The 71,520-nt window shown below is 48.6% G+C and overlaps 1 protein-coding gene and 1 pseudogene across 2 annotated transcripts; one reads left to right on the top strand and one right to left on the bottom strand.

Moving 5' to 3' along the window:
- Nucleotides 1-42,439: 42,439 nt before the first annotated feature.
- On the bottom strand, nt 42,440-68,925 carry INCENP (inner centromere protein). Of its 2 annotated transcripts, none has more exons than XM_066251715.1 (18): nt 68,801-68,925; nt 64,743-64,889; nt 64,234-64,347; nt 62,780-63,540; nt 59,429-59,480; nt 58,542-58,596; nt 58,322-58,439; nt 56,950-57,001; nt 56,408-56,525; nt 56,183-56,329; nt 51,318-51,427; nt 51,125-51,245; nt 50,643-50,765; nt 49,309-49,490; nt 47,598-47,676; nt 47,329-47,421; nt 45,463-45,613; nt 42,440-42,929 (listed from the first exon to the last, which is right to left on the bottom strand). In XM_066251715.1, the coding sequence occupies exons 2-18, from the start codon at nt 64,880-64,882 to the stop codon at nt 42,715-42,717; spliced, it is 2,631 nt and encodes an 876-aa protein (XP_066107812.1). In that variant the 5' UTR covers nt 64,883-64,889; nt 68,801-68,925; the 3' UTR covers nt 42,440-42,714. The 2 variants fall into 2 exon arrangements, with proteins under 2 accessions (XP_066107812.1, XP_066107813.1); XM_066251716.1 differs by having other exon boundaries at nt 56,195-56,329.
- Nucleotides 60,123-60,222, top strand: LOC136321262 (small nucleolar RNA SNORA29; annotated as a pseudogene).
- Nucleotides 68,926-71,520: the final 2,595 nt, after the last annotated feature.

The following is a 71,520-nucleotide window of genomic DNA, read 5'->3' as shown; positions in this document are numbered from 1 at the left end:
TATGTTTCCTGATAGACGTGTTTATTATGAGAATTAAGTCATCTTTGTCATGTTGTAGGCTATTATCTTTTACTTGTTATTAACTGTTGTATAGGTCAGGAAAATGGCCTCCACGAGGCTGAGAAAGAAATCCAGGCCTCTGTGGATGAAACCAGGCTGTGCCACATGGGTCCGCAGGGTCTCAGCCAGGCCGCTTCCCAAGCCCCTAGAGTGTTTACTTCACAGCATCCCAGTCACTGGTCCCACGAGTCCCCTTCCTTTCACCTCTTGTCCCCATGCAATCTGGCTTCCACCCCAACTATTATACTGAAAGTCCCGATTTCTTCCCTAGTAATCTTAAAGACACTTTAAATTTTGTATATTGTAAGAGGTAGAAATCTTTTTATTTTCCCAATGGTTATTAGTCATGTCTGACCAAAACATAAATAGATCTTTAATGACTAAATTGTAACATTGATGCATTAAGACCCCTATATATATAAATTCATTTTAGAGCTCTCTAATGGTCTACAGTACAGTTGTCTATTTTTTTTTCTTGTTTAGAGAGAGACACAGACAGACAGTCAGGAAGGGAGAGAGATGAGAAGCATCAGCTCATAGTGGTGGCAGCTTAGTTGTGCATTGATTGCTTTCTCATATGTGCTTTGACCAGGGGGCTCCAGCTGATTCAGTAACCTCTTGCTCAAACCAGTGACTTTGGCTTCAAGCTAGCAACTCTCTGGATCAAGCCAGTGACCTTGGGCTCAAGCCAGCAACCATGGGGTCATGTCAGGAGCCTGTGTTCAAGCAGGCACCCTCAGGGTTCTGACCTGGTTCCTCATCTTCTTAGTCCAATGCTCTGTCCACTGCACAGCTGCCTGGTCAGGCTGTTGTCCATTTCTACTCCTACTCATCTGGATCAGGGACAATTAATTTTTTAGTAAGTTCTAGTATCTGATACAGCAAGTAACTATTCTGTGTTCTTTCAAATATCTTGGCCATTTTCAAACATAGATTGTTCCCTAAAAAATTTTAAATAATTTTATCCAGCTTCTGATAAGCTCCAATGGGATTCAGGATGAAAATACCACAATGATTTTGTGTATAAATTTTGGCAATATTTATGTTTTTATAAGTTGTCTTCCAAAAACATGGTATATACTACCTCACTCATTACATTTGTTTTTATGTGTTTTATAATTTGTCACACTTATAAATGAGACGTCTTTAATCCATTTTTTATTCTCACTATTGTTTGTAGCATGCACAAGCTTCTGTATTTTTATGTACTTAGCATATATCCAGCCACTTACATGCATCTCATCCTAGTATTTTATTTCTCTTGGTGGTGCTCTGTGAGCACGTCTCATGTCTCCTGAAGAAACATTCATATTGTCTGCAATTAAAAGTTTTTCACCTTATCTTCAGAAATAGTTAAGATTCTTTAAATTTCTTATTTTAGTGTGACACTTAAAACTCACAGATCCATACTGACAAACAATGGACTTATCAGGCATTTCCCCCATATTTTAATATAATCAGCTTTAGCACTCACTCTTTTAGAGTGATGTTTGCAGTTGACTTTCAAAATTGATTTTCTTGGTTCTAAACAGTTTTCTTCTATCTTTACTTAGAATTTTTTATATTAAGTGGGAGGTGGGGATGCGGACAGACAGGCTCCTGCATGTACCCAAACCAGGATCCACCTGGCAAAACCCCTACCAGGCAGTGCTCTGTCCATTTGGGGCTGCTGCTCCACTGCTCTGCAACCAAGCAATTTTAGTGCCTGAGGCAGGCCATGGAGCCATCCTCAACTACCAGAGTCAACTTGCTCTAAGCATTTTTTCATGGCTTCAGGAGTGTAAGAGGGAGAGAGAGAAGGAAGAGGTGGAGGGGTAGAGAAGCAGATGGAATTTTCTCCTGTGTGCCCTGACAAAGAACCAAACCTGGAATTTCCACATGACAAGCTGATGCTCTACCACTGAGCCAACCAACGCAGACTCTTACTTAGAATTTTTAGTAAGAAATTTTATCAGATTGTACTACATACATTTGTTAAGATAATAAAGTTGAGATAGTTTTTGTAGTTGAAGTAGACTCTTGCTTCTGAAATCCACTATTTAAGTTATAAAGGCAAGTCTCCTCATGGCCTTCATCTAATTGATACACAGAGGAGAAATTTCACTACACACACACAGCTGACATTCCACAGCCGTTCCGAGGACTGCTGATGGGACGCTATGATTCAGGGAGTCTAGGACAAAACTACATTAATCATAATGTGGAGGTTTATTTTCCCAGGTCACTCTCATGCTCTCACAAGACAGTGGAATTTTCTGAAGACTGCATGGCATGTGATGTTGCAAAGGAGTTAAGATGGAAGCAAATATGTGTTCCATCTGACTTCTACTGAGCCAGACGTTAAGAGACGTGGGAAGACCCGAACACTGATACTCTACCCACTATATAGACTTTCAAGTGAAACCAAAGAAGTAAGAGAAATGGAAGAGAGAGTAAATCCAGTTTGAAGAATTGCTGCGCACTACACATGCTTACGTGTTTTAAAAATGGAATTAAAAACAACCACCTTTTATTGAATTTACTAGACTGCCACTGATTAACAAATTATGCAGATTTCACAACACAATTCTATAACACAAGTGTGAAGCCTTATGTAAATTACGGGCGTTGGGTGACGATGATGTGTCAGTATAGGTTCATCCACTGTAACATATGTCCCAGGTGGTGGGGGCTGTAGATGTAAGGTGACCAACTTCTTTACAATAAAAGGAGAACAAAAATAAATTGAAGATAATAATATCATGAATAAAAAACCCATCTTATTCATTTCAACAATAATACATTGTAATATTATAAATACATAATAAAAGCATTTATAATATTTTATATTGTAATTATGCTTACATGCCTATTAATATTTAATAATAATTGTAAGAAAAAACTACTCATTTAGTAAAACTAAAATCAAACAAAACCACTAGTTTGGAGTGATATTAGGGTGCATTTATCATTTTCTAATTTAAAAAGTCTGTTTTATGCAACTAATTAATCAAAATGCATTACTAATAGATATGGTTGAGGTTAGATTTCCACTTTAAAACTCAAATTTTGGGGAAATACTTGTAAATAAAATTATATGTATTAGGAATTTATTCAATAGATAATGAATTAATAAAACATGAATTGTGATTGAACATTCACTGAGAAAGAAATAATCATGAGTCTACAATGTCGTATGTGCCATGTTGTGTTTCAGGAAGACGTACACAAAGCCACTTGCATGCTCGGTACATCGTGTGCTCTCTCAAGTTCTCCCATGCGGAGCGCATGCGTCTCATAATCGCGTCTCACCACACTGTACTAATCCTTGACGAATCGTCATGTCAGATACAAATACGTCACATAACATGCAATGGATCGACTCGGCATCCATCAAATACGAACATTTACAGATTAGTCTTCCAATATCAAAAAGGAGGACATTTAGGAGGACAGTTTTCAAGGGAGGATGAAACTTACAAAAAAGAAGGACTGTCCTCCCTAAAGTAGGACGATTGGTGACCTTAGTAGATGGTTTGTGAGTAGGACACACGTGTAAAGTCTGCATTTTCTGTTCAATTTCTCTGTGAACCTAAACTACTCTAAAGAAAATAATAAGTCTATTAATGAAAGAAGGATATTGTAAAAAATATTCTCTTCAAACAAGGAAAAGATGTATAAAATAAAACTATAATATAATATACTAAAACACTACTGAAACTGATAGAATTCACAGTGTTAGCCCAACACATGCTCAGCGTACAAACATCGATTCCTTTCATATAAACCAGCTGCGGCCATCACATGACATCGTGGGGACTATGAGGTCATTTGGCAATGGGCACAGTATGAGAAGGAGCATTCTGAACAATACCTTCATATATGTGCACTGTTTTCAGGAAAAATCATGAAACTTTACTCACAGATGGGAAGGGCAGTCTAAATAAACAGAGGTACACACGTTGTTCTTTAAGGAAATTCCTATAAATTTAAAGATGTCGACTATCTTCACATAATTCTCCAAGTTCCGTGTACTCCCGACAAGACTTCTGACAGCATAGCTTGTACTCTGTTTTGCATTTAAAAATAAACTCTAGATGCCTCAGAATTAGCCCAGTTTTATTTCTTGATTAGTGTGGAGGAGCCTGACTTTGGGCCCAGACTAGTGGGTCACAGGTCAGCTCTAAAACCTTCCACCTGTGGGGTCTTCAGCACAGTGCTGACCTCTCAGTCTCAGTTGTCTCATCTGTACAGTAAGGGTGTATCATAGTGCGGACCTCAAAGGATTTGTGAGAGGATAAACGGATCAATATAGGAAGAATGCTCAACATAGTGTCTGGTGGTGAATACCATTAAAAAAATAAATGAAAAGAAACAAATATAAATACTAAGTCAAACAGAAGAAATCACCTGATTCACGAAGTCAAACATCAGATTAAACAAACAGACTCTGCCAACAAGGAATGTTACTACCCTGGGTGCTAACACAGTGTGCTTCCGAATTTGGCCCTAGTTCCATAGCGATTTCTATCAGTGAAAACTAATATTATTACCTTGCGATCTCTCAATTCACGATTTTATAATCACACCTGAATCACTGTTACTGCGATTTTACAATCCTGAATACCAGATATTGAAACTAAGGACAGAGGTGGGTGGCGGGTGGGGATAGCCATTACCTACCACAGACACATGGGGTCTCTGGACTCCTTCCTCTGGGAGATGCACTGGGCACGCAGCATTCCTCGTGACTCAGGGGGAAATCCCAGGAATTTCCTAGGGCTTTGGTCTTCAGACTGTAAACACACACCAAGGGATGGAAACTTTTAAGGGATCACTTCTAGATGTAGCATCCAGTCTACTTTACCATGTACACGCGTGTGGCCGTGCCCACTCCGTCTCTGCCTCCCGTGTCCCAATCAGTCCTGCTCCAACATTCCCAACATGGACGGACCGTCCCCCATATGAACCACGTACTCAGCTCTGACTCTCCCCTAAGAACCATTAGGCTTCAAAAAAATGTTTTGAAGCATTTTGTGGACATAAAGTGTTTCCTATAGGAAGTGCTTTAATAAAAAGGAGAAGCACGTTTAGCCATGACTAATAAATAACTGAAAATAATTTTTTTCAGTGACAAATTATAGTGACACAATGTTTAGTTAATAGTCAAAACAATTCAAAGACTAAGGTGTCATCATTAGCACAAACTCTTTATTTTTGCATCTGCACATACCTGCAACAAATCTTTTTAGAATCACATCTATGAAGATGAAAAACATAAAGAAAATTACCACATGTTGTCTAAAAATGATATTATGCAGAAGTATATAAAATTAAGCATGGCCTCCTTCTGCTCATTAAGAGATGCATTTCAATAGCATCTCACACCATGTACTTAACAATATATCAAAAATGTTTCTCTCAGGTCTTTATCTAAGCCGTAAGCATCCCGACCAGTACCATGTCAGCAATGTACTCTGCGTTATGAACTTCTCAATGTTTTCTCCCTTCTTCCCTTGCCTGGTGCGTGGTTGAGCCTGAGAGATTCGTGCCCTGAGGCTGATGAAGGAAATGTGTGAGAGGCTGCACCGTTCCTTCCTGCTCCCACGGACACCTGCCCGCAGCCCCCGGACCCCTAACTGGGCTCTGACATCCGCCTGCGGGCTGTGAGCTGCAAAGGGAAGCCCACAGCGGAGAAAGGCCATGGAGCAGCAGAGAGTGTCTCCTTCCTCTTGTCATGAAGTGATGGCACTGTGGTGGCTAATTCTCCTTTCTGTGACACAGCCTGGGAGGGAGAAGGCAGAAAAATGTCAGAGATGCTTCCTTTGCTCCTGAATATCCCATAACGTTTCTCCCTGTGCGCGGTGCCTTCATGACACTGGGAATCCAGTCCAGAGGCCATTGGGGATGCAACCTAGAGTTTGAAGACCCTTCGGGCACCTACCAGATTTTCTACAACCATCTCTGAATATAGTTTTAATTCTTCTTTTTGAGTGCATTTTTCTTTTTCACATAAAGCACTGGCTACAACACCTGCACTGTGGGCTTTCAGATCGGGGGAAGTAGCTGCTCAGCTTCCCGGATCCACTGTTGTTCCCGTATCCACACCGCTCACTGCTCACCACGGCCAGGCTTCTCACTGAGCGCTCTCTGTCCCTGACCAGAGGAGCACTGAGGGGACAGAGCCAGGGACAGAGGTGACTCCAGCAAAGCAGGGCTGAATCCTGTCTTGATTCAAAGATTGGTGTGTGGCCTCAGTTTTGAACTCTAAAAATATTGTATTACAAATTTATTTACTTTAATTATGTATATTTTTTATCTTTCCTTCAACTCTGTGACTGTCCCTGGTCATGGCCCTGCAGGGGGCAGTGTGGTCCACCCTTTCATTCCCACAGTGACCAATCAGCAGTGAGGTTGGAATTCCTGGGAAAGAAGCAAAGCGAGTGATTTTAACTCGGACTCAGCTCTCCTCGCTGTGACCCGTCCCCACTATCCTGACACCAGGGTGGGTGACGAGCGCCCTCTGCTCACACCAGCACGGGTCCCTCTCACCCAGCCTAAGTCCTAATCCCTTCTCAGGACAACTCAGCTCCCGCCAGGGTTGACTTCCAGCAGCCATAACCCAAACAGGGAACGAGGCAGACAGTACCTGTTGGTTCCACAAAAGTGTTACAATATCTTTAAAAATATTAAGTAGAAATGACTATAGTAGTAATAAATATGCATCAATGAACCTCTGTGGGGTTTATGCATCTTTACATCATGTTTTTATGGAGAAATGGCCACAAGTACCTAAGACTCAATAAGTCATATGAGGAACCCCTCCCATTTCTTCAAATCACCTCTGGCCATTAGATCCAGAGAAAAGGACCCTTTCCCGAATTCCACTCATAACATTTCACTTATTACACACACGTGCACGCGCGCACACACACACACACACTTATTAAGAACTCATGGGCCAGGCCTGACCAGGCGGTGGCGCAGTGGATAGAGCGTCAGACTGGGATGCGGAAGACCCAGGTTCGAGACCCTGAGGTTGCCAGTTTGAGCGTAGGCTCATCTGGCTTAAGCAAAAAGCTCACCAGCTTGGATCCAAGGTCGCTGGCTTGAGCAAGGGGTTACTCGGTCTGCTGAAGGCCCACGGTCAAGGCACATATGAGAAAGCAATCAATGAGCAACTAAGGTGTCGCAATGCACAACGAAAAACTAATGATTGATGCTTCTCATCTCTCCGTTCCTGTCTGTCTGTCCCTGTCTATCCCTCACTCTGACTCTCTCTGTGTCTCTATAAAAAAATAAAATAAAAACAAAACAAAAAAACAAAACAAGAACTCATGGGCCAGGCCCTGGCCGGTTGGCTCAGCGGTAGAGCGTCGGCCTGGCGTGCAGAAGTCCCGGGTTCGATTCCCGGCCAGGGCACACAGGAGAAGCGCCCATTTGCTTCTCCACCCCTCCCCCTCTCCTTCCTTTCTGTCTCTCTCTTCCCCTCCCGCAGCCGAGGCTCCATTGGAGCAAAGATGGCCCGGGTGGTGGGGATGGCTCCTTGGCCTCTGCCCCAGGCGCTAGAGCGGCTCTGGTCGCAACAGAGCGACGCTCCGGAGGGGCAGAGCATCGCCCCCTGGTGGGCAGAGCCTCGCCCCTGGTGGGCGTGCCGGGTGGATCCCGGTCGGCGCATGTGGGAGTCTGTCTGATTGTCTCTCCCCGTTTCCAGCTTCAGAAAAATACAAAAAAAAAAAACAAAAAAACTCATGGGCCATGCTCAGTTCTGGTTCTCTGACACAAGTGTAGAAGTTTGCATTTGCTCAGATGAGTCCTGAGCCATCTGGGAGGAGCCTGTCCTCTTCAGGCTGCAGTGGGCGTGTCCACAGAGCAGGAGAAGGTCCTGTTGGGGAGTCACAAGGAGAGATAGGGCTGTAGTCGCTGGATCCCGATTACCCGGTTAAGACTTGCCACCAAGTCGCAAGGGAGGAAAGGCCTCAGGATTCTGAGCAATGGCAGCTCCGAGGAGAGACGGGAGCAGGAAACAGGGTCACAGGTGAAGCCTGATAGGGTGGCCTGGGATGCTCCCACCTCCTCGGACTCTTCACTGCCCACTTTGGCCACTGCAGCATCAGCACTGCCCTGAGCTGCCTCGGGGAAGGGAGGGCACCTTTTACATGCTCCTGTGTGTCCTGGGTGCACCTCTCATCTGATGACACGGTTAGAGGTGTCAGTCAGAGGACATTTGTCTGTGTTCCTAAGAAGAGCTGGTATGAACGATGTGGATTGTGCCGAGAACATCAGTGACTGCCAGCGGGCCAGGCGCACCAGGGTGCGGGCAGGGATGCTGGAGATGGGGGGTGGGGGGGCAGAGCTGGCTCCTGAGAGCCCGTGTCAAGGGGCAGAGCGAGGTCCCTGCAGCGTGTGTGTGTGCAAGAGCCACACGTGTGTCACTGTGTCTCTCTAAACCCCCTTGTTAGTCACCAAGGAAGAACGTTATGTTTGTAGATGCTTTATTGAAGGGAAAATGTGAGGTTTCAACAATTGTCTTGCAGTCTGTAGATCAAAAGACAGGAAAGGGTGTTAAGTCATGGTTTTACCCATTGTCAGTAGGTTTCTGATCATTCCCTGTAGTCTGAGCCAAAGGTCTGGTGGAAAGTTAATATGAACTACACCATTCACTGTTCTATAATGAATCCTGGAAAACAGGAACAGGCTCATCACATACATTTTATTCTTCTTACAAAGGACAATCCTGGAAAACAAAGATTTCCTCTATTGTTTCCCTGGATTGGTCCATATCAGCGGCAGAGAGCTGGTGCTGGAAGTAACGTTGGAATTCTGTGCTGTGTCCTACCACTCAGGAGACCTCTGCTGATGCCAGAGGGGCTAGTGCTTCCAGCACTTTCTCCAGAGGGGATCCCTTGCTAATTTTCTCTGCATGTTTCCTCTTCATTGAAAACTTATCCCAAAAATACACTGTGTTGTCAGTTTTCAATACCTCAGCCCAAATATGGGATAGCATGTAATTTGAGTTCCTGCATGGCCTGCATGTTAAAACACGTGCAAACAGACAGATGTCCGCACCATATCCTTTTGAGATTACAAAACTTTGGATTTGGGACTCCACCATTATTTGTCTGATCTAGGGTTTTTATTTAAAGTTCCCTTCATCTTTAATTGAGAAGTTATTAATTTTTTTTAATTTATTCATTATAGAGAGGAGAGAGAGAGAAGGGGGGAGGAGCAGGAAGCATCAACTCCCATATGTGCCTTGACCAGGCAAGCCCAGGGTTTTGAACCGGCAACCTCAGTGAAAGTTATTAATTTTTTAAAAATATGATCATGGTAAGTATACATAAGAAATATTATTCCTGTCTGCATTTGAATGTGCAGTTAGTCATGTTAAGAACATTCACTCTGCAGAGCAACCTATCTCCTGGACTTTTTCATTCACATACGTGAAACTCTCAACCTTTAACATCTCCCATTTCCTATCGCCCTCCACTACAAATCACTTTATTTACTGTGTTTCTTAGGGGTTTTTTACTCTTCAAAATGCGGTATCTCTCAACTCTGGGCAAGATGGCAATGGAGTAGGCAAGCATACCAACTTCCACCTTCAAGAACCAAAGTGGATTACAACTTCATTTGAGAACAATCATCTGAAAAAATCAACTTTAGACTAAACTGAGAGGATGCTTTATAAAGGATCACTGAAGAAGCCACACTGAGACTGGTAGGAAAAGTGGAAACATGGAGAGGGCTGCCCAGCTCCTGGTAGCGACCAGCAGCCTGGAGAGACTCGCATGGCGGGATGTGAGTTTAGCAGAGAAGGGATGGTCCTGGGCCCCAGGAACAAAGTCCCAGCCTGCAGCCGCAGATCCTAGAAGAAGCGTACAGACAGTATGTAGCTGTGAAACAAGCCAGGATACTGTTTGCAAGAAAGAGACAGATTTCTCAAACCCAGGATTTGTCTTAAAGGGTCCACACTGTAAACCTCTTTCACAACCACTCACCTGGATTCTGGGGGATGGGGAGAGCTGAGAGGACCAGAGTAGCAAAAAAAGAGTGTAATCTAGGAGGCAGAGGGAGAAACACTTTGAGGGACAATCACCCTAACTGCTGGCTGAGGCACTCCCCAAATCTAAAGTGAATATTTTTCCTGGAACCAACAACACCAGCAAGGGAAGCAGGTCACCAGTGAAACAGAAGCTCTTCTTCTGCAGTCAGAGCAAAGAATCACTTAGAAGCAGGGAGCCATCAGGGATACAGTATTGAGTGCTAAGGTCTGAGCTGCATCGCCACCCCAACACTGCTGAGTGTTTGCCAAAGGGCGGGTGACGGTCGGACACAGAAGTGCGGTCTCATTGTCGGGGGTGGAAGCCGGGTGCTGGCTGTGTCTGTGGCCCAAGTGTGAGGGCAGTCCAGCCAACAGGGGCAGAAGCTAATGTTGGCTACAACTGAGGCCTGGTGCAAGCAAAGTCCTGCCTGGTGGGGCGGAGACTGAAGGGGACTGCAGCGGCAAAAGAGGCACACAGAAGCGATTCAACCCACAGCTGCAGGTGGGGCAACTGAGAGCTGTCCCACTTGCAGTCCTGCCTACATGGGAAAGGCAAAAGGTGGGGAACCAGTGAAAATTTGCAGCTGGGCATAGGAACGGAGTCCCACCCATGGAGACGAGACTTGTGGCCCCGGAGCGCAAGCACAGTCCTGCCTGTGGGGGCGGGGCAAAGGTCAGGGGATGGCCAAGGCTTGTGGCCTGGATGCAGGAACACAGTTTCACTGGTGGGAGCAGATCAGAGGCAGGAGGCCAGCTATGGCTTGCAGCCCAGGCACGCAAACACAGTCCCACCCATGGAGGTGAGGTGAAAACTGCAGCAACTGCCGCAGTGGGCCTACACCAGCAATGCTTGTGCCTGAATACCAGAGGCTATGGCAGAGGGGGTGGTGTGCCTGTGGACAAACCATACCTAGGGAACACAGAGGCCACACCCATTGGACTCCTGTGACCACACCCTTCTCATACACAGACAAAATGGGCAGGCAGAGAAATGCAACCCAAATATATCAAGAGAAATCCCCAGAAAAAGATTTGAATGAGATAGAAATAATGGGATGCAGAGCTTAAAATAATGATTATTAGGATGCTGAAAGATCTTAGAGCAACAATGGATGGACATAAGGAGCACCTAAATAAAGAGATAGCAAGTATTAAAAAGGACATTGAAATAATAAGAAAGAATCAGTCAGAAATGACAAATACAATATCAGAAATGAAGACCACACTGGAAAGAATTAAAAGCAGGATGAATAAAGCTGAGGATTGTATCAGTGAGTTAGAGGACAAGATAAACAAAAGCACAGAAGCAGAGTAGCAAAAAAAATTGGCTCAAAAAGTCTGAGGAAACTCTAAAAGAGCTCTGTGATAACATGAAGAGAAATAACATCAGCATTATAGGGGCTCTTGAAGAAGAGAATGAAGAAGGAATAGAGAATCTAATTGAAGAAATCATAGCTGAAAACTTCCCAAAATTGATGAAGGAAAAAGTCACACAAGTTCAAGAAGCACAGAGAGTTCCATTAAGGATGAACCCAAAAAGAACAACACCAAGGGACATCATAATTAAAATACAAAAATTAAGAAATAAAAAAAGAATACTGAAAGCTGTAAGAGAAAAGCAGTCTATTACCTACAGAGGAGCTTCCATAAGGATGACATGTGACTTCTCAACAGAAACATTAGAGGCCAGAAGGGAATGGCAAGAAATATTCAAAGTAATGCAAAACAAGAGCCTACAACCAAGACTTTTCTATCCAGCAAGGCTATCATTTAAACTTGAAGGAAAAATAAAACACTTCCCAGACAAAAAAAAAAAAAAAAACAACAACAACAACTCAAGGAATTCATTACAACCAAACCAATACTACAAGAAATGTTAAGGGGCCTGGTATAAACAGAACAGAGGGTGAAAAAATATAGTAAAAGAGGAATGTAGGTTTAAAGAATAAAGTGGCAATAAACAACTACATATCAATAATAACCTTAAATGTAAATGAATTAAATTCTCCAATCAAAAGACATATGGTAGCTGCATGGATAAGAAAACAGGACCTGTACATATGCTGTCTACAAGAGACACACCTTAAAACAAAAGATACACAGAGACTGAAAACGAAGCGATGGAAAAAAAATATTTCATGCAAATGGAAATGAAAAACAAGCTGGGGTAGCAATACTTATATCAGACAAAATAGACTTTAAGACAAAGACTATAGTAAGGGATAAAGAAGGTCACTACCTAATGATAAAGGGAGCAATCCAAATGGAAGATATAAACATTATAAATATCTATGCACCTAGTATAGAAGCACCTAAATATATAAAGCAGATTTTGATTGGCATAAAGGACAAGATCAACAGCAATACTGTAATAGTAGGGGACTTTAATACCGTATGAACACCACAGGATAGATCCTCAAGAAAGAAAATGAACAAAGAAACAGCAGACTGAAAGGACACATGGAATCACTGGATTTAATAGATATCTTCAGAACCTTTCACCCTAAAGCAGCAGAATATGCATTCTTTTCAAGTGTTCATGGTATATTCTCTAGGATAGACCACATGTTAGGACACAAAATGAGTCTCAACACATTTGAGAAGATTGAAATCATATCAAGCATCTTCTCAGATAACAACGGTGTAAAACTAGAAATCAACTAAAATAGAAAAACTGAAAAACTCTCAAACACTTGGAAACTAAGTAACATGTTATTAAATAATGAATGGGTTAACAATGAGATCAAGAAAGAAATCAAAATTTTCCTTAAAACAAATGAAAATAAACATACAACAACTCAAAATTTATTAACATTGCAAAAGCAGTCCTGAGAGGGAAGTTTATAGCACTACAGGCATACCTTAAGAAACTAGAAAGAGCTCAAATAAACAATTTAACCCTGCATCTAAAAGAAATAGAAAAAGAACAGCAAGTAAAACCCAGAGGAAGTAGAAGGAAAGAAATAATAAAGATCAGAGTGGATATAAATGACATAGAGGATAAAAATAAATACAGAGGATCAATGAAACCAAGAGCTGGTTCTTTGAAAAGGTAAACAAAATTGATGAACATTTAACCAGACTCACCAAAAAAAAAAAAAGAGAGAGAGAGAGAGAGGGAGAGGGAGAGGGAGAGGGAGAGAGAGGACTCATAAATAAAATTAGAAATGAGAGAAAAGTAACAACTGACACAGCAGAAATACAAAGAATTGTAAGAAAATACTATGAAGAATTGTATGCCAAAAAAATTAGACAACCTAGATGAAATGGACAAATTCCTCGAAACATGTAATCTTTCAAAAATACATATAGAAGAATCAGAAAACCTAAACAGACTGATTTCATCGAATGAGACTGAAACAGTTATCAAAAAACTCCCAACAAACAAAAGTCCTGGGCAAGATGGCTTCACAGGGGAATTTTACAAAATATTCAAAGAACTATCCTTCTCGAGCTATTTTAAAAATTTCAAGAGGAGGGAAGACTTCCAAACTCCTTTTATGAGGCGAGCATAATACTGATTCCAAAACCAGGCAAAGACAACACAAAGAAAGGAAACTATAGACCAATATCCCTGATGAACTTAGATGTTAAAATTCTCAACAAAATATTAGCAAACCGGATCCAGCAATACATGAAAAAAAATCATACATCATGATCAGGTGGGATTTATTTTAAGGAGACAAGGTTGGTACAATATTTATAAATCAATCAAAGTGATTCAACACATAAACAAAAGAAAGGATAAAAATCACATGATAATATTAATTGATGCAGAAAAAGCATTTGATAAAATCCAGCACCCATTTATGATCAAAACACTCAGCAAAGTGGGGATACAGGGAATATACCTCAACATGATAAAGGCCATCTATGACAAATCCACAGCCAACATCATACTCAATGGGCAAAAGTTAAAAGCAATCTCCTTAAGTTCAGGAACAAGGCAGAGGTGCCCCCTTTCACCACTCTTATTCAACATAGTTCTGGAAGTCCTAGCCACAGCTATCAGACAAGAGAAAGGATGAAAGGCATCCAAATTGAAAAAGAAGAAGTAAAACTATCATTATTTGCCAATGATATGATACTGTACATAGAAAACCCTAAAGTCTCAGTCAAAAAATTATGGGACCTGATAAATGAATTCAGCAAGGTGGCAGGATATAAAATCAATATTCAGAAATCAGTGGCATTTTTATATACCAACAATGAACTGTCTGAAAGAAAAATTAAGAAAACAATCCCCTTCACTATTGCAACAAAAAAAATAAAGTACCTAGGAGTAAATTTAACCAAAGAGGTTAAAGACTTGTACTCAGAAAATTATAAAGCATTGTTAAAGGAAATCAAGAAGATACAAACAAGTGGAAGCATATACCATGCTCATGTATAGGAATAATAAACATCATTAAAATGTCTATATTACCAAAAACAATCTATAAATTCAATGCAATTCCTATGGCATTGAATTACCATCAATTAAAATACCAATGGCATACTTCAAAGATATAGAACAAATATTCCAAAAATTTATACGGAACCAAAAAAGAACACAGCCTCAGCAATCCTGAAAAAGAAGAATAAAGTGGTGGATATCACACTTCTTGATATCAAGTTATACTACAAGTTCATCTTAATCAAAACAGCCTGGTACAGGCATAAGAATAGGCTTACAGAACAATGGAACAGAACAGAGAACCCAGAAATAAACCCACACCTATATGGACAATTGATATTTGGCAAAGGAGGTAAGAGCATACAATGGAATAAAGACAGTCTATTTAACAAATAATGTTGGGAAAATTGGACAGGTACTTGCAAAAAAATGAAACTGGATCACCAACTTACACCATTCACAAAAGTAAACTCAAAATGGATAAAAGACTTAAATGTAAGTCACAAAACCATAAACATCTTGGAAGAAAACATAGTCAGTAAACTCACCAATATCTCTTGTGGCAATATTTTTGCTGATTTCTCTCCATAGAGAGACTCACCAGTTGGCTCAGCGGTAGAGCGTCGGCCTGGCGTGCAGGAGTCCTGGGTTCGATTCCCGGCCAGAGCACACAGGAGAGGCACCCATTTGCTTCTCCACCCCTCCCCCTCTCCTTCCTCTCTGTCTCTCTCTTCCCCTCCCGCAGCGCGGCTCCATTGGAGCAAAGTTGGCCCGGGCGCTGGGGATGGCTCTGTGGCCTCTGCCTCAGGTGCTAGAATGGCTCTGGACGCAACAGAGCGAGGCCCCAGATGGGCAGAGCATCGCCCCCTGGTGGACATACCGGGTGGATCCCGGTCGGGCGCATGCGGGAGTCTGTCTGACTGCCTCTCCGTTTCCAGCTTCGGAAAAATGAAAAAAAAAAAACTTATAAAACTCAACACCAGGAAGATAAACAATCCAATCAAAAAATGGGCAAAAGAAATGAATAGACACTTCTCCAAAGAGGACATACAGATGGCCAATGGACAGATGAAAAAATGTTCAACATCACTAATTATTAGAGAAATGCAAATTAAAACCACAATGAGATATCACCTCACACCTGTTAGAAGGGCGCTTATTAACAAAACAGCACATAATAAGTGCTGGCGAGGATGTGGAGAAAAGGGAACCCTCCTGCACTGCTGGTGGGAATGCAAACTGGTGTAGCCACTGTGGAAAACAATATGGAGATTCCTTAAAAAATTAAAAATGGAACTGCCCTTTGACCCAGCTATCCCATTTTTAGGAATATATCCTATGAATACCAAATCACTGATTCAAAAGGAGAAATGCACCCCCATGTTTATTGCAGCATTGTTTACAATAGCCAAGATCTGGAAACAGCCCAAGTGTTCGTCAGTGGACGAGTGGTTTAAAAAGCAGTGGTACAAATAAACAAAATACTACGCGGCCATGAGGAAGAAGGAAATCTTACCTTTCATGAAAACTTGGATGGACCTGAAAACTATTATGCTAAGTGAAATAAGCCAGGCAGAGAAAGAAAAATACCATATATCCTCACTCATGTGAGGAATCCAATGAACAATGGGAACTGAGGAGTGGGACAGTCAGAGGTGGGATCAAAGGAAATGTGGTCAGAGGAAAGTAGAAGAGAAGATGGGATCAAAGAAGGGAAAGATTAATGAAATTATATATACATACACAGTATTATAGAGAGCAGGACAGCAAATCCTGGAGGGAAGGGGGAAAGGCATTGGGGGGAGGGGGCATTGGGGGACCGAGGGGAATAAGGGGGTACATGGAGATATATTTGATGGGACACTTGAATCTATGTAAACACAAAGTAAAATTATAAATTAAAAATAATTAATTTCTAAAAATGCAATATCTCCCTCTTTGGGACTGATTTATTTTTTTCATCAAAATTCCCCAAGTTCATCCACGTTGTCAGAAATCCTTTAGTGATTGACAGTTAGTTATCATTGTGCTGTGGCAATATTGCCAAATAGTTACCCGGGGATGTTGTGAATGGAACATTAGGGTAGGGAATGACTGCTGGAAATAACTAAACAGTCTCTGTTATAAACAGCAGGACTAGCTCATTGTTTAACCACTGATTTGGTTTTCATCAATGACATCACCCGCAGTCATATCAGTGCCAAGGTCTCCACTTCTCACTCATGGACTATAATTAATAGTCAAGAAATTCAATCACTTACACCTATATTGAAGATAGTGTTAACTAATATATACAGTATAAGGAATCATCCTCAAATATAAATTTTTCGACTCTTTTGAAAATTCTTTAAAATGTTCTACTATTTGTTTTGATGAACAAAAGGATATTTTTGCCGATCACTCTTACGAGTGAGGGTCCTTTTAGACTCGGGGTCTCTTCAGCTGAGGGAAAGGTAAGCCTTTTCCCAAACACGCTTTTCCCTCTCGCCTTTCCAGTAATCACTCACTAGAGATTCCACAAAGTGCACAGGCTCCCCAACACCAGCTTGGATGGCTTCCCTGGTGTCAGAGTACTCACACTCACCAACAATAAAATTCACTGAAATAAAATAAAGCATAAGGAAAACTCCCTGGAAAAAAATAATAACTACCATATTTTTTGCTCCCTTTACTCCCATAAAAGTGGACGGGAAATGCCCTTGCGTCTTATGGAACAAAAAGTACGGTATTTCATTAAATGTTTTAACACAATATTTGGTTCAGAATATTTTTTTTCTTATTTTCCTCCTTAAAACCTGAGGTGTGTCGGCCCTGGCCGGTTGGCTCAGTGGTAGAGCGTCGGCCTGGCGTGTGGAAGTCCCAGGTTCGATTCCCGGCCAGGGCACACAGGAGAAGCGCCCATCTGCTTCTCCACCCCTCCCCCTCTCCTTCCTCTCTTTCTCTCTCTTCCTCTCCCACAGCCGAGGCTCCATTGGAGCAAAAGATGGCCCAGGCGCTGGGGATGGCTCCTTGGCCTCTGCCTCAGGCACTACAATGGCTCTGGTCTTGGCAGAGCGACGCCCCGGATGGGCAGAGCATCGCCCCCTGGTGGGCATGCCGGGTGGATCCCGGTCAGGCGCATGCGGGAGTCTGTCTGACTGCCTCCCCATTTCCAGCTTCAGAAAAATACAATCAATCAATAAATAAATAAATAAATAAATAAATAAATAAATAAATAAAATTTTTAAAAACCTGAGGTGTGTCTTATGGTCAGATGCGTCTTATGGAGCGATAAATACAGTAACTTCCTGCTTGTCGCAGTCCAGTGCTTTAAAAGCAGATAAGAAGAAACCAAACTTACCAACATCAATATAACATTGTCCAGAGTTTCCTCATCCTGGGCCCCAAAGCAATCATTCATGACTTCTACACTTTCTTCATTCGGTAGTTATTGTTGATATTTTTCTAGGAAATCATCTGTGCTCACTTGAATATCAGTTAAATCAATGGTCTCCAACCCCCAAGCTGTGGACCGGTACCGGTCAGTGGGCCATTTGGTACCGGTCCGCAGAGAAAGAATAAATAACTTACATTATCTTCGTTTTATTTATATTTAAGTCTGAATGATATTTTATTTTTTAAAGATGACCAGATTCCCTCTGTTACATCCGTCTAAGACTCACTCTGGACGCTTGTCTCAGTCACGTGATACATTTATCCAGCCCACCCTAAAAGGCCCATCAGTGAAAATATTTTCTGACATTAAGCCGGTCCGTGGCCCAAAAAAGGTTGGGGACCACTGAGTTAAATCACTGAGAGTGTTTTCCAGAACTTCACAGCCAACACCTAGGATGAAAGCGTGCAAAAGCTGCTCGGTCACAGAGGCATGAACTCCGTGTTGGGCAGCCGTGATACTTGACCTTCTCCCACATCCCAGCTGCACGTCCATTCAGAAAGATGGCGGGGAATGGTCTGAGTCCTCGGACAGTAACTCAGGATCTGGGTATTCTTTAAGCCCTCACACACTGCTTCCTTGTTACACACACACACACACACACACACACACCCCTACAAACTAGAGAAGGGAGGTGCCCTGTCCTGGGGTGTGGGGAGCAGAGATCTCCCACAGCGGCCCTGACAAGCTCCCCGAGCCCCGCCCCGTGCGGACTCACCTGCGTAGCAGTAAAAGGGGAGGGCAGCGAGCACGAGGACTGGGAGCAGCTTCATGGTCCCGGCAGCGGCTCTGGCTCGTCACTGTGGTGTGGCAGGAAAGAAGGATCTCACTTTGGAGGTGAGTGTCCAGAACTCCTCCTTTTATTCTCCAGGAGGCCACCTTGACCCCTCCCATGGATGAAGGAACAAGTCACCGGACACACCTGGCACTGGCCCAGGAAAGGACCGTGGAAATCCACCAGAACCCACCAGTCTGTGCTCTGTCTGTAGAAACAAAGGAGGCAGAGATATAAGAACTGTGAAAAAGTTAAAACTGTAGCAATGGCTATGTCAGTAGATGAAATTGATGTAGAAGTGCTTTATAAACAATAAAGATGTGACAACACTGTGACCTGTGTGTCGTCCTGCTGTGTTATTACTGTCATGTTTGTCATGCCTCCTCCTCCTCCATCCCCCGCCCTGCCCTCCTCCCTCCTCCCAACCCCTGTTTCTCCCTTTTTTCTCTTCTGCTTTTTCATCAAGGTAAAAAGTGCTCAAAATCTGTTTCTGTTCCCCTGTTTCACCAGCCACCTGGGCTGGGTGCTAAATTGTAAGTTTTCAAGAACAATGTTGATTTGGGAAGAGAGAAATGCAGAAAGGGCTGTGATCTCATGTGTGTGCCCTCTCCCAGGTGACCACTGTTGGCAGTCTTCAATCCTAAGGCGAGTGTGAGACCACCGTAACAGAAGGGAAGACTGTCTCATTGAACGGACTCAGTGAGGACCTGCCTGGAGCCCAGAGTATGGCCCTGCCTGCCCTGCTGTCTGCTGAGACACGGGACCCTTCACAGGTTCTTCCTCAGCAAAATGCTCCCACGTTGCATGCAAAAAGTGTGTGCTTCTTAACCCCCGTGTTTCTCCAGAGCCCTCAGTGACCATTCTCAGGAATCAGAGAATTACTCCTTAGCTCACAAAGGACTCACTTAAAAGCAGGCATTCCCAAGCTGAAATTGAAGAAACCAAGAGGTTTGAATGCCTGTGTTACCGGCCTGATGTTTTCTCCTCCCAAAGGGACTTTGACTCATATTCACATTCTCAGCTCAGTAACAGCAGAGGGAAGTGGCCTTTGGTCTCAGTGTGCGTGTTCCCTTTCTGAGGCCAACCTGCTGTGGAGGAGAATGACTCAGGTCCCTCCCTGACCTCCTGTGTCCTCACTGAGGGAGACACGAGGGTGAGAGAGAGTTCTAGCTGGCCTGTCCTCGGGCTCTCACAAGTCCTGAGATACACTCACGCTGATATGTTGGTTATTTGAGGACTGCCATACTGAACAGAGTAATAACATTCAGTGAGAGCTATTTTTATTCTTAGTGATTCATGTATTAAAAGAAAGCCTTTAAAGGTGAGTGCTGACATTTAGATGGTTATTACGCCTTTGTTAATTGTAAGTTAGTCATAGAAATCGGCCCCACAGTATCTGGGCACCAGAAACCCTGCACTTCATTCACTGGGTCTGTAAATCAAGTCTGCCCCTCATTCCCGGGCTTTGTGATCGCCTCAGGCATGTTCTTTGGAGGTAAACTTCTTCTTCTTCAAGATCACACCAACATCAAACAGATGAGAACAGTGCTCCTTTTCTAGACCAGAAACTTCGGGAAAGGCCCTGATCTTGGCATCATCTTGGTGGCAGAGAGATGTTTATTGATCACGGTTTCCAGGCCATTCCTAGACCAGGCGCCTCCCATGCCTTGGACCAGGACTGCTGGGAGCTTTCACATCCGGGTCTCTGTGTGTAATGGAAACAGTCCTCAGCTTGTCATGAGGCTGAATGAGCTACAGCGTGTAAGTCCTCAGACAGGGCTGGGCACAGAGTAGGAGCTATCTGCATGTCAGCGGGCAGCCATTGATTTATAACAGTGAGAGAGCTGTTCTAAAAACCTCGGAGGATGACTGGGACCATGACAGACCCTCAAAATATGCTAGTAATCTACATCCTCTAAGACAGTGGTTCTCAACCTGTGGATCGCAACCCCGGCGGGGTCGCCTATAGCCATCGGAAAATACATAATGCATATCAGGTATTTACATTCCGAATCATAACTGTAGCAATATTGCAGTTATGAAGTAGCCACTAAAATTATTTTTTGGTTTGGGGTCACTGCAACATGAGGAACTGTATTGCGGGGTCACGGGATTAGAAAGGTTGAGAACCACTGCTCTAAGACATCCAGAGACGATCATACTTAGAGAGGAAAAGAGAGGCCCACAGTTTAACATAAAGAACTATATTTCCATCTGTTGTTACCTGATATCTTTCTGACTCATTCTTAAATAGTTGTACAGAGAAAACTTGGCTTCTGAACACATTCTACCTACCACTGGCCCATGCAGCTCTCCATGTCTAGCCCCCACCAGTGTTCCTTACTTCCAGATTCAGTAAAACATGAATGCCAAACAGGTCCATAGCACTGACTCCATACAGACACTGTGACCACCTCTCTTAATCTTCACAACAATCATGAGTAGAATGATGATGAAACTTACTGTCCTACGTGGGGCACTTGAGAAGGTAGAAGAGGTCACTAAATGGACAGAACGCAAGGACAGCAGCACAAACCAGGATTCCCCTGAGCAGCCTGATGTGTGATGTTCGTCCCACGAGGGAGGTATGGGACATCTGTCCAGCTTAATGGAAGAAGAGACCTCAGTAAGTTGACCACGGCACACAGCCAGTGGGAGGCAGAGCCAGGTAAGGAGGTAGGTGTCTAGGATCAGAGAGCTCTCAACACTGCTCATCAATTTAGTTTGACCCTATGGATCTCCATGCTATGAGTCAAATGGATTCCTGTGACCTTGACCTGCACAGCTGCCCTATCTGTGGCCTCCAGGAAGATTTCTGTGCTGGCCCCACAGTGTTCTGCTCGAGGCCTTTGCTCCACATGAAGTCTTCTTCTCCACTGTCCCTGCCTGGGTGCCTTTAGGTTGAAACTATTTATTCCCTATGTCACACCAAAGACAGCCCAGTGTCACTGTCGGATTGTGGCCTTGAATCTCTGGGGTCACCTACTCATAACCCTGTGACTCTTGAGTGCACCTTTCTCCTGGTGACGAGGACTTGATCTCATAACTCGTTCCTCCCTGTTCAGCTCCTAGAGAGCATGACCTGCGTTATCTGATCTGCATGTGACAGTCGTGACACACTGGGTGTCTACTTGCTTTATAACTCTTTTGGGGGACAGTTTGCGATTGTACAAAGAATTCTCTGATTATAAAACATGTTTCATTGGTGGGTTTCTTTTGAAAGTGAGACTCATTTAAAATAAAAACTGTAAAATTAATAAATAAATAAATAAAATAAAAAATAAATAAACACTGTAAAAAGACAAGGCTCACCTCAACACTAAACCCTGGCATCAGCCAGACATCGTGGTGCTAACACCATGTTTTCTCTGTCCCTGGAGAGAGCTGTGGAACCACACTTGGCAGGCTAGGCGGGGAGAGAAAGAAGTTGAGTCTTGACAGCCAGGGACAGGGACACCGCAGTCCTTCTGTTCCCTAGAAGTAAACATTACTTTGATTTCATCTAACCCTGATCCGTCTACTGACTGGGGACTGAGAGACAGATTTGAAAGCTGAGTTGGGATCAGGTGGCACCTCCACTTAATTCTTTTTGGCTCATTCACCAAAACCTTCAACTTACACAACTTGATATGTCTACAAAATGTGTGCTTAAATATTTCATACCACACACAAGTGACAGTCCATGTGCTTCCTCAGATTAATACAGCAAATCTTCTCTATTCAGTTATAGTTTCCCTGCAGCTAATGTGCCTGTTTTCTTGCTAACCATTGCCCTCCAGAGTGTGAATCTGTGGTCTTACGAGTGTGACAAAAGGAAATAAGGCAGATTTAATACGTATTCCCAGTGCTGAACCGCGATTCTCTGCTGGGGCTATTTTTCTTCCTCCTTCCTGTCACTGTTGTAGACTTTGTCATGTCCAGAAGTATTTTGGCGTTCCCTGGGGTGGGTGGTGCCCATTGGCATCAAATGTGTGCTCCAAGTTTGCCGCTAAACAACCTGCACTGTTCTAGGCACCCACTCAAAAATGAACTCCTCAACCTCCAAGGACACTAAAGCCACGGCCGAGACACCCAGTCATAGAGACATCCTGATAGCATTCGTCCTTGTGGCAAAGGATGAGGACAGCCCGGTGGCCTCACACCCAGAGGACAGTGAGGAGCCTCATTGCAGACCAATGGTGGCTTTAGAGAGGTCACGTGTGACCTGTAGTGCATGGTGCTCATCTCCAAGTTCGGGCCTTTGCCAGGCTTGTCCCCCCTCCTGGAGGCCCCCACACTCTCCTCTCTGTCACCCTCATTGACTTTGTCCTTCAGGATCCACTCAGTTCTCACCTGATCACTGTCTTCATCTAGGAGAATGCAAGCTCACAAGGGCTTTCTTCACTGTTGAAGAGGATTTAATTTCTAAGGTAGAATCTCATTCTATGATATAACATACTGTTCTTCACTTCCCGGCCTTATCTCTTTTCATTTAATATCAATTCCTAAGAAAATTCATTTCTTCCTTCAACAAAATACATCAAGTGTCTCCTATGTTTGGTGCAGCTGAGATTCCTCCCGGTCCTTAGATGATTTGCCACTTATTAACTAATTACGACCACAGTTTGGTGAATTTCAGTGCTGTCCTTTCTTGTCATTCCTCTCTGACAATTTCCTGTAATTTTCAAATTTTTCATATTAAAATAGAGATGTCAAAACATTGCTCAAAAAAAGAAAGACTGAAAACCACTTCCAGTGAGAAGCCCGAGAAGCCTCTGCGACCTCATCCACACCACGCTGTCGCCTCCTCCCCACAGCTGCGTTCACCGTGTCTCCTGCTGGGGACGTGGGCAACTCTCTGTTTGCACCTTCTCTGCGGCTCATCTACAAACACCTGTGTAATATCCTGTGTGCACTGGGCTGCCTGCCTTGTCTTTCTTCATCCAGTCCTTTCTGTAGAGCAAATTCTCCCCTACCTTCTGAGAAAAACCTCATGGGAGATAAAACTTCAGCAGATGTGCTGCTCTTCTGAGATGTGTTTATGTTCATGCTGAAATGCTAGCTGACTGCCTCAGAATTCTGTCTGTGCACAGGTACAGGCCAGACCTCTGAACTTTCAGTGTTCCTCTGTGCCCTCCGGTCGGGGCTGATTCTACTTTTATTCCCCATCCTGGCAGGTGACCTAGTGTTTCTTTTTGAAAGAACCTCCTTCATTTAAGTTGATGTTTTCAAACGTCACAAAATGTGTTCTGAGGTGGGGAATGAGTGAGCTGTTCTAGTTCATAGTCTTCACTGTGGGGGCATTTTCTTGATATATTTCTTGGTGATTTTCTTTGAGCACCATCTGTCTCACTTAAAAAAAATTTTTATAAGTAGACCTCTTACATCCTTGTCTGAACATGCTTATCTTTCCTCTCTTATTTCTGTTCTTTATCTTCATACGCATGTACACACACACACACACTTTGTCACATTATGTCTTCTAAATTCTTTATGATTCAATCTAGTTGTCATATTCATCATATTTCCAAAGTTCTCTGTTTTACTTTGAATGCTTAATACTCATAACAAAGAACAGATTGTAGTAATCTGAACTTTCTAAAGACCCGTGACATGTCCCACGAGAGAGAGTTCTGTCTGGCCCAGAGAACTTCGATCTGTCTCATAAAACTAAGTGTCTTTTAAGAACTTACTTGCTCACTATCTCTCTCCATTTTAATGCCCTCAGTCTGCCTGAAATGATAATTAGCATCTGGGAGACACATAGTAGAATGAAAAGAAAGGGAAGAATGAACAGTATTAATTTTTATGTAAGGTAAAGATTTTGTTATCCTACAGGCAAGAATGCACTCATTTCTGAATGGAGACTGACTGTCATATTATAGGAGTGAAGAGCCATTGAAAGGTTGCTCTAAGTAAACATACAAAAAACCACTGCTTTGGGCTTGGAATATTGAACTTGTCACAGAGAGTAGGATGGTACAGAGAGAAGACATTTGAGGAACAGACTCTAGCAAGAAAGTGATGACATTTGTTCCAAAGAGAATTCAAGACCTCAAAGATAAAGTCAAGAGACTCTGCAGATCAATCCTTTGTAGCTGCTAAACTCAGTTTGTGAGTTTGAAGCAGAGTTTGTCACCATACGTGGTGTCTTCCGGAAAAAAAAATCTCAGGAGGCAAATCAAACAGAGAGTTGACACCAGACGTGATCTGACAGGAGGTGTCAGCAACGCAGGGAGAGTGTCCTGAGGGTTGAAATACAGAACTTATTCCCATGGGCAGGTCTCTTTCAGCTGCCTCTCAGAGAGCTCCATTCTGAGATAATTTTTCTATGTTTTCGTAAAATATACAAAAATAAAATTTACCACTTTGATTTTATTAAGGGCAGAATTCACTGGCATTGGGTACATCATGGTCTCCATTTTTCCACCATCCATGTCCACAATCATCCCGATCAGAGGCCCTAGCCATTAACCTCGCTCCCCAGCCCTGTCCGTCCCGGCCCAGCCTTTACGGTTGTGCATCAGCTCATCTCCTGCACCGTCACCCCTCAGGAAGGACACATTCCTGCCCAAGACCCTATCTGTCACTGTTATTACAGTGACACCGATAAAGTGCCGTGCCCACCTTGCAGAGCTAGAGAAGTGGCCAAGGAAAGGTCTCCAGGTGACCCCTGGGGATGCTGGGAGTCTCTGGCTCATGCACAGTCTGGCTGTCCTCCCCAGTTAGGGGCTGTCATGGCCTCTGCAGTCACGTGGTGCTGCACCCGCAGCAGGGAAGGTGGGGATGGGGATGGCGTGGTTCCACCCGCAGAGGTACTCACGTTGGTCCTGGACTGGGGCCTGGGCATCACTTCCTTTTGAAATCTTCCCCGTTGATGCTGAGAAGACACAGAGCCAGGCTGGAGGCCAGTGGTGGGACATCGTTTGTCACACGTCCAATAACAGTAACAGTCTATTCCCTTCCTGAAGACCCGTCAGGACAAAGTGAGAGAGAACCTGTAACCTTCCAGGTCAATGGCTGCCTATAGGGGTCTCCATGCTTGTAAACTCTTAAACATTCTAGAAATATTAACAATGATTGATAGTTATTGTTTTGATATTGATAATTTATTCCAAATATTTCCAAAAGAGCTCTTGATGGGACTCTTATATCACAGAAGAATAAAGTGACCACAGAGGGATGAGTGTGCCCATCTGTATGTGTGTGTGAGTGTGTGTATGTGTGCATGCGTGTGTCTCTGGGTGTGTCTGTGCATGTATGGGTGTGCATGGTTCTGGCTGTGTGTTAAAACATGTATGTGAGTGTGTGTTGTTTCGTGCACACAGTGTGACTATGTATGAAGGAATATTTCAGGATCTGAGAGGGAGAGATGGCTTCACTGATCCGGGGACGGGACACAGACCTTACACACAAGGCTGTCAGCTGTCCTGTGCAGGAACAACATAGAGGAAAAGGGACCAATACAAGCCCACGTTCAGTGCTGTGATTCACCATCATGACGAGTGAATGACATGTAGACAGGATGGCTGAGCACAGTGTCTGGGTGAGCAGGTACATGGGGACAGAGGGGAGCCCAGGACGCGGTCAGGCCAGGCACAACTAATAACAGTAGATAACACTTATCTTCCATTTTCTCAACCATATTTTGTATAAATATATAATGTATTATTAGAGAAGGGGTGTAGGTCTAATAATAAGTCCTCTCACTTAAAATATTTAGAAACACATGACCTCCACTCTTTCAAAGTTGCAAAAGTGTGTTTGAGGGAGGCTTGGCTGTGGAGGGACAGGACCTAGTGGACTCTTAGGGTCAGCAGGCAGAGACGCTAACGTAGGCCCATAAGAGCCCCCAAACAGATCCACACACAAACCCCAGACTTGTCAAGTCTCTGCCATGGGAAAAAGGACTTTGTAGATGTGATAAAGTTACAGATTTTGAATTAGGGAGATGATTCTGAATTTTCTGGTGACCTCTAAATGCCATCCCACACATTGTCCATGAAAGAGACCAGGAGATTTTCATACACAGAGAAAAAATACAGCAATGTCCCCTCATGGGGTAGAGAAAGGAGGGATGTTGGTACCAGACAAGGACAGTCACCAGCCCTCAGCTGGAGGCACCAGGAATAGATGTTCCCCTCGACGTTCCAGAGCCAGCATGGCCTCCTGACACTGTGATTTCGGCAGAGGTTACAGATTTTAGACTTTTGTCATCCACACCTGGAGAAAAGAACTTAACTGAAGCCACCAAGTGTGTGGCTGTGTGTCACAGCAGCCCCTGGCCACCAATCCCAATTTGTGATGTATCCATCATCTGAGTCAGCTGCCTCATTGGACGGGGGCCCATTAGCCTGGATGGGCTCATGGAAGAGGAGTAGGAGGGGAGACACTGTGTTCATCTGACGTGTTCCTCCTGCAGTGACTGTGGATGGTGTACATGGAGCTGTCCACATGGGGATGGATGCCCATGACTGGGTCTATAGAGAGACCCTGAGGGAGGAATTGGTAGCAGGGAGGGAGGTGAGCAATGCGCATGTGCAGAGTGCAGGGAGGAAGCGAAGGTTGAACCCTGCAGATTCACTACAAGAGGAGAAGTGGACAGAGACATTGTCACATGGGGTCATCCGGGCATTGACCCCAAGGATGAGGTGAGGATCGAGCAGGGTTTGTGCTGACAATGAGGGCACAGTAGCAGCGATGCTGCTGGGTGGGAACCACGTGACCGCAATCAGGCTGCTGTGTCCGTAGTCCCCGCCCCAGAGAAGCGCATTCTAGTGCTTTTACCCTCAACGGTCCCGCCCTCGGGGCCACATGACCGGGCAGTATGTGGGGTCATGCAGGATGGCTCTGAGCCGGTGTTGCCGCCGGGACCCCTGCACTCAGACCACCATGGTCCCTGGACGCTGGTCTCCGTACTTTACTCCTGACACCACCCACAGGCCACTTCATGATGAAACCACCCAACTCAGGCCAGAGACTGTTGGATAAAACAAGACAGGCAGCGAAGTGCAGGAAAGAAATTTATTGAAGCAAGACGTTGAAACCTTCACATTGTCCAGGAAAGATCAGGTCATCACTGGACAACAGGGAACTAGCATGGAAGATTGTTAATATATATCTGTTACATTCCATCATTATTTTTCGCTGAAACAGAAAAAGAAAAGAAACATCAGTCATGAGCCCCTGCAGATGACATAATAACACAGACTGTTGTCCACAACCCAGATGTGGAAGAAACTGCAACCAGCAAAGGGAAATGGAGGCACCAGGCAGGTAGCCGTGCGTGTGGGGAATTCAATAGTCCTGGTCCAGTCTGCACAGACCATGCGAGTCAGGAGAGAACCATGTCCACACCCCGCAGATAAACCCTGCGTGTCCCCAGAGAAGGGCTCAGGTCTCTAGTGGAGCCAGGAGGAGGCTCAGGAGTTGGGCAGAGCAGCCCGGTGTCCTTTCTCTGAGTCCCAGGATGAGGACTCCACTTGTCACTAAACAGGGACGCAGGGCTGAGGGACCAGCAGGATGGGGTGGGTGGGGATGTGGGCTGTTCTGCCTGCAGATGCCCCGCCTCCAGAAGTGGACATTCCCCACACTGAGAATCCAGCTAGTGAGGACATTTGTGTGAAACCTGACTTAATTCCAGGGCGGATGTGCTGAGAGACACCTTTACATCTGTGTGATCTCTCCATGAGGACATGATTGAAGTGTTTCAGCTCCACACGGGGCTGCAGAGGACACAGGGAGGGTCGCGGCCCCCTGGCCTGGAAACGTGGGGTGAGGTACAGGGGTGGCCTCGGCTCTGTGAGAGCTGGCAGAGCCCCCAGCAGCTGCCCCTCCATCAGACAGCAGGTATGCGGAGATGGTGAGAGGGTCAGATTGGAGGCCACATGAGGGAAAAGAAGGAGGTTCAAAAAGGCAGATGAAAGAGAACGACTCAAAAGGACTTGGGTCTATATCAAGGGTGTGAAGTCACATCAAAGTATTCTTCGACAGATGCCTAGAACAAACCCAGGAAAGTAGCAGCTGTCACCCAAACGATGTCACTGGGTCTCAAGTCCTGGCCAGACGCCTAGAGAAGGAGCAGCATATGTTGACTGGCTGAGGGCTGCAGTTCTCAGAGCCCACGGGAAGATTGATCACTCAGAGATTCAGACAACACCGGCTCTTCCTGAACTGAGAACTCTGCTACAGCCCTTCCCGCCTGCACATTGTATGAGTCTAAATCCAGGAGTTCACAGGCCGTGGAAAATAGAAATGGTGGTCATAAGGTGTGATCAAACAGAAACCATGACACCGTGGCAACCAGAACTCTAGCAGGAACAGAAATATACTGAAGATCACACACTTACTTGAAATGTGTGCACCTTGAAGGACAAAATCATAAAATTTACTCACAGATAGAACAAGGGATCTAAAATCACCAAGGCTCACAGCTCGTTCCTGAAGAAATAGTGAAAACGTAAAGAGAAGTTTTGTATTCTCAGATATTCTACAGTTTCAATCCCCCCACACAAAGAGGGGGGGTTTAACGATGGGTGCACCAGTCACGCACCCGGGGCCCCAAGTTCTGAGGGGCCCCACAAAACCCCAACTACTTTACTCTTTTTTCTAATGACACCAAAGTTTGGTTTTATATGTGCAATTTTAACATTAATACTTTATAATATTTTTTATTTTATTTTTATTGCCACATTACTAGTATATAATATTTTTATATAATAGTATATAATGTATTTTATTTTTGTCTCTCTTTTTCTTTTTAAGGGCTGAATATTTCCTTCTGCATCCAGGGTCTCAACGAACCTTAATCTGCCTCTGGCCCCACATCAGAATCCTAACCAGGCAGTATTACACTTTGTTTTGAATTCTTAAGTGCTGTTTGATTCTTTCAAATTTAGAACGTTTTCACTTGCTGACTTGTAAAGGAGACTCTAATTTTAGGACTAGTCTACATGGATTCAAACTGAGCTCTGAAACTTTCTACCTGTATTGCCATCAGCAAGGTGCTGACCTTCTCTACCTGAATTTTATCATCTGTAAACAAGGGTGATATCATGGAGTCTGTTAGGATAAATATATTAATTCGGGGAAATGCTCATCACAGTATCTGGCAGTAAATGTCAGCTATTACAATTATGCAACAATAGGAAATCTATAAGTAATAAGTCAAACAGAATAAGTCACCTTATCCTTAAGTGCAAATATGAGACTGAATCTCACCGACTCTGCCAGGGAGGGAACTGTTTACCTGGGAGCTAACACCGCCTGCTTCTGAATTGGCTCTGGTTCCATCGGGGCTTCTCTAGGGAAAATAAGATCATTGATTTCCAATCACTTAATTTACTGTTTTATGATTGCATTGATGTGACTGTTTTCAGGACTTTATTAACCTAACTACTGGATATTGGAGCTAAGGGTACGGGAGGGTGTTGGGTGGGGACAGGTGTTCTCCATCCCAAGACACAGGGTCTCTGAACTCCTGTCCTCAGCAGGATGCGCTGCTGACCCGTGTCCTTTGGCTGTTGTTGAAATCCCAGGGCTCCTCTAGCTCAGTCTCTAACTGGCCAGCAGGGGGATGGCCACATTTCAGTCCTCATTTCTGGATCGTGATGAACTAGTATAGTTTTGCAGTATATATATCATCTAGTGACCATGGTTTTTTTTGTTTGGTTGGTTTTTTGTCTGAAGTGAGAAGGGGGGGCAGATAGACAGACTCCTGCATGCGTCTGGCCAGGATCCACCTGGCATGCCCACCAGGGGCCAATGCTCGGCCCATCTGGGGCATCGCTCCACTGCAACCGGAGCCATTCTAGTGCCTGAGGCAGAAGCCATGGAGCCATCCTCAGCGCCCGGGCCAACTTTTCTCCAATGAAGCCTTGGCTGCGGCAGGGGAAGAGAGAGACAAAGAGAAAGGAAAAGGGGGAAGGGTGGAGAAGCAGATGGTCGCTTCTCCTGTGTGCCCTGGCCAGGAATCAAACCCAGGTCTTCCACACACCAGGCGGATGCTCTAACACTGAGCCAACCGGCCAGGGCCGACCATGGTTTTTATGTTCTACCTCCTCTGTCATAATCATCCTTGTTCCATTTGATAAAGAGAGATAGCTACAGGTCATCTGTTAGATTCTAATAACATTGACTCAGCACATACAACTCTAAGCTCTAAAAAAAAAGAAAGAAAGAAAAAGAAAAACACTGTACGCAGTATTTGGTGGCCCACACATTGTTTCTGTGGAGACCTGTTTCTGTGTCCTTGCTTTGAATATCATAAGAAAGGACCGAACACAGCCATGGCTGATTAGTCCTTAGAAATTATTTTGATCACTTCTCGGTCCTAGGCCTAAGATCAAGTGTAAAATGGTTTGGAGTGATAGATCACAATGACAGTTTTGGTTCATTGTCCAAAGAAATATGTTTAATGGATTGACATCACTACCATGAATTTATCCAGACCATCAATTATTGACGTGTTACTCCTTTGCTCCAGTGCACAGTGCCTTTGGGGTATTTCATTTAAAAAAAAAGTCTAAACCAAGAACCTCAGCTTGTGAGACAAATCATCCAGCAGATATGCGAAGTCTTACTCATCAAATTACAGCCATGATCCCACCCCATCCCAGAGCTCCAGAAAGTTCAGACCCAAGTCCAGTGGTATATTAGGGATTGAGTAAATTACAAAAAAAAAAAACAAAAAACCCAAAAGTGGCTTAAGGCCCTCTCAAAGTCACAGTGATCTTGCAGGCTGCATTCAGAGGAGCTTGGGGCTCTGCAGACATAACACTGCCTGGGTCCATGACATTTCCAGGGGGTGCCCAGTGACTTCCTTCCCCAGTAGTAGAAGACACTGAGCTCAGGACCTAAGCCCTTTGCAGCGGGATCGAGGTCAGCAGGCCCAGGGAGGCTCTGTTACAGTGCATGTGTTCTACGGGGGAGGAAGTTCCATAAAGAATCCCAAGGAAGAACTGCCTCTAGCAGTGAGGCCCCGTCCTCACAGCTCCTCCTGACCCACCCACAGTCAGTAGGTGCGCTGGTCCCTGCTTGAGGCACATGTTCCTCCTTGTACATCAGCCCCTCCTGTGAGCAAGAAACTGAGGACAGCAAGTCACAATGCCACTAATGAACTCCCCCACAGGGAAGTCTGAGTCCTGTGTATACTCAGCTGGCATTTACAATGATGAAAATAAGCAGATTTTCTATGCGTTGACCCTAGGGCACAAAGGTATAACACTGTGGCTCCCAGGACAGGCTGAAGGAAGCCTGTGTATTCTAGAGGAACAACCTGGAAAAAGAGGCCAAAAGGCCTCAGGGCTTGTGAGATGGCCCAGGAAACTGACCAGCTAATTCTCACTTCAGGATCCTCAAGATTATTTACTGTTCTTAACTTGATTCCCTGCTCACCTGAAAGACCTTGCTTTTTGAAAAGGCTTTTGTAGTGAAGGGGTCAGTTAAAGTCTTTTGTTCCTGTAGATAATGGTCTTTATTAATCGCTAATTATTTAAGGTATATATTATGCTAATTATGTCACCTTTGTCATGTTGTAGGCTATTATCTTTTACCTGTTATTAAGCTTTTTATTGGTCAGGAAAATGGCCTCCATGAGGCTGAGAAAGAAATCCAGGCCTCTGTGGATGAAACCAGGCTGTGCCACATGGGTCCGCAGGGTCTCAGCCAGGCCGCTTCCCAAGCCCCTGGAGTGTTTACTTCACAGCATCCCAGTCACTGGTCCCACGAGTCCCCTTCCTTTCACCTCTCGTCCCCATGCAATCTGGCTTCCACCCCAACTATTACACTGAAAGTCCTGATTTCTTCCATAGTAATCTTGAGGCCAATTTAAATTTTGTATATTGTAAGAGACAGAAGTCTTTTTTTATTTTCCTGATGGTTATTAGCGATGTCTGACCAAACCATAAACAGTCCTTTAACGACTGAGTTGTAACGTCATTGATGCTATATATTAAGTCTCCTATATATATATATATGGATCCATTTTGGAGTTCCCTATTATAATCTACAGCGTAGCTGTCTGTTTCTAATTTAACTATCCAAGTCTAATCTGGATCAAGGAGAATGACTTTTTTTTTAGTAAGTTTCAGTATCTGATATGGCCATCAACAACTTAGTGTTTTTCCTACTGTTCTTGGCCATTTTCAGACATAGATTGTTCCGTATGAATTTTAAAATAATTTTATCCAGTTTCTTATAAAACTCCACTGGGATTCAGGCTGATAATACATTGAATTTGTATATAAATTTTGGAAATATTGACATTTTTGTAATTAGTCTTCCAAAGACACCATAATATACTACCTCACTCGTTAGATTTTTTTCTTTAACATTCTATAATTTGACACATTTTTAAATGAGATACCTTTTTCCACTCTGAATTCTCAATATTGCAGGTAGTATAATCAAGCTGTTGTGTTTTTATATATTTAGCATGTATCCAGACACTTACATGCATCTCATCTTATTATTGTAATCCTCTCGGTGGAGCTCTGGAAGCATGTCTCATGTCTCCTGATTAAAGAATCATACTGTCGGCCCTGGCCGGTTGGCTCAGCGGTAGAGCGTCGGCCTAGCGTGCGGAGGACCCGGGTTCGATTCCCGGCCAGGGCACACAGGAGAAGCGCCCATTTGCTTCTCCACCCCTCCGCCGCGCCTTCCTCTCTGTCTCTCTCTTCCCCTCCCGCAGCCAAGGCTCCATTGGAGCAAAGATGGCCCGGGCGCTGGGGATGGCTCTGTGGCCTCTGCCTCAGGCGCTAGAGTGGCTCTGGTCGCAACATGGCGACGCCCAGGATCGGCAGAGCATCACCCCCTGGTGGGCAGAGCCTCGCCCCATGGTGGGCGTGCCGGGTGGATCCCGGTCGGTCGGGCGCATGCGGGAGTCTGTCTGACTGTCTCTCCCTGTTTCCAGCTTCAGAAAAATGCCAAAAAAAATGCAAAAAAAAAAAAAAAAAAGAATCATACTGTCTGCAAATGGAAGTTTTTTCATCTTATCTTTGGAAATAGTTACGATTCTTTTATTTTCTTATTTTAGTGTGACACAACTCACAGATCCATTCTGACTAATAATGGGTATATCAGGCACCTTCCTCTTGTTTTAATATAATTACCTTTAGCACTCACTATTTTACAGTGATGTTTGCTGTTGGCTTTGAAAATTGATTTTCTTGGTTCTAACTAATTTTCTTCTATACTTTCTTTTCTTAGAATTTCTACAAAGAAAGTTCATTAGATTGTACACATACATTTGTTGAAGTAATAATGTTGATTATAGTGTCCTGTATTTGAGGTAACACTTGCTTCTGGAATCCACTGTATATGTGTAAGTTTTAAAGGCAAGTCTCCTTATGGTCTTTATCTAATAGGTACACAGAGGAGAAATTTCACTACACACACACAATTAACCTGCTACAGTTGTTCCAGAGACTACTGATGGGACCCTAAGATTCAGGGGGTCTAGAAAAAACTATTTTAATAATAATGTGAAGGTTTACTTTAGGTCACTCTCATGCTCTCACAAAGTGTGCAGTGGAATTTTCTGAAGACTGCATGGCATGTGATGTTGCAAAGGAGTTAAGGTGGAAGCAAATATGTGTTCCATCTGACTTCTACTGAGCCAGACATTAAGAGACGTGGGAAGACCCAAACACTGATACTCCTCCCACTAAGAACAGACATTGGAGTAAAGACCAAAGAAGTAAAAGAAATGGAAGAGAGAGTAAATCCAGTTTGAAGAATTGCTGCACAATGCACATGCCTACGTGTTTTAAAAGTGCAATGAAAAATAACTACTTTTTATTGAATTTGTTGCCTTAATGTTGGTTAACAAATTACAGAGGTTTCAGGGTCACAATTCTACAACACATCATCTGTACACGATATTGTGTGTTTTTTTACTGCCCCAAGTCAAGTTTTCATCCATCACCATTTATCATCCTGTACCTTCCTCCACATACATACCTTTCCAAAATAACTACTGAAAATGTGTTATTCAGTTGCTGTTCTGTGTGTTTTTGGAAAACACACTGCTGAGAGATAGGACCAAAGGGCAATATACTCAGTTTGGTTGTTTAAGCTCTGAGTCTCTGATCATTCTTTTCCTCCAAAACACATACATCCTCATCTGTCTGCCCTTTTATTTCCTGATTAGTGTGGAGGAACCTGATTTTGGACTCAGACTAATGGGTCCCAGGTCAGCTCTAAAACCTTCTACCTGTGGGGTCTTCAGCACAGTGCTGACCTCTCACTCTCGGTTTCCTCATCTGTACAGTAAGAGTGTATCACAATGCCAACCTCAAAGGATTTGTGTGAAGATAAATGGATTAATCTAGGAAAATGCTCAACATAGTGTCTGGTGGTAAATGTTATTTTAAAAAAAGAGAAAAATGAACTGATGATTGATCCTTCTCATCTCTCTCCATTCCTGTCTGTCTGTCCCTATCTATCCCTCTCTCTGACTCTCTCTCTCTGTCCCTGTAAATAAATAAAAATAAAAATAAAAAGAGAGAAAAATGGCCTTGGCCAGTTTGCTCAGTGGTAGAGCATCAGCCCGGCATATGGAAGCCCCGGGTTCGATTCCTGGTCAGGCCACACAGGAGAAGTGACCATCTACTCTCCACCTCTCCACCTCCACCTCCACCTTCTCTCTCTCTCTCTCTCTCTCTCTCTCTCTCTCCCCCCCCCCACTCCTGAAGCCAAGGCTTGAATGGAGCAAGTTGGTCCTGGATGCTAAGGATGGCTCTATGGCCTCACCTCAGGCACTGAAATAGCTCAGATCCGAGCAACAGAGCAGGGGCCCAAATGGACAGAGCATCATCCCCTAGTGGGCTTCCCGGGTGGACCCCAGTCTGGGTACAGGAGAGAGTCTGTCTCTCTGCTCCCTGCCTCTCACTTATTAATAAAAATTAAAAGAGAGAGAAACAAATGGAAATACTATATCAAACAGAATAAATTATCTAATCCCCAAAATCAATATCGGATTAAGCTGACTGACTCTGCCAACAAGGAATGTTTGCTATCCTGGGTGCGAACTCCGTGTGCTTCTGAATTTGGCTCTGGTTCCATTGGGATTTCCATCAGTAAAAATACTTTGTGATCACTCAGTTTACTGTTTTATAATCACATCTAAGTCACTGTTACTGCAATTTTAAAATCCTGAATACCAGATATTGAAACTAAGGGTAGAGGCGGGTGGCGGTGGGGAATAGGCATTACCTACCGCAGACACACGGGGTCTCTGGACTCCTCCCTCAGGGAGATGTGCTGGGCCCGCAGCGCCCCTCGTGACTCCGGGTAAAATCTTAGGAATCCTACCTCTTTGGTCTTCAAACAGGTAAACACACACAAGGGGGATGAAAACTTTTAAGGTATCACTTCTAGATTGTAGCATCTAGTCTACTTTACCATTTACACACATGTGGCCGTGCCCACCGCCGTCTCTGCCTCCATTTTCCCAGTCAGTCCCACGCCAACATTCCCAGGACATGGACTGATCGTCCCCTATCCAAACCTTATACTCAGCACTGACTCTCACATGTGAATTATTGGGCTTCAAAATAAGGTATTGAAGCATTTTGTGGACGAAATGTTTTCTATAGAAAGTGATTTTTAATCCCTTGCTTTTATAAATCAAAGGAGACCCCCATTTAGCTATGGCTGATGAATAATTGAAAATAATTTTAAGTGACACAGTATTTAGTCAATAGCCCAAACAATTCAAAGACTCACTACCACAAACTCATCATTTTTGCATCTGCACATACCTGCAACAAATCTTTTCAGAATTTATGAAGATGAAAAACATAAAGAAAATTACCACATTTTGTCCAGAAATGATATTATGTACAAGTATATAAAATTAAAGCAGGGCCTCTTTCTGTTCACTAAGAGATGCTTTATCAATAACATTTTACGTCATGTATTTAAGATATGTCGGGGACCGAAAAGCCAACGGGGTTTTTGCAGTTTAGATTCTTGGGGGACAGAGGTGAGAGGCAATGGCTGTAAGCCGACAGCCTGCCCGTCCCCCCACCTCACTTGTCTGATTAGGTTGCAAAGGGCTGTTAAGCTGCGGTGCTATACTCATCCTATCCACCATGTCCCCAGGAAAGACTGGAGGCAAGTTTCTCCTATCCTTTGTTTTGTGTAAAGTTAAGATGTTATGTATGGTGGGGGTTTTCTGCACTTGGTAAAATTCTTGGGTTGCCTTGGAAATGTGATCAGAGATCTCTGATTTGCTAATGGCCTCACTTTGCCCTATAAATAAAGCAAGAAACGGGCGTGGAGCATGATCTCTTCTTGCCAGCAGCAATTTCAGAGCCCTCCTCACCCCATCCTTTATTTCTTTAAGCCTATTTTCTTAATTCCACACCATTCCCACTCAGAACCTGGAATTACTAGCTGCGCTGGTTCATGGCAAAGATGTATCAAAAATGTGTCAGGTTGGCCCAGAGGTAGAGTGTCACCCCAGCATGTGGAAATCACTGGCTCAGTTCCTAGCCAGGGCATACAGAAGTGCCCATCTGCTTCTCCACTCTTCCCTTTCTCTCTGTCTCTCTCCCCTCCCGCAGCCAAGGCTCCATTGGAGCAAAGTTGGTCTGGGCACTAAGGATGACTCCATGGCCTCCACCTCAGAAAGTAGAATGGCTCTGGTTGCAGCAGAGCAACACCCCAGATTGGCAGAGCATCAACCTCTGGTGGGCATGCCGAGTGGATCCTGGTCAGACGCATGCGGGAGTTCATCTGACTGCCTTCTCACTTCTTAGGAAATTAATTAATTAAAACGTGTCAGGTCTTTATTCAAAGTCATAAGCATCCCTACCGGTACCATGACAGCAATGTGTTATGAATTTCTCAACATCATTTTCTTATTTCTACCTTTACCTGGTGCGTGGTTGAACCTGCGAGGTTCATGCCCTGAAGTTGATGAAGGAAACGTGTGAGAGGCTGCACCGCTCCTTCCTGCTCCCACAGAATCCTGCCCGCAGCCCCCGGACCCCTAACGGGGCTCTGACCTCCTCCTGCGGGCTGTGAGCTGCAAAGGGAAGCCCACGGCGGGGAAAGGCCATGGGGCAGCGGAGAGTGTCTCCTTCCTGTCCTTCACCAGCTCTAGCCATGAAGCGATGGCACTGTGGTGGCAATTCTCCTTTCTGTGACATAGCGTGGGAGGGAGAAGGCAGAAAAATGCAGAAAATGCTCCCTTTGCTCCTGAATATCCCAGAACATTTCTCACTGTGCGCTGTGCCTTCATAACACTAGGAATCCAGTCCAGGGACCCTTTGTGACACAATGTAGAATTTGGGGACCGTTCGTCCTCACTACTCTTCAGCTCCATGCTCCATATTTTCCTCGCTTGTCCTTCCCCAGCACCAATGCTCCCTCTATCCACCCCTCTGTTACCTGTGCCCTCTGTGGGCATGCTTTACCGTGGGCTCTAAGTCCTTTCTGTTTCGCTTCATCTGCCTATGTTCCTTAAATCTCCTCTGCTGTTCCGTGGGTGTGAAGTTGGAAGAGACAGCCATTAAACGCACCTGGCATGACTGGGAAGAGCCCCCTTTTGTCAACAAGAGCAGAGCTAATCAGTTGTTCTGAATAGTACAAATTCGAGTGAACCCCCCCCCCTCCCTATCAAGTGAGAAGCAGGGAGGCAGAAACAGGCTCCTGCATGCGCCGGGACCAAGATCCACACGGCAACCCTCATCTGGAACTGAAGCTCTGCTCATCTGGGGCTGTTGCTCTGTTGCTGGGCAATCCCAGTCTGGAGTTCATGCTCTGCTCATCTGGGCCTGCTGATCTGGAGCCATTCCAGCGCCTGAGGCAAGGCCATGAAAAGCCATCCTCAGTGCCTAGGGCCAACTTGAACCTGTGGTTTTGGGTCACTTTGGCCACTGCATCTAAAACAAAGCTTAAGGTGCCCCCTGGCGACAAAGGGTAGACTGCAAGCATTCAGAGCGATCCCAGATTCTACCGGAAATGGTGCCACCTGGCGGTGCAGACCTTACAGCGTGTTCAGTCTGAGAAAATCTCCCTGGATGTTTCCTCCTGTGTGCCAGTCCCACGGTGGACCTGATTGTGCCACACCTTCCCCATGATCAGTTTCAAAGGTCGTATGAATAATTAGAAAGCACAAAGAAAATAAGTGAAACTAATGGAATAAATATCTAAAGAAATAATTCATGAGAAAAATTCCAAAATTATGAAAGACATCATGTAGCCGGTAAAGCCGTGCAAACGTCTCCTTCTCCCTACGAAGGCACAGCTTGTACGAGACCAACACTCCCTCCTTCTGCTTATACTTTTGTTTGCTCTTCCTTTCCTTAAATAATAGCTGGGGTCACTCATTTGAGATTTTTTTTTCTAACGTTAACATCTAGTGTTATAAATTTCCCTCTAAGTACTTCTTTCATTGCATCACAAGATACAGGTTCAACACACAAAAATCAAGTCTATTTCCATATAGCAGCAACGAACAAGTAGAAAGCAAAATTAGAAAAACACCACCATTTACAATGGCCCCAAGAAAATAAATACTTAGCTCTAAATCCAACAAAACTGGTTCAGGATCTATATGCTGAAGTTATATAGTATTAATGAAAGAAACCAAAAATGGAAATAGATGGAGACACATGTCATGCTCATGGCTTAAAACGGTGGTTTTTAGCTGCTAGTTTGTGGACCACTGTGGTCCACTAGAAATTTCATGCTGGTCAGTGAGAGTTAATCACCCCGATGTTGTATGAAGATTATACACCCAATGATTATAGAATCTAGAACAGTGGTAGTCAACCTGATTCCTACCACCCACTAGTGGGCATTCCAGCTTTCATGGTGAGTGGTAGCGGAGCAACCAAAGTATAAATAAAAAATAGATTTAACTATATTAAGTTGTTTTATAAAGATTTATTCTGCCAAACTTAGCAAAAATCCAACATAAAGTACTTGGTAAGTAATTATTATATTAGTTACGGCTTTAACTTGCCGTAACTCTGCTTTATAAATTTTATAAAGTTAATTCCCTACTTTATAAATCACCATTACTGTGGAACCAGTGGGCGGTTAGAAAATTTTACTACTAACAGAGATACAAAAGTGGGCGGTAGATATAAAAAGGTTGATTATGGCCTGACCAGGCAGTGGCACAGTGGATAGAGCATTGGACTGGGATGCCAAGGACCCAGATTCGAGACCCCGAGGTCGCCAGCTTGAGTGCGGGCTCATCTGGCTTGAGCAAAAAGCTCACCAGCTTGGACCCAAGGTCACTGGCTCAAGCAAGGGGTTACTCGGTCTGCTGAAGGCCCGCGGTCAAGGCACATATGAGAAAGCAATCAATGAACAACTAAAAAGTGTCACAAGGAAAAACTGATGATTGATGCTTCTCATCTCTCTCCGTTCCTGTCTGTCTGTCCCTGTCTATCCCTCTGACTCTCTCTGTCCCTGTGAAAAAAAAAGGTTGACTACCCCTGCTCTAGAATCTTCATACATCACGGTGGTTAACTCTTGTGGACTGGTGCCAGTCTGCAAACTAGCGGTTGAAAAACACTGGTTTAAATATGTGAATTCTCCCCAAAATTATCTGTAGATTTTATGCAAAACCAGAGAAAATCCCAGCAGAGCTTTTGAACAGATAAGTTGATTTGAAAATTTATACAGAAAGGCAAAATTTTGCCTATATTTGTAGGAATCACACTACCAGACTTGTAAGATTTATACTAAAAGCTACAAGGAATCTTGATCATGTAGTATTGATAAAAGGATAACTCATAGATCAATATAAGAAATACAAAGTCCAGAAATGGCAAATTGATTTTTGACAGATACAAAAGAAATTCAGTAGAAAAAGGATAGTCTTTGCAACAAATGGTCCTAGCAAAACCAATCATCCACATGCCCGAAATACAAACAGAAAACAAACCTCACACTTATAAAAGTTAACTCAGAATAGATCATAAATCTAAATGGAATATGTTAAACTATAAGACACTTAGAAGAAAATCTTCCAGAAATGAGGCTAGACAGACTTCTTCAAGGCCCTGGCCAGTTGGCACAGTGGTAGAGTATCAGCCGGGCATGTGGATGTCCCAGGTTCGATTCCCAGTCAGGACACACAGGAGCACCCATTTGTTTCCCCACCCCTCCCCCTCGCTTCTCTCTCTTTCTCTCCCTAACTCTCTGCTGCAGCCATGGCTCAATTGGAGTGAGTTGGCTCTGGGCACTGAGGATGGCTCCATGGCCTCCTTTTCAGGCACTAAGTATAGATAAGTTGCTAGGCAACAGAGCAACGCCCCAGATGGGCAGAGCATTGCCCCCTAGTGGTCTTTCCAGGTGGATCTGGGTCAGTGCACATGTAGGAGTCTGTCTCCACCTCCCCTCCTCTCACTGGAAAACAAAAGTCTTCAACATGGCACAATCCATACAAGAAAATATTGGATAAAATAGGCTTCAGCCAAATAAAAATTGCTGCTCAATGAAAAACAGTTAAGTGAATGAAGAGACGAGCTAGCTGCAAGTTAGTAGGAGAAAACATTGCAAAGCATGTAACTGGTAACAGATTTGTAATGTTATACATAAAGATACTAAACTTGACAGTAAGAAAACTACCCACTTTAGAAATGAACCAAAAAAACTAGGAAAAGAATAAAACTTTTTTAAAAAAGGCAAAAAAACAAAAAGAAAAAATGAGATTTCTTGATATAGCTATCTAAATGGCCAAAATAAGAAATACTAACAATACCAAGTGTTGATGAAGACGCAGAGCACCTGGAACTACCTTTTTGCTGCATGACAAGTTTTTCTCCAACCCTATATAAACATCCTTACAAGAAGTCATGTTTTGACATTGCCTTTCAGCAGACACTTGCCAGTCGACCCTACACAAAGGGCTAGTCAGTGAACACAGAACTGTGCACCATATCTGAATGGAGTGGACAAGGTTTCTGTTGGCGGGCAGAATCCTCTAGCTTTCAGCCTGCTGTGTATGTTCACTATTTCCTCATTGTTTTCTAAAGCGCTCTGGAATTCAGCCTGCATTTAGTTCTAAAGCAGGAGTCAGCAAACTTTTTTTGTAAAGGGTCATAGTAAATATTTTCAGCTTTACAGGCCATGAGAGCTCTGTTGCAACTACTTAGCTCTGCCCTCAGCAGAGCAGCCAGAGACGATGGGCATTTGTTTCTGCTGGCTAGGTTCCGATCAAACTTACAGAAAGTGGCCGTGGCTTGATTTGGCCACTGCCCCGATCCAGGGGCTGGCGCAGCAGAGGACAAGGAGCAGCCATCATGGTGTTTAGAACTCAGCTGATAGCCATGGGGCAGGCCCAGGGCCAGCATCGATTAGCACTGAGTATTCTACTAGCAGCTGCCCCGTTTTGTCCCTTTTCTAATCCTGCTTAAGCAGCTCAACCCGCCGATCCTTGCAGCAAGGGGCTAGACGACCTCCTGAAGGGGCAGAACTGTGTCGAGAGCCCAGTTCTCCTGACCTCGAGCCCAGGTCTCTCCTGTGAATAAGCCCTTTACAGACAGGGAGCTACCCGGAAGAACAGAAAGTCTCTTCACCCGCCCCCTCAGGAGAGCAGCAGTGTCCCCAGGTTGCCAGGGATGGCATCAGAATCACCCACAACGTCATCCTCTCTGCAGGTGGGGCCCAGCTGACCTCGAGGCCCACCCCAGGACAAGGAGCAGCGCCTCGCTCCTCCAGGCCATCTGTGGCTGGCGACACGTGGCTGCAGGACCAGGGTCCAGAGTCTGTGAGGCCCCTGGTCTTCACAAACCCACAACAGGCTTGACAGAACAGACTTTATTAATCTAGCTTTCAAACACTAGAGGCTAAAATTATAACAATCTATTTACAGGGTACTACTTCCTACGAGCCCGGTGGGGCTGGCCTGGCGTTCCCCACATGCCCACCGAGCACAGGGCTGGGGCCACTTCCGCCAGCAGCACACAGAACGTTTCTGCTTATACACACGTGACCAGACTCAGAGACAGAACACCAGGCAGGAGGGCCCCAGACCAACAGAGAGAGGGACAGACAGACAGACAGACGGGCCGAGATCCTCAGTACTTCTTCAGGCTGTAGGTCAGGCTGCTGGGGACCCTGCGGCCCTGCAGGGGTGGCGAGTTCCAGACAGCAGAGCTGGTGCGCTTGTGGTAGCGAGGCTTGCTCTTCTTGAAGATGTCCTCCAAGTCCAGCTGAAGAATGGTTCCGAAGAGCTCGAGCAGGTTCGGGGGGTGGTAGTACTGGTGGATGATGGCCTGGCTGAGCTGGGTGCCTGCAGGGGAACACCAGCCGGGTCACCGCCTTGGGGCTCCCCAAGCCTGGAGCCCTGGCCACGCCAGCATGCCCTCACCTCCTGCCATGCCAGCTCCTCTGCACCCCACTCCTCCGGCCCCCCACCGAACCCTGATAATGCTCCCCTGCACACCCCAACTGCCGTCGCCTGGCAGCCCAGTCTGAGCACAGGTCCTCGGGAGCTCACCGGGGCCTGGCACCTGACTGAACCCTCGCTGCGTGACCACGCTACCCCTACACCCTCCTGGAAGCCGGGTCCTTTATGCTCCCCATTTTTAATGGCGAGATTTGCCAAAGGCACACAGCTAATAACTGGCAGAGCCGGGGTCTGGAGCCAAGTCTGGCTCCAGAATTTCAGCCTATGATGCCATCCTCGACTTTCATGGTTGGCTATGGATCTCATCAGACAGCCGCCCAGGCCCCGAGGTGGAGGGTGCAGGCTCAGGGGGCCTCTGGGCGAAGGCTGTGGGTGACACACCCCGGCCAACAGGGAGGGTCAGGTGCAACATGCACCCAGCTTGCTCCACATTGGGCCTTCCATGTACTAAACTCACTTCACCCTCAATAACTCTTCTCAACTGGGTCCTGTTAACATGCCCATTTCACAGATGAGAAGTTTAAAAAGCTGGCTGGCCCTGGCTGGTGGCTCAATGGATAGAGCATCAGCCCAGTGTATGAACATCCTGGGTTCAATTCCCAGTCAGGGCACACAGGAGAAGCAACCATCTGCTTCTCTCCCCTTCACATTCCCCCTTCTCTCTCTTCCACTCCCGCAGCCAGTGGCTCAACTGGTTCAAGCATTGGCCCCAGGAGCTCAGGATAGTTCGGTAGGAAGGAAGGGAGGGAGGGCAGTAGTTCGGGAGGGAGGGAAGGGAGGGAAGGGAGGGGAGGGAGGGAAGGGAGGGGAGGGAGGGGAGGGAGGGAAGGGAGGGGAGGGAGGGGAGGGAGGAGGGGAAGGAAGGGAAGGAGGGGAAGGAGGGGAAGGAGAGGAAGGAGAGGAAGGAGAGGAAGGAGAGGAAGGAGAGGAAGGAAGGAAGGGTCAACTACAACTAGATGGCTTTGCCAGTCATCTGGCTCCCTGGCCACACTGACACCTGCTTGTTGACACCTGCCAAGTGGCTTGATGCTGGTAATTAGGGAGACTAAATCAGATTCTGGTTACTGTGAGATTCCAATGAGGTGACACTCACAAGAGCAAGTTGCCTTATACAGAGCATTATCCCCCGAGCAATGAGACTGCAGCCCGCCTGCCCTCCACCCTGCGAACTCTGTAAAGCACCCACTGTGTGCACTGGCCCCCGCTCCACTGCCAGCAGGCTTCTCCACACCCACACCTTAGGCCGAACTCTGTAAAGCACCCACTGTGTGCACTGGCCCCCGCTCCACTGCCAGCAGGCTCCTCCACACCCACACCTTAGACCGAACTCTGTAAAGCACCCACTGTGTGCACTGGCCCCCGCTCCACTGCCAGCAGGCTCCTCCACACCCACACCTTAGGCCAAACTCTGTAAAGCACCCACTGTGTGCACTGGCCCCCGCTCCACTGCCAGCAGGCTCCTCCACACCCACACCTTAGGCCAAACTCTGTAAAGCACCCACTGTGTGCACTGGCCCCCGCTCCACTGCCAGCAGGCTCCTCCACACCCACACCTTAGGCCGAACTCTGTAAAGCACCCACTGTGTGTGCTGGCCTCCGCTCCACTGCCAGCAGGCTCCTCCACACCCACACCTTAGGCCGCAGCCACGCTCACCGCACTCCTGGGAAACGCTGGGGCCTGGAGTTGAGGCCTATAAACTCCAGGGTCACATCCTGCTCACATGCCCTGCCCCCACCACAGGGCCTCCCTCACCTCAGCTGGCTGGAACTCCCAGTCTGAGCTCTCCAGGCACCGCTAGACCCATTACCACTCTTACTCTAGTCCAGGGGTCGGCAAACTCACTAGTCAACAGAGCCAAATATCAACAGTACAACGACTAAAATTTCTTTTGAGGGCCAAATTTTTTAAACTTAAAACTATATAGGTAGGTACATTCCTTATCAAAGTAGCACCCACACGTGGTATTTTGTAGAAGAGCCACACTCAAGGGGCCAAAGAGCCGCATGTGGCTCATGAGCCGCAGTTTGCCAACCAGGGCTCTAGTCCCACCCCAGGCCACTTATTGGGGTCCAAGTCTCATCTGGCCTGCTGGGCAGGTCTCCAAGGAGGGGTCAGAGCCCGAGCTGGAACACCCAGCACCATGGTGCCAAGAGCCAGCCACAATTTATATACACTGGTTGGAACAAAGTAATCGGACACCTGATCCAAAGATGAGCCTACTGGCCACGGAACGACCAGCCTTCCCTGCGGGCGTCCCCAGGCCCAATGCAGGATGGTTGAGCCAACACATCCAGTGTCTAGCGGCTAGCCCATGAGCACAACAGCTTCCCGCACTCACAGCGCCAAGGCGCTCCCTCCAGGGTCCCAGAAGCCGCAAGTGAGACCAGGTCCCCAGGGAGCTCGGGCCCTGCTTACCTCTGGCCCAGGCGGGGATGGGCTTCCGGGGGTGGGCCTCATCATCCGTGGAGTCATCGCTATTCAGATCCATCCCATAGTTATCCGGGTTGATCTTGGGGGGACCCCTGTGCCCTTGTGGAGTCATTTGATATGAGGTACAAGCTGGAGACTGGAAAAGGTCAAGAAGGTTGTCAGTGCCCCCGCCCCTCTCCTGCGTCTCCCACCACCATGGGGCTCGGGCTGCCTCCCCGCACGGGAAAAACCAAGTCTCAGGGTCACAACGTCACACGACACACACAACTATGTATCTTCCTCTTTCCTGTTAAAGAAATGTACTTCCAGGTCAGCATGTCTGCTGTGAACAGCTCCCGGGGATTCCACTAGAAACCCCATGATTTGAAACTTAAACATCCCTAGGATGAGCCTGACCAGGCAGTGGCGCAGTGGATAGAGCATCGGCCTGGGATGCAGAGGACCCAGGTTCGAGACCCTGAGGTCGCCAGCTTAAGCGTAGGCTCATCTGGTTTGAGCAAGGCTCACCAGCTTGAGCCCAAGGTCGCTGGCTCTAGCAAGGGGTCACTCGATCTGCTGTAGCCCCATGGTCAAGGCACATATGAGAAAGCAAGCAATGAACAACTAAGGTGTCTCAACAAAAAACTGATGATTGATGCTTCTCATCTCTCTCCATTCCTGTCTGTCTGTCCCTATCTGTCCCTTTCTCTGACTCTCTGTCTCTGTAAAAAAAAAAAAAAAAAAAAAAAAAATTAAACATCTATAAGATGAATGCTCAGCTAACTGCTAACTTCCAACTTTCCAAAATATTTACCTAGGCTGCACTGAAAATCCCTCCTCATAGTACATTTTGTTTGTAAAATTTTTATTTATTTATTTTAGCAAGAGAGGAAGGGAGAAGGAGAGACAGAGAGAAAGAGAGACAGAAATATTAATCTATTCCTGTATGTGCCCTGACCAGGTATCGAACCAGCAAGCTCTGCAATTCCGGACAATGCTCTAACCACCAAGCTATCCGGCCACACCTTGTAAAGCAGTAAACTGAAAGTCACCAAAAAGCTTGCAATAAGCTCACAGGTTAATGATATTCTGATACAACTAGCTGTTACACAGTCAAAAACAAGACATTTACAAGTGCTGAAGTAGACAGGTATCTACAATATACTAAAAAGGAAAAAAACGGGAAGAAAGAATCAAGCTGTCAAATGGTCCGTATTATGAAGTAAATGTTTGTCCCCCCCAAGAATTCCTATGTTAAATCCTATCCATCAATATCATGCTATTAGGAGGCGGGGCCTTTGGAAGATGTGTAGGTCATGAGAGCAGAACCCTCACGAATGGGATTAGCCCCCTTAAAAAAAAGACTCCAGAGAGCTCAGTCTCCCGTCCCCCATGTGAGGTCACAGCGAGGAAACAGCTGTCCGTGAACCGGGAAGAAGGCTTCCACTAGACATGAATCTGAAGCACCTTGAGCTCGGAGTCCCTGGTCTCAAATGAATGTTCTTTTTCAGCCACCTCGTCTGTGGTACTTTGTTCAAGCAACCTGAACAGTGTAGGGCAGTACGTACAGTCTGTGTCCACGTAGGACTTGTCTGTGCGTGTAAAATTCAGAGGGAGACGCACCAGCTCTCATTCGAGGGTGCCTTCCTTTTACTTCATACTTTTATAAAATTTAGTTTTGTTTTTTTTTTGAACAAATTCTATTTTAAGAATAAGAAAGAATACACATATCAAAAACAGTAAACACTATTGGGCCACCGGTATCCTTCCTCTTACTCATGGCCCTAAGATATGGTCTGCCCCGCCCACTACCGGGAAGGGAATCATCAGAGCCGGAGGCCCCGCCCCCTCTCTGCTCCGGCCCCGCCTCACCTGCGCGTCGATGGTCACGTTCAGGCATTTGCTGGCCGCCCCGGCCTCCTTGGCTTTCTTCTCTTGCTCCTCCTGTAGGCGCAGCTGCTCTTCCTGGGACCAGAGGGCAGCCGGGTGTTAGAGACCATGTGAACTGCTCTCCCCTGCCCCCAGGCCAGCCCCGCGCAGCTGGGCAAGCAAGGGAGCTCCTGCCCCAGGAACCACTAGAGGGCTCCCCAGCCCAAGCTCCGCACAGGCCGCGTGCGCGCCCCACAGCGGCTCCCCTGTACCTTTCTCTTCTTCTCCTCCAGTTCCCTCTGCAGCTTCTCCTTCTGGAGGCGTAGGGCCTTCTCCCTCTCCTGCAGCTCCCTGAGGGCCAAACAAGAGCCGGTCAGGGCAGGAAGCTGAGCCCTGGCTGTGTCCATCCCCGCCAGGAAAGCCAGGGCCAGCGGCACTGGCCGTGGGAGACGGAAGGGCAGAAAGGGCACAGCAGCCACGGGCGCGCCGTGGCAGCAGCACCCGCACCGAGGGCTGGGGAGTGCACAGCCAGGGTGCAGGGAGCGCTCAGCTCTGCACAAGTCCACCTGATCTGGCGCTCGCGCGTCCACACAACTGAGGTCTCGGCTTATGACTTGTCTGCTGTACGATGGGGATCGTACACCTTACCTCCCGAGTCACCACAGGATTAGATGAGATAATCGGAGTTAGCTCCGATCGTCCTGGCCCACAGGGTGGACACTGGGCTCCACGCCTGCTGTGAGGCAGGGCTGGGCTGTTCTTGGGCTTTGAAACCACCTCCACTTACTTAGCTCGTGACTTGAACAAGTCATTTAACCTCTCTGCACCTGCTCCCCTCTGGAAAGCAGAGCTGCTGGTTCCTATGCCACAGCGGCCTTCCATTGAGGATTCAACAAGGGTCCATGCGTAAAGCATACAGCTCAGTACCCACCAAAGCTGCAACCATTACGAGCATCAGCACCCCCTCGAAGTCCCTGGCATCGTCCAGCACACATGCAATTCTAAAACTACATCGACTGTCACCCATCCACCTTTGTCCCCTCCCAGACTCCTGTCTCTGGCTCTACCACAGGACCAGGGACACCTTTTTGTCGATCAAGAAGCCCAGGGAGATGGGCCCCGATGCAGTTCAGCACTCTGGTTTCCAACCACACTTTCTACTGGGCCCGAAGCCACCCCAAGACAGACAAGCAAAGTTGCCAGGTGGTTCCCAGGAGGCGGCGGCGGGAGACAGGCAGCTGCTGGCCCCGTGTCTGGGTATTGCCACCTGTCTGTTCACGCACACAAGCCCAGTTCTCCGTGTCTGCAAACAAGCAGGCTCAGCGCAGGCTGGGCCCCACCTGTCCCGGCCAGCAGTGACTGTGGCGCAGCCTCCGCGGCCTCCTCAGGATCCCGCACACCAAGCACAGGGCCAGCCCCAGACACGGGCCTGGAGAACTCCGGGTGGGAACCCTGCCTGCTGCCCAGGGAGCTGCGAGACCTGTGGGCTCTTCGGCCCAGCTCCCCAGGGAGGCAGTGGGGAAATATGTTGGGGAGGAAGGAGGCAGTGCGGGCAGGGGATCTGAGTTCTCATCACCACAGAGGAGGTATAGTTAGTGGGCAGGGGCCAAGGATGCCAGAGGTCCTACAATGCACCACAAAGAACTCCTGCCCAGTGCCCATGGGGTCCTGCTGAGAAATACTGGCTCACCCTACAGCGCCTCCCATGTCAACTGAGGACAAAATGAACCAAACATTGGCTGGAGGCAGAACTGAGTTCCAAGTGGCCCCACCCATTATGTCTGCGACCTCCCAAAGCCAGCTCACCACCGTGGGGCGGTCCGTTGCTGCGTGTCCCTGGGCTCGGTCGCTCCTTTGCAAACCCCGAGCGAAGGTGGGAGCCGCTTCCAGAAGACAGCTCCACCTCTCATCCACACACGCAGGGCAGGGTGCCGCCTGGACCCCCGGGGGCGGCCCACCAGCCTGACCCTCGGGCGCCCTCACCTCTCGGCCTGGAGCCGCTCCTGCTCCCACCGCCGCTCCTGCTCGCGCTGCTCTGCCAGCTGCCGCTCCTGCTCGCGCTGCTCCGCCAGCCGCCGGGCCTCGGCCGCCTTCCGCGACCGCTCCTGTTCCTCCTCCTCCTTCTTCCTCTGCAGCAGCTCTTGGTGCCGCCGCTCGTCCTCCTCCTGTGAACACAGCGCCGGCTCAGGGCCTCAGGCCAGACGTGGGCTGGACAGCAAAGGGGGGTTGGCAGGGGGCAGCTCCTTCCCCGCAGCCCAGGGTCCAGTGGCACCGTCAGGCGCTGAGCTAGGCCACCCCATGCCCCCACGCCAGGTGCCCCAGAATCACCACCACCAGCCTGAAAAGGCATCTTGTGACAACTTCGCTTGCTGCTGCAGCAGATTTAGTAGCTAATAGTACAGAGATGCTAGCTGTGTGACACTGGGCTGTCACTTAAGCCTTCTGGCCTCAGTTTCCTCAACAATAAAATGGGAACAACAGTAATACCTACACTTCATGAAATTGCTGAGTTTATACATAATATACCTAAAACAGTGCCTGGCACGTAGTAAATACTCAATACAGTTTAGCCATTGGTATTATAACCCCAGCAGCAGATTTGTGTCCCTAGAGTTCTAAGAACAACAGCTCCGAGGAAGGCATAGACCAGGGGTCCCCAAACTACAGCCCGTGGGCCGCATGCAGCCCCCTAAGGCCATTTATCTGGCCCCCGCCACACTTCCGGAAGGGGCACCTCTTTCATTGGTGGTCAGTGAGAGGAGCATAGTTCCCACTGAAATACTGGTCAGTTTGTTGATTTAAATTTACTTGTTCTTTATTTTAAATATTGTATTTGTTCCTGTTTTGTTTTTTTACTTTAAAATAAGATACGTGCAGTGTGCATAGGAATTTGTTCATAGTTTTTTTTAATAGTCCGGCCCTCCAACGGTCTGAGGGACAGTGAACTGGCCCCCTGTGTAAAAAGTTTGAGGACCCCTGGCATAGACTCTCACTCTTAGCAGAACATCTCATCTTCACAACAGCCCTAGCAAGTGGATACCACTGCTACCTGAAGGAACCAAAGCACATAGAGGTCAAGTCATCTGTGCAGGGTCACACAGCTAATAAAAAGCACTGGAAGTCTGACTCCAGAGTCCATGTGCTTAACCCTCAAAGTGCCACCTCTACAGAAAAACGGGTGGCAGGTTACCGTCACCATCCCCATCTCCAAGACATTTGTTGAATGTCCTCAGGGCTTGATGCCACAAGATCCACCAAGATTAAGCCAACAAAGTGGGGTACACCCAGCAGTCCTCCACGCCCGAGCCCCTGTCCACCTGCTGCAGCCACCGGAGCCTCCGCGCCTCCTCCTCCTGCTTCCTGCGCACCTCCACCTCCTCCATCTTCTTGGCCGCTGCCTTTTTCTTGGCCTTCTCCTCAGCCAGTCGCTCCTCCTTGGCCTGCAGAGCCCACCCACATGCCCATTAGAGCAGCCCTACCCCCTCAACCGCACACAGCGGGTCCCAAACTGACAGGCACCCAAGACTCCTCGCAGCCCAGGGGAGGGGCCCTGGAAGGCCACCCTGCCCCGGAGCGCCAGCCCACCCACTTGCAGAGGGCTGCTCCTTGGTCCAGGGCAGAGACCTGCCACCCTCAGCTGGGCTCAGAGCCACTCCAGGGCCGCCAGATGGACAGGAGAGGGTCCAAGGGTGTCGAAGGGGTCCAGTGCTAACCCTCGGACCACCAAGTTGGACCTGCTTGGGCCCCAGCAGGGAACAGCCCACAGAAACGCGGCTGCCCACCAGCCCACGGCACACACCTTCTCGGTCTTCTCATCCAGCTGAGCAAACTTCTGCTCAATCTGCTTCTTCTTCTCCTCCTTCATCTGCTCCACCCGCTCCCGGGCCTGTAGCACCTTGCGCAGGCGCTCCTCGCGCTTCCTGTGAGCACAGGGCAATCAGGGGAGCCCGCCGCGGCCTGTGGGGTGGGGGGCCGGGGGCCGGGCCACTTACAGCTTCACCTCCTCCAGCCGCCTCCGCTTGTCCTCCTCCACCTTCTGCCTGCGGAGCTGCTCTGCCTCCTCCTTCCGCCGCAGGTTCTCCAGGCGCTGCCGCTCCTTCTCCTAGGTGGGAGGGGGGTGGGGGTGTGAGCGAGGATGGCCCAGTGCTGGGCAAGAACAGGGCTGCCAAGACCGCCCCTCAGCCTCCAGCCTCCAGCCTCCAGCCAGACGGGCAGCAGCACCAGACTGCTCCTGAGGGCAGAGTTGCCCCAAACACTCTCACTGCCACCCTCAGTGAGGCCTGGGGCTTCTACCTTTCTCCTTGGGGGACCCTAAGGCCTCCCAAGGGCCTGCGTCACCAGTGTCCTTGACTCAGCCCTGCCAAATCGTGGGCTGCACAAAAATTAGGTTCAAAATTGGACGTGCACTCTGATAACTATGTACAAGTGCATTTGAAGGAGAATGAAGAATGAGATAGGTAATTTATTATTATGCTTTATAACTATTTTACTGTGTGTGTATGCACGTGCATGCACTTTAACAAGTAATCACAAACATTCTTAAGGCAACCTGAAAAACAGGAAATCTCAGCAAGCAGAAGACCCAAAGAGAAACAAAACAGAAATTTTAAAACTAATAATAACAAATTCAAGGGACGGGTCCAAAAACAGATGAAGAAGACAGACACCATCAGAGCATGCAGAGAAATTAATAACATGTATCCAAGTAAACACAGAGAAAAGATATTGAAGAAAAATTAACAGAGCCTGAGGCAAATGTGAGGTGACACCCAAAGGTCTATCATTTGTGCCAGCGTCATCCCACAATGGGAAGAGTGCAATGCGGTGGGGGGGACACAATGGAGAAAAATATTGGCTTGGAAATGCTGCAAATTTGGTAAAAGATATAAACTTACAGATTCAAAAAGGCTATTGGAATCCAAGTAGAATAAAGCCGAGAAAACCCACGTCTGGCCCACATCGTAATCACACTGCGGAAAACTCAATACAAAGGGGAAAATTTTCTAAAGCAGCCAAAAAAAGTGAATCATTGCCTCAGGGGTTGGGTGTCCAGAGGAGACAATGATCTGAATGGCTGCAGACTTCTCTCAGAAATTATGGATGCCAGAAAGAACTGGCTCCACATTTGTAAAGTGCTTAAAGCTGTGGTCCCCAACCTTTATTGGGCCACGGACCAGTTTAATATCAGAAAATATTTTCACAGACCAGCCTTTAGGGTGGGACGGATAAATGTATCACGTGACCGAGACAAGCATCAAGAGTAAGTCTTAGATGGATATAACAGGGAATCTGGTCATTTTTTTAAAATAAAACATCGTTCAGACTTAAATATAAATAAAATGGAAATAATGTGAGTTATTTATTCTTTCTCTGCAGACCAGTACCAAATGGCCCACGGACCGGTACCAGTCTGCGACCCGGGGGTTGGGGACCACTGGCTTAAAGGAAAGACCAGTTAGCCAGAACTCTCCATATTCAGTGAAAACAGCCTTCGGAAACGAAGTGAAAGAGGAAAGAGCCTCTTTCAATTGAAGAAAAACTACAGAATTTGTTGGCAGAAGGCTCCTTCCCAAAGACTCGCTAAAGGAAATTCTCCAAACAAAAAAGAAGAAATGATACCAGGACACATGAAATATCAAGAATAAAAGAACAGGCCCTGGCCGGTTCGCTCAGCGGTAGAGCGTCGGCCTAGCGTGCGGAGGACCCGGGTTCGATTCCCGGCCAGGGCACATAGGAGAAGCGTCCATTTGCTTCTCCACCCCTCCGCCGCGCCTTCCTCTCTGTCTCTCTCGTCCCCTCCCGCAGCCAAGACTCCATTGGAGCAGAGATGGCCCGGGCGCTGGGGATGGCTCTGTGGCCTCTGCCCCAGGCGCTAGAGTGGCTCTGGTCGCAATATGGCGACACCCAGGAGGGTCGCAACATGGCGACGCCCAGGATGGGCAGAGCATCGCCCCCTGGTGGGCAGAGCGTCGCCCCCTGGTGGGCGTGCCGGGTGGATCCCGGTCGGGCGCATGCGGGAGTCTGTCTGACTGTCTCTCCCTGTTTCCAGCTTCAGAAAAATGAAAGAAAAAAAAAAAAAGAATAAAAGAACAATAAAAATGATAACTGTTGGGTAAATATCAACCGACTATTCTTTTTCTCTTGAGTTCTCACACAATGTTTGACAGTTGAAAGCAAAAATTCTAACAGCATCTGCCGGGGGTTGTCAATGTATGAAGACATAACAAGTAAGACAAGAATAGCACACAGGGGGGAGGGCAGTAAGATTTCTACATCACAATTGAACCGACAGCGATTCTAGAGTGATCCTGAAAGTTAAATCGTAATGCCTAGAGCAACCAGTAAAAAACTACAGAACAAAACAGTCAAAACCAAAATAGACAAATTAAAATGGAATACTAAGCCCTGGCCGGTTGGCTCAGCGGTAGAGCGTCGGCCTAGCGTGTGGAGGACCCGGGTTCGATTCCTGGCCAGGGCACACAGGAGAAGCGCCCATTTGCTTCTCCACCCCTCCGCCGCGCTTTCCCTCTCTGTCTCTCTCTTCCCCTCCTGCAGCCAAGGCTCCATTGGAGCAAAGATGGCCCGGGCGCTGGGGATGGCTCTGTGGCCTCTGCCCCAGGCGCTAGAGTGGCTCTGGTCGCAACATGGCGACGCCCAGGATGGGCAGAGCATCGCCCCCTGGTGGGCAGAGCATCGCCCCTGGTGGGCGTGCCGGGTGGATCCCGGTCGAGCGCATGCAGGAGTCTGTCTGACTGTCTCTCCCTGTTTCCAGCTTCAGAAAAATGAAGAAAAAAAAATGGAATACTAGAAGATGTTCAAGTGAACATTTATGCAGTATAGGTTTTACTGTATAATTCTTAATATAAGCTTTACTGTATAACTTATTAAAATAAGGTTTTGGTTTTGTTGTTATAACAGAGACAGAAATAGAAGGAAAGAGAAATGACCGTGAGCCATGGAGGCTAAGCTGGTGCGGGAAGGCCCTGGAGAAGGACACGGGCCTTCAGAGGCCCCACGGGGGCAGGGGGCAGGTGGCCTTTGGCTGGCTCTCGCTCACCAGTGGCCTGCCCCAGAGGAGACCAGCAGGAGGCCAGACCTCCATCCACCACACCCACCTGCTCTTTTGTGAGGAAAGCATCTTGGAAGAGAAAGCTGGGTGCCCAGAGGGTGCCCACCATCATCCCTTCCTGCCACACGAGCCCAACAGACTCCTGTGTCCCACAGGGGTCAGCAACAGGTCTCTGTCCCACTCAGGCAGGACACTCGGCCCAAAGGGTACCAGTACAAGGTCCCTGTGACCTACCTAGGCCCCTGATCTCCAAACTCAGGAGTGTCCTACCACTACCAGATGCCCTAGGCAGGGACCTGGGTCCCTAAAGCAGGAAAAGGCATCCTGGACCTCTCAGTCATCACCAGGAACCCAGCAAGGCCCCATTAGTCTGGAGGAGCCTAGAAGTTCCCTGCAGGGTGAACAAGGAAGTCTGAGTCTGGCCCACTGCTCTGGACTCAGGTGCCTAGCAGGCGCCTAGCAGAAAAACGGGAATGTAAGGTCTCCCAGTCCGCTTACTGGATATTGGAAGGTAAGCCCATCTCCAGGGCCACCCAAAGGAAACCAGCCTTCCGGCAGGACAAGCAAGTTTAGGGTCCACCTATCCACCTGCTGGGACAGCCCCATGACCTGCCAAGCCCAAGGCACTGCAGCTGAGGCCCTCGATGGGCGCAGAAGCCCTCAAAACACCAGGGAGAACTTAAGGAATGAAGGGGCTGCAGCCGGGCCACTCGGGAGTCCCCAAGCGCCAGGACTGCGGGCCCAGCACATCCCAGCGCTCCGTGTCTCCCTGCTCATGGCTGGTGGCCCAGCTCAGCTCTGAGGTGTCCAAGAGAACAGCAGTTCTGTGGAACTACTGACAGTTCCACCCTCAGTCACCTGCCTGTCCTTCCACCACTCATTACTCTGCGGCTCCTGCAAGGCGGTAGCGCAGGCGTGTGACCCAGTAAATCACAGCTTCGACCATAACTAGAAGCCCAGGGTTGGAGAGCAGCGAGGGAAGCGGCTGCGGGGAACTTGAAGCTGTGGCCCTGGTGCCGGCTGCAGGTCATACATCCTTTGCTTCCTCTGCATCTGGGAGGCTAAGACCCCGCCTCCTGGTAGCAGAGTCAAAGGCAGAGCGGCAGGGAGGAGGCCTGGTCCAGCCCGACCCACTGGCGCCTCCAGCTGCCACCTAGCACCTCTGGGTCACCGCCCACCTCCCCTATGGCTTCCGCTTAGCATGTTAGTGCCTCTATAGGTGCGGTCAGTTTTGCAAGGACGGCTACAGCAGCTAAGTGTGAGGGGGGGGCGAGGTTACAAGGACAGGAAAAGGCTTTACTTACAACAAAGCTGCACTGTGGAGAAGAGGAGACAAGGAAAAAGCCAAGAGTCAGTGCAAGGCCAAGGGGCATCCGAGAAGCTGGTCAGGCTCCTGGCCATGCCAACGAGTCTGCTCCGGGCCTGCAGTCCCCTCTCACCCACCCGCATCCCAACGCAGGAAACCATCGCACGTGTGTCCCCCACCTAAACCCTCAGGCACTGGGGATGTGGGGTGGGTGGTCAGGGTAGGGGCCTGCTAGGCCAATTCTGCAACTTCCCAGCCCAGGGGCCCAAGGCCCAGGCCAAGCCTCTAGTACAGAACCCAAGAGGTCAGGACAATCCCCAAATGTTGAGGCAGCCCGTGGTCGGAGAGGCCTGAGCTGGCCCTTGACCAGTGTCAGGTCACAGCTGCCTTGGCCCAGAGCCATGCTGCTCCCAGCAGCCGAGGGGACGCCTAGGAGCCTCTAGCCATGCAGCCCAACTGTAGCAAAGCTCAGCCGGGGACACAGGCTGCCTCACCTTCGGGTCTACACGCAGGGGGGTGTTGCGCTTAATGAAGGATTTCATGACACTGCCGCGGGAGGCTGAGGTTGGGGTCATGAGCATCTGGTTCCTCTGCACCGTGTGCAGGAAGGTCCGGAGAGGCCGTACCACCTGCAGAGGGGCACCAGGTCAGGACCCCGGGGCGGGGCGGAGGCAGGGAGGGGGGAGAGGGGGCTGACGCCCACGCACCTTGCTGGTGGGGCAGGGCGGGGAGGGGGTCTTGCTCCTGGGGGGCTGCAGCTCCTCATCCTCCAGCTGCTGCTCCTCGTCCAGCTCACTCACGGCCTGCTTGTAGCTGCGCTTCCTCCTGCGGGGGGCGGGGGGCAGCAGCGTCCAAGGTCTGACCCGAGGACCCCCTCCAGAGCCCTAGCCACACCCCATAAAAGGTTATCCCTGTGAAGAAAACTGAGACCGGCCCGTAGGACTCACCGCTGCAGAGGTGGGGTCGCCCTGACTGACCTCCACCCCCTGCAGCCCAGTCAGAGAAAGGGAAGTGATCAGCCCATGGTCACATGACCAGGAGGACACAGGAGGATGGGTCCAGGGGCTGGCCACTCCCTCCCAGGCCAGGCTCCTCCCACAGCACCAAGCTGCTTCATCCCTTAAGTCAGAGCTGAGAGGAGACTAAGCCCCTGACCACACGCCCACCCACCCTCCCAAGAGGACTCGAGGTCCATGCCCCTTCAGGCCCTTTAGAACACTGGCCTACACACCCCTTCCCAGACACAAACCTGACGCTCTGGGGTGGCTCCTTGGGGCCATCTGCTTGATTGATCTTGGCTTCTGTGAAGAGAGCAACATCAGAGAGACTGCTGGGACAGCACGGAGGGGCCCCCGGAAGGCTGGGCGGGGCAGCCAGGGAGGGTGAGGCCCTCTTCCAGCAGACCCCGGGGGAAGGGGGGGCGGTGAAGCTGGCTCCTGGCAAACTAGCAGACCCCGGGGAGGGGGGTGAGGCCGGCTCCTGGCAGACTAGCAGACCCCGGGGTGGGGGGTGAGGCCGGCTCCTGGCAGACTAGCAGACCCCGGGGAGGGGGGTGAGGCCGGCTCCTGGCAGACTAGCAGACCCCGGGGTGGGGGGTGAGGCCGGCTCCTGGCAGACTAGCAGACCCCGGGGAGGGGGGTGAGGCCGGCTCCTGGCAGACTAGCAGACCCCGGGGTGGGGGGCGGGACTGGCTCCCTGCAGACCTCTGGGCGGTGGAGGCAGAAGCACCGCCTTCCCCAGGGGCCAGCATGCTGTACCCAGCCCACAGACCTCACCCCCAAGCCCGGCCTCTGGAATGAGGACTGCAGGACAATCCGAGGCGGCCCCAACCATGACCTGGCCACCGCTGATAGAGCCAGGGTGCCTTCCAGGATTAGAGCCTATGGAAAGTACAAGCTCTCACAGGCCCTTGACTGATGTGGAAACCACTCCTCCCCGCCCTCCCAGCGGGGCCGGTGTGACTGGAGGAGGGAAGGGCTCCCACGCAGGGTCCACATGGGGGTGCGGGTCAGTGCACCTGCGTCACTGCCAGGAGAAAGCACTCATCTTTCCCCTGCCCTCTGACACCTTCATCCCAAAGGGTCCTTACAGCCCCCACGGGGGTAGGGGGCTGGCTTGGCCACTGTCCCTGACCCAGGGTCACTGGGGAAGCATGTTCAAGTCCTCACAACAACAGTGCCCTTCTCACCAGGGAGACGGGAATTGGACCCTGGGGCACCTCTGGCAGACGGGGGGTGCAGAAGCCCAGAGTCTACAGCGCTCCCGCTCCCGGTCTCTGCAGACAGGGGACCCACATGGTGAGAAGGGAGCCCGCAGAAAGGACAGAACAAGACCCCAGCATCCAGTTCCCCTGCTGGCCCTCGGAGTGAAGCTCAAGGCCTTGCCCGGTTCAGGCCCTTCCCCCCACTCTCCCATCTCCTGCACCAACCAGCTGTGGCCGCTCACACGGCACCTGGCAGCAGCTCCAGCCAAAAGGTGGGCGAGGACAGCTGCAGACTCAGGTCTGCGCTCCCCTGGGTCCCATTCAGCCCACAGCCCAGAGCACGCGGCTTCCTCTCTCCAGAGAGAACGTCAGGCCAGGACCGCCAGGCCTCTGCACACACCGAGTCAGGAAGACTCACCTCGCTGCCCCACAGAGGGTGTTTCCTGGCCACCCGCTGCAGGCCGCGAGCCAGGCATGCTAATGGCCGTCTTGGTGGCACGGCAGGGCCCCAAGGTACTCTCTTCATTCTTGGGGGTCTGGGGAAAGAGCCAAGACTGTAGGGGTCAGCATCTGGGACTCGCAGCCCAGAGCACAAGCCCAAGGCCCTCGAGCCCTCCCCTCCCTGGCCGGCCACTTACCTCTGCCACCGCCTCCTTCATAGGCTCCACCTCCTTGCTGGGGTCCTCCTGGGGGCTGAAAGCAGAGCAGGGGACACTGTGGGACCCACCAACCCATTTGGCCCCAGTCCCTTGGGTAGAATCCTCGAGGGGTCCATGTCAGCTGCTCTGGCCTGGGCCACAAACAAACCCACAGCCCCAGGCAGGACGGGCCGACCACAGCCAGAGCCAATGGCTCCCTAGAGCATCCGGGCCCGGGTGGGCAAGGATGCCAGCTTCCAGTCTGGCTTCACGTCACCTCCAGCAGGGTCGAGTCAGGACAGGAGCCTTCGCCCTGCTCCTCCTCAGTCCCTTGGGCCTGGATGAGCCGCGTCTCTTTGGAAGCCAGCCCTCCACTCACCACAGGGCCGGCAAGGCCAGCGGCTCTGCCCAGTCACCCTGTCTCCCCATCCCCAGCACCGAGCTTCTGTTCCAACAGTTTAGTGATAGCAGGACGTGGCCTGCAAGACAGGGCGTGCTGGCCCGGAGCAGTGCTGGGGTGTCATCCAGGGCCAGGGAGCAGCCCAGCTCCGTCCTGCCCACCCAAACTTGACCATGGTCCCTCACGGCTGCACTAGCTCATCCATAGGCCTTGGGACCCGACAATCTATGGAGCCCACGTCCCAGGATAAGGCTCGGAGGGGTCAAGGCCAGACCAGGGCCGACAAAGGCTACTGACAAGGGATGCCGACTTGACACTGTCACTCACTGCCTGGTTAGTCGGGGGCGGGGCGGGGCGGGGCTACACCGACAGGCAGTCCCCAGGAGGAGGGAAGGGTCAGGCATGGGAAGCACTTCCATCCTGGCCCCAGCGTGCCCAGCCCCCCCCCCCCCCGGGGAGGATCCCCAAGCTCTGGACCTGAACTCACCTGACCTTCTGGGGCACCTCAACATTCAGGAGCCTCTCCAGGTAACTGTGACCTGAGGGAAAAACAAAGGAACAAAAGATGACCTTTAAAAACGGGTCAGGTGCCACTCCAAGAGATCCAGGGACGGGCTGGTGTGAGCGTGGCCACACCCTCTCCAGCTCAGAGACCCCTCCCTTCGCTAGACAGGTGCTCTCCAGACTCACAGGACAGAAAAGCCTAGCTTCGTTTGAGAATCTCTTTGATGAAGGAGTAGAAACTACTCTCTTCATTACACCTAAACTGAAGAACATGACTTCCTAAGATTCTGTGTGATAAAGCAGAAGATGCACCTTATGGGATAGATTAGAGTTGCCATGATCTACTTACAACACAATGGTGGGATCTTGATAACGTTACACGGAGTGAAATAAGTAAATCAGAAAAAAACAAGAACTGCAGGATTCCACACATAGGTGGGACATAATAACGAGACTAAGAGACATGGACAAGAGTGTGGTGGTTATGGGGGGGGGAGGAAGGAGAGGGAGAGGGGTGGGGGAGGGGCACAAAGAAAACTAGATAGAAGGTGACTGAGGACAATCTGACTTTGGGTGATGGGTATGCAACATAATTGAATGACAAGATAACCTAGACATGTTTTCTTTGAATATATGTACCCTGATTTATTGATGTCACCCCATTAAAATTAATAAAAATTTAAAAAACAAACAAACAAATAAATAAAGTTGCCATGATCTGAAGAGGGAGGATTTGTCTGTGTCCTCCTCCTATATGAAATGGCTAAACAGAAAAAAAAAAAAAGCAGAAGACGCAGAATGCCAAGTCTCTGGGAAGAGCACGCATGTATGAGTTTCCAGGCAAACTAGCCACTCTTCTCATGGAAGACCGTTTTTAACTGAAGGAACAAGTGACAGACTGTGGTTGTTCGAGCCTGGGTACCTGGCAGATATTTTCTTAAAAATGAATAAAGTGCCTGACCAGGTGGTGGCGCAGTGGATAGAGCATCGGACTGGGATGCCGAGGACCCAGGTTCGAGACCGCGAGGTTGCCAGCTTGAGCGCAGGTTCATCTGGTTTGAGCAAAGCTCACGAGCTTGGACCCAAGGTCGCTGGCTCGAGCAAGAGGTTACTTGGTCTGCTGTAGCCCCACGGTCAAGGCACATATGAGAAAGCAATCAATGAACAACTAAGGTGTCACAATGAAAACCTAATGAGTGATGCTTCTCATCTCTCCGTTCCTGTCTGTCTGTCCCTGTCTATCCCTCTCTCTGACTCTCTCTCTGTCTCTGTAAAAAAAAAAAAAAAAAAAAAAAAAATGAATAAAGTAACTTAGTCACTTAAAACAACTAACAGTATTTGTTGACAATAATAAAGAATTGAGCCAAAAAGAGAGAGAAAATAAACATAAACAGAGTTTTGGAAAGTACGTATCCACCACCATGAGCTTCAAAGCTTCCCAATACCTAAAGATGGTTCTAATACCTAAAGACCAGAACTGCCTGCCTCCCTCTCTCCTGTCTCCCCTCCTCTCAAGGTGGAGAGGAGTCAGAACAGCTGGTGTCAAATGCAAATCAAATGCGACGGTTGAGTGGGAGAAGCAATCGAATGGCTTAATGGGGATCTGGATTTGGATCCCAGGGCAGGCACGGGCTCTACCGTCTCTCCCACCCTCTCCCTGAAGCTGCAGGCTCACCTGCCCCTTGGGGCCTCTTCCCGGGACCAGATTCAGGCCAGAGGAAATCTCTGAGGCAGGTCAGAACCATCTGAGCCCCTCTGAAGACCCAAAATCAGATAGTGGGTCAGACCACACACCTGCGTGTACCCCAGATTTAGCATCGCTGAGCCCCATGGTCCAGAGCAGGTAGGGAAGAAACCTGGCAAGGTGAGGTGCCCGCACCTTCCTGACTGTGCCCCAGCTGGGACATTCTATGTCCTCAACAAGTGGCTGCCAGCCTAGAAAGGACCAAACTGTGGGGCTCAGGCTCTAGGTCCCGGGTTATAGACTCAGCGACCTCCTTAAGCCTCGGTTTCCTCCTCTGTGAAGTAGGGAAATTCTAACAGGCTAACAGAACCGCTGCAGGGACCAAAGATCATCTCGAGTTTAATAAATCTTACAGTGCCAGGCAGATGCCAACAACAACTTTAATACACATTAATGTAAACACTGCCCCATCTTCTCCATCGACCCCACTCCCATCCATCCTCTGGCTGGACCCTCGTAGCAGCCTCCTGCCTGGTGTCTCTCCCTCTTGGTCACTTTTTATACAGTGCCAGTGACCTCCCAACAGCCATCAAGGGCCACAGCCACACTCTGTGACCCCACACATAATGTGACCCCACACTGGCGGAATCGAGCCCAAGCCCCTGTGTGGCACATGACACCCCCTCGCTCGCATTCCCAGCCTCAGGGTCGTCATACTAGCTGTTCCCTCTTCCGGGACACCTTTCCATATTTCTACTTAGCAGGACCCCGCCTCCGGCACACAGCCAGCCCTGACGCATCAGCTGCCTGTCCTTCTCTGTGGCTCCCCCTGGGGCAATGGTTGTCTGAGCTAGGATCCAACGATAAACACTGCTCAAGTCACAGATCATCTCTGTACACGGCGCAGCAGAACCGGCGACCTCAGCAGTCCAGGTCGACGCTTTATCCACTGCGCCACCACAGGTCAGGCTGCAAACACCGTTCTAAGCACACTGCATGGGTTAGCTGAAGAAACAGCAACCCGTGACGGCGATGCTGCTATCACCCCAGTGACAGACGAGGGACGAGGCCTGTGAAGAGGCTCCTGTCACCTGCCCGAGGTCGCAGGGAAGGTACTGGCTGAGCTGGCACTCAATCCCAGCATCTGTCCATCGCAGCGAGCTGGCTATGAGGACCATCACCTCTCTTCAGCCCAGTAGCTCGAGACTAAACAGCTTCACTCATGGAGCGGCCCACAAACGAGGTGAACCTGAGCCCCTGCAGGACAAACCCACTGGCCTGGGGAAAAGGCCCAGGTTCGAGTCCCAGAACGGCGTTAACCACAGGGACACGGTGGCAACCTCCCTGGACCTCAGTTTCCTCGTGTGGAACAAGAGGGCCGGCCAGCATCTGCACTGCCCAATGCGGTTAACGCCAGCCAGGTGGCACTGTTCAAACCAAAATTAACTAAAATGTAATAAAAGTAGAGATCCAGTCCTCGGTCATACCGGCTACATTTTGTGGCTACCAGATATGGAACATTTACATCATCACGGAAAATTCTACGGTAGCTCCTTGCCGGAGTATCAGATGGACCCCCAGAGCCCCTCTGGCAAGCTGGGCACCAAGGACCCCCCACTGTACCTACCCCCGCCGTACCCACGGACTCACAGATGATGCGGGCAGAGGCAGCTGGCTCTTTGGTGGCCTTCTGGGAGGAGGACTTCTGGGCCAGAGATCTCGGGGAAGCAGGGGAGGGTGGGGCAGTCAGGCTGCGCCGCACTGACCGCCGGTCCCCACGGGAGCCCGTGGGCACGGAGAAGTTATCCGGCAGGATGGGAGCCAGCACCTGCGCCCGCCGCGGGGAGGCTGGGGAGCCGGGAGAGTCCTTCGGCTCTGGGGAGGTCCGTGCAATCCTAAGCTTGGAGGCAGAGCGCCCAGCTTTGACCCCTCGGCCCTTGGGGTCCTGGGGTGTAGTCGTCAGGGAACTCACGGCGACAGACTCCAGTCTGCCGGCCTCTGACTTCTTGGGGGTTGACTCCTCATCTGATATCAAGGTGATCTGGTTGGCCGGAGCTGGCCCTGGAGCCAGGGCCGTGCACAGAGCTGGGGACGGAGCCCGGGCAGGGCCGTGCTGGCCGAGATACCGCTCAGCGCTGCAGCGCTCTCTGAGGCCTATCTCCACCACGGGCACCAGCTGGCACTGGGTGACACTCTTCTTGGGCTTCCCGGTCAGCACTGTGGGCGACTCCGGGGTCGGCGAAGCAGGAGGCACGGTGGCCGCCGCGGCCGCCGCCGCCGCTGCAGCACGGGTCACTCGCCGCAGGACAGAGCCATTCTCCCCTGCCACCTTGGCCAGCTGCTCCCCTTTGTCCTTGCCGAGCAGCTGCTGGGAGCTCAGCCGGCTGCTCCGATTCTTTCTGCGGGACAACCTGCCGAAGGCGCAGAGCAGAAGCTGAGAGGAGCCGGCAGGGCAAGAAGGCACCCCAGCATTCGAGCAGGGCACCTTCTCCCCAGGAGCCACCAGCTTGGGTGGAGGACAAAGTGGAGGGCTGGGAGGCAGAAGAGCAGGGTTCTAGTCCGGGCTCTGCCACCCCTGCCACGAGGCCAGCGGCCACGCCTCTCTGAGCCTCTGTCTCCCAGCCTGTAAACTGGGGATAACGCCAGTCCTCCCCGAACCACTAGAAAGATGGAATTCACAGAAACCTCTCGCTGACTGAGCTCACCCTGTGCCAAGCACCCTGTACAGGTGCTCGGAGGCCCTGGTCCACATCTCTGCTGGCTCTCACCCAAGCAGAAGGTGGGATTCTTTCTTCTCCCACCTCTGGAAACCCTTCCCCTCCTCTAAGGCCCAGATCACACCCTTACCCCAACACACACACACACACACACACACACTCTCTCTCTCTCTCTCTCTCTCTCTCTCTGGACTCCAGTCATGGGTCATGCTTTGTTTCCCCGTGACATCGGCCCCTCAGCATGGCCCGTGTGCCACCCACTTCCAGGCCTGCAAGCCTCCGCTCCCAGTGAACTTCTGGGAATCACGCTCTCCCGGGAGGCACAACGCCTCCAGATCCCAGCGCAGCTGAGCCCCGCCTGACCAGGGGCAGCTGGGCCCTCCCTACCTCTTCCGGATGGGGTCTCTGTTTTCATCCTGAATGTAAGAAACCCGTTTCTTTTTCCGTCGGTTCTTCTGAGAAGGTGTTTTGGGCATCAGCTCAGGTTCTTTGCTGAATTCTCTGTTTGGTACAGGGAAGGCGATCATTGTGGCTACCTGGGAACCACCGGCCCCTCCCATACCCGCCCGGCCCCTGCCCATTTCCTGCCAGTGAAAAGGTCAAGCTGGGTGACCAAGCCCAGGTGAGCTCTCCAAGGTCATGGCAGGTCCCCTGCCAAGTGCTCGGGCTTCCTCCCAGGGATGCGGCAGGTGAGCAAGGCTGCCAGCAATCATGTGCAGCCCGGTCCTCTGAGGCTCAGCCCAACACCTCTCCCTCCTCTTCCCATTATACCAGGTGGGCCCCTAGCACACTGGGCTCTCGAGAGAGAGACCCCTGGCAGCCTGTCTGCCTTGCCTGTCCAGCGAGAAGTGGGCTGCTGTGTCCCCGGCCCTCCCACCAGCACGCCCCATCCTCACCTGGTGAACATGCGTATGGCCTCCTCCTCGATCTCCTGGAGCCACACCAAGTCCTTATTGTCCACGTTGCAGACAAACTCCAGGAGCTTCTGGTCACACAGCTCCAGCAGGTGAATGGGCCCGGGGGCTGTCGTCCCCATGGTGGCTCTGTCTCACAAAAAAAAAAAAAACAAAGAAAAAAAACAAAGAAAGGAGGCACGGGACTGGAACCATCTCCAGAGAAGCAGCCTGCCAGGCCACAGCACCCATCCCCCAATCACAAGACACCACATGCCCGAAGCTGGGCCCCTCCCTGCCCACCGCCATTGCCCAGAGATGCAGAACTCCAAATGCCAACCCATTAGCCCCATTTTTGCTTAAAGAAGGGCCTGTCCTACTCACACTCTGCAAATGCCTTCCCTCTCTCCAACCCCAAGTCCCTGTCGCATAAGTCCACACTACCAAGCCAATTCTGGTATCTAGAGTCCTCCTTACAAATGGCCTTTTCTGGGGCTTACAATGACAAGGCATGGCCAACTGCTTTCCTGGATCGAGGGGAAACCGCAGCCATCACAGGGCCCCGGTCTACCTGCCCAAACACAATCCTGCTCTTACTCTCTCATGGGCCCTCCTCTTCCTCCCTGTGGATGAGCAAGGCTTAGACCCAGCCACCGTGAGCTAGACATGAGCTGACCCCAGGCCTCACGACAAAGAACCTCGAATCCAACTGCCTCTTCAAGAGGCCAGTGAACTGAACGGAAGGGGTTCTGCGTTCCAAAGGAGTCGGTAAGAAAGAAGGGGGCAGAGACTGCTCCCCGCCAAGAGGCCCCCACAACCCTCTCTCCCTTGAGCTGAAATGCCCTAGAAATGGATGAGGAAGCATGAGGGGAGCAAATAAGCTATGTCTTATTTTTTTTTAAGAAAACTTGTGTACAGCCTGACCAGTCGGTGGCACAGTGGAGAGTGTCAGACCGGGACGCAGAGGACCCAGGTTCAAAACCTGGAGGTTGCCGGCTTAAGTGCAGGCTCATCTGGCTTGAGTGCAGGGTCATTGGCTTGAGCATGGGACCATAGACATGACCCCATTGTCTCTGGCTTGAGCCCAAAGGTCACTGGCTTGAAGCCCAAGGTCGCTGGCTTGAGAAAAGGGTCACTGGCTCCACTGTGCCTCCCCCCATCAAGGCACATATGAGAAAGCAATCAATGAACAACTGAGGTGAGGCAACGAATTATGGATGCTTCTCATCTCTCTCCCTTCCTGTCTGTTCTTATTTGTCCCTCTGTCTCTAATAAAAGAAAACTAAAAAATATAAAAAAGGTAACTTGTGTAGAAATACTGGTGGGGTGTTGGGTACCACAAGCCAACAGGGTCTTTGCAGTTTAGATTTTGGGGGGACAGAGGTGTGGGGAACAGGCAGTAAACTGACAGTCCCCCCAACCCCCCCCCCCACCTCACTTGCTTAGTGAAGTTGCTAAAGGCTGTTTTTTTCCACACCTCCCTGTCAGCTGTGATGCTGGATTGTTTATACTCATCCTATCCTCCTTGTCCCTCCGGAGACTTGAGGCGATTTCTTTTTACCTTTTGTTTTGTGAAGTTAAGATGTTCTGTATGGTGGGGGTTTTCTGCTCTTGGGAGAATTGTTGGGTTGCCTGGGAAATGTGATTTTGTTTTAGTGATCTCTTAGGTTTGAATTACCTCACTTGGCCCTATAAATAAAGCGGACAGGTGGGTGGAGGCTTGCCTTTTGCAAGCTATCTTTTTGGGTTGTAAAGAGTCCTCTTGAGCCCATCCTTTTTCTCTCTATTTTCTACATTGTGTGTTGTTCCCACTCAGGACCTGGAATTACTAGCCTCGCTGGTTTGCGGCACTGGGGGAAATACAAAACCAGTTTTCACTCAGTTTCTTAAAATCTAGCAGCTCAGGCATCCTCAAGCCTTGCTTATAAATATCACCAAAGTCCCAGTCAAGGAAGAAGTGTTCCATTAGTCATAGCAAGGGCTCAGTAAATATCCCTACTGGAATGAATGAACAAAAGAAAAGGGAATGGGTGAAGGTCGTAAGTCATAATGACAGACTGCACGTCTCATGACACGGCGAAGACCCACCACCCTGATCTACACCTTCAAAACCAAGAACCATGCAAAGCTCAACCTCCCACCTAAGACAGAAGCACCTAGAAGGAGGGGCTAGGCTAAGAGCTTAACACCAGGTCCTGCCGCAGCCTCACGAGATTTTCTGGGATCTGATTTCCAGAGCACACAGCCTTGTTCCCCGAATAAGGTCTGCCCTCTGGAACCTAGTGTCTCCTACTGTACAGTTCTCCACATTACTTGGGATCTCAGCAACTCAGGGAGGAGCTGACCATCAGCCATGATCCCATCTCCATTCATTTCAACTCTCTGCACAGCACTTAGGTGACTCTGGATCTGTTTGCTTACTGCCTGTCTCTGCCCACTAAACCTTGCTCCTGGGGGCAAGCTTTTGACTGCCTTCCTTATAGCTGAAAGCCCAGAGCCCAGCACAGTGCCTGGCATGAAAGAAATACTGTTTGAATGAGTTACTCCACCTATCAACTCTAAACCTTGAAATAAACCTCCTAGGCATTCTCTTCCCACCCCACCCTCACACACAGACACCAAATAAGCTCATTCTACACGGGTTAGGGCACGTCATTCTCATTCAAAGCTCCCGCTCCGAGATGCCAAGAGTAGCCCTAATCGGGGCAGGGCCCATTGGGCAGGACCGCAGAGCCGCACTGAGACCGCTCTGCAGCCAGTCAGTCGAGGGCTTGGTCTCCCCACCGACATCACTCTGGCTCCCTCTGCCCCTCTGCACCAGAGTTCAGTCCTGGCAAAGTGCAAGACCCCAACCAGTTCCAAGCCAGGTAAGGGGAAATTGTTCAAGGAAGCCAAAACCAAGACAAAGGTTCACAGAAAAGCAGCTTGCTATCACTTTTATTTTAAAGTATATGTTCAAAACAGCCAAGTGGGTGATAGCTTCTTTCCCTGCCAATACTTCCCTCACACCATACACCAGACTAGAGGCCCCTCCGTCCTCCTTTGCAATGCCTGCTCTTTTGAGGGTGCAGGAAGTTGGGGACCTCACCGTCTACCATTCTTCAGTGAAGAGCGGCCCTAACAGCCGCTTCCATTCGCTGAATCCTACTCCACGCTCAGATCAGGCATCATCTCATTTAAATCTCACCTCAACCTCAAGGACACCCGTGTGCGGATGAGGAAACTGAGGCCAAGAGAAGTTAACAGATACCCCGGGGCCCGGATTTAAATTGTGTTCTTAACCACCAGCTATGCCGCCTCCCCGATTTCAGCCTCTGAAAGGCAGGCGTCAAGTTTTGGCTCTGGGCATCTCCGAAGAAGGCCACGGTGGCGGGATGGAACCGAATCGCAGACAGCGAACACACCTGGGGGCTGACAAGGGGAGGCATAGGCATCCGGAAAGGGTTAGTTTAAAATGTCGCTCAGCCTGACCTGCGGTGGCACAGTGGGAAAGTGTTGACCTGGAATGCTGCGGTTGCCGGTTTGAAACCCCGGGCTCCCCTGGTTAAGGCACATATAGGAGTTGATGCTTTCTGCTCCTCCCCCCTTCTCTCTCTCTCTCTCTCTCTCTCTGTTCTCTCTCTCTAAAATGGATAAATAAAATATAAAATTAATTAATTAAATTTTTAAAAACTAAGCTTTAAAAATAAATAAATTAAATGTCGCTCAGCTGGAGGCGGGAGGTGTTGAGCGAAGCTTAACTGTACAGAGAAATGCCATCTGGTATAATTCCACCACACAGCCCGGTCGGTGTGCGCTTCCTCCGCGTCCAAGTCAACAAACGGCCTCCTAGGCGCACAAGCGTGCGAGGCTCCGGGAGGGGACGGGGCCGAAGTGGGGGCGGACCAGTTCATCTCAGGCCCTAGGACTAAGGTGGGTCACCTCGCCACGTGAAAGAAATGACCTGTCCATTCCCAGGCCGAAGGAGGGCAAGGGGTCACGCACCCGGTTCGGAGTTAGCGGGAGGGTAACAAATCGCTCAGCCTCTCAACACCCCCCGCTGGCTGCCCGCGCACACTCACTCGGTTGCACCGCGTCTTCTGAGTGCTGCTCCGATCCAAGTCCGGCGGCCTCCCGAGAAGACCCTCCCCGCCCGCCCAGACCCGCAGCTCCCGTACTCGGAGGACCACAGCTCCAGGCAAGCAATGGGGCGGTACAGCGCGGGGGAAACCTACGATTTTCAAAACTGAAAGCTCGACCAATCCCAGGCAAATTTGTTTGGACAGTTGCAAAACTCTAAGCCAGTCAGGTAAAGGATAGCGCCAATCAGGCCACCTATTGGTTACTTGGGTTGGCAGTCTGCGGGACTAAGAGGCGGGGAAAGGAAGCGTTGAAACTTTAACTTGCTCAACTTCCGTGAGCCGCGTCCAGCGGCCTGAAGAGGAAGTCGCCCCGCGATGCGGATGCCCGCGTCGGACCTCATACGGCGGAACTACCAGCCCCAGTGTGCACTGCGAAGGCCTCTCGGGGCGTGGGATGCGCCCCTAGTGGCTCCGTGGGCGGGACTCCTGGACCCCGGAGGTCATGCTTGTTCAAGGAGTCTTCCACTTTGCCTTTTTCATCCAGTTTTGTTTTCCGTGTTGGAAGACATCCTTCCGATCTCTGTCATTTTTGAAAAGCACACACACAAAAAAAATTCCAAGTCATGCCGAAGACTATATTTATGGAGAGCCCTCGGTCACTTCTTGGGCAGCAGCAGCCTGGATCCCACCAATACTGAGCCCCTAGTGTTTCTTTGAAGTAGTGGTTCTCAACCTGGGCGACTTTGTGCCCGCGCCCACCCCCGCACTGTATGAATACATCTTGTTTTAGGGGAAGGGAGTTGCTACTGGCATTTATTCAGTGGGTAGGGGCAGGCCACGCTGCTAATCACCCTTCAGTGCACAGACAGCCCCCACAGCAGAGAAGTAACTGGCTCAAAATGCCAGTATCACTGGTGTTGAGAAGCTGCTTCAAACTGTCACTTTACTATGTGAGTTGGATTGCCATCACATATTAAAGCAGTTAAATCTGGAACTGTTCTGCGTGACCAGGTGGTGGCGCAGTGGATAGAGCATTGGACTGAGATGTGAAGGACCCCGGTTTGGGACCCCGAGGTTGCCAGCTTGAGCGCAGGTTCATCTAGTTTGAGCAAAGTTCACCAACTTGGACCCAAGGCCCCTGCCTTAAGCAAGAGGTCACTTGCACTCGGTCTGCTGAAGGCCTGCGGTCAAGGCACATATAGAAAGCAATCATGAACAACTAAGGTGTCCCAACGAAAAACTGATGATTGATGCTTCTCATCTCTCTCCGTTCCTGTCTGTCTGTCCCTAGCTATCCCTCTCTCTGACTCTCCCTCTGTCTCTGTAAATAAATAAGTAAAAACTCTTTAAGTCTGGAACTGTTATTTGCACAGCCATGCTCATTGCAGCATTATTTGGAATGGCCAAAAGGTAGATTTGATAGGTACGTATTGGCGTAGGGGGAAAAAAGGGGTGAAAGTAACCTAAACCAGTACCGGTCCGTGGGCCATTTGGTACCAGTCCACAGAGAAAGAATAAATAACTTACATTATTTTTGTTTTATTTATATTTAAGTCTGAACGATGTTTTATTTTTAAAAAATGACCAGATTCCGTCCGTCTATTACATCCGTCTAAGACTCACTCTTGATGCTTGTCTCGGTCATGTGATACATTTATCCGTCCCACCCTAAAAGTCCGGTCCATGAAAATATTTTCTGACATTAAACTGGTTCGAGGCCCAAAAAAGGTTGGGGACCACTGACCTAAATGTCCATCAGTAGATGAAAGGGAAAAAAAAGAAAAAGTCCTTGGCACTTACTTTAATCAAGCTATTTGGGTTTTGTTGTTGTCATTCAATTGTAAGAGGTCTTTATACAGGATGGGGTAAAAGTAGGTTTATAGTTGTTCATATGGAAAATAAAACAATAATTAATAAATAATACAGAATAAATTCCATTTCAAATACTCACAAGTGTAAACCTACTTTTGCCCAACCCTGTATATATTTTGGATATTAACCCCTTAGTAGATATATGGTTGCAGCTAGTTTCTCCCATTCTATAGGTTGCCTTTTTCACTGTTCATTCTTGTTCTGCAGAAGTTTTTCTTCTGAGAGAGAGAGCGTGTAAGAGAAGAGACAGGAAGGGAGCGAGAGATGAGAAGCATCAACTCATAGTTGCTTTCACTTTAGATGCACATTGATTGCTTCCAAGGGAGCAGAGAGAACGAGAAACACCAACTTATAAGTTGCTTTCACTTTAGTTGTGCAATGATTGCTTCTCCTACATGTCTTGACTGAGGTTGAGCCAGTATCCCCTAGCTCAAGCCAGCGACGTGGGTGTTTTCATGCCAGTGTCCTTTGGGCTCAAGCTGGCGAGCTTTGGGATAAAATGGATGATCCCCTGCTGAAGCCAGCAGCCACACACTGACCCACCCATGCTCAGAGCCAGAGACCTTGGGGGTTTCGAACAAGTGACCTAAACATTTCGGGTTGATGCTTTATCCACTGCGTGTGCAGAAGTTTTAAAGTTGGATGTAGTCCTGTTTGTTTATTTTTATTTTGTGACTGTGCATTTAGTGTCATATCCAAGAAATCATTGACAAGACATGTATCAAGGAGTTTCTCCCATTTTCTTTTAGGAGTTTCACTTCAGGTTTTCTATGTAAGTTTTTAATCCATTTTGAGTTCATTTTTGTGAGTGGTGTAAGAGAGAGATCCAGTTTCATCCTTCTGCATGT

This window comes from Saccopteryx bilineata, chromosome 1 (assembly GCF_036850765.1).
Source record: "Saccopteryx bilineata isolate mSacBil1 chromosome 1, mSacBil1_pri_phased_curated, whole genome shotgun sequence".
NCBI classification, from domain to species: domain Eukaryota; kingdom Metazoa; phylum Chordata; class Mammalia; order Chiroptera; family Emballonuridae; genus Saccopteryx; species Saccopteryx bilineata.
This window is presented reverse-complemented; position numbering and strand designations above follow the sequence as displayed.

What these genes read in the sequence shown, in the direction of transcription:
- INCENP (XM_066251715.1), bottom strand. Translation starts at nt 64,882, where the DNA reads ATGGGGACGACAGCCCCCGGGCCCATTCACCTGCTGGAGCTGTGTGAC. An exon ending in ACCCGAAGGTGAGGCAGCCT is followed by an intron (nt 51,428 to 56,182) that starts GTGTCCCCGGCT and finishes CCTCCCACCTAG; the next exon opens with GAGAAGGAGCGGCAGCGCCT. An exon ending in CATCCCCGCCTGGGCCAGAG is followed by an intron (nt 42,930 to 45,462) that starts GTAAGCAGGGCC and finishes GTTCCCCTGCAG; the next exon opens with GCACCCAGCTCAGCCAGGCC.